The sequence below is a fragment of the Cryptomeria japonica genome, chromosome 6 (assembly GCF_030272615.1).
Source record: "Cryptomeria japonica chromosome 6, Sugi_1.0, whole genome shotgun sequence".
Taxonomy (NCBI): Eukaryota; Viridiplantae; Streptophyta; class Pinopsida; order Cupressales; family Cupressaceae; genus Cryptomeria; species Cryptomeria japonica.
Genome location: NC_081410.1, coordinates 144,416,867 through 144,488,955, shown reverse-complemented (window position 1 = coordinate 144,488,955; position 72,089 = coordinate 144,416,867).

Genomic DNA, 72,089 nt, shown 5'->3' with positions numbered 1-72,089 from the left:
GCAAACATCCTTGTCATATTGTTGGTCCAAGTCCCTGAGTATTCTAAATGACCTGGAGGATGGCCTCTCCACACATGATTCGAGGGCCTAACTTGGTTTCTATCTCTGGGGCATTGTAAAACCCCATCATGTGCATTTTGGGGAACCAAAAAATTGTTGGGGATCAACGAATAATTTATTTGGAACAACGGATAATGCCATACTATTCGTGGGTGGGAGAATCGGGTGTGCATGAGGGCCTCTACTATTCTAAGGGAGTGGTAGGTTAAGGCATGTTATATATAGAATTTATTCATTTTTTTGAGGTCCAACAATTGCTCAAATAATTGATTATAGAGATGAGATTGTTGACTAAGCCCCTAACCTAGAACTATTCCCCGATTCATTCCCACCTCATTTCCATCCCCAGGATAGTTACGCACAGAATGTTTCATGATGAGATTTATTAATCTAAGCAAGAAAAAAAAAATGAGTTGTGGATGGCAGAGTGAGTGGTTAGTTCAACTAGAACTCCCTGGCTAGTTGTTGAGGAGAGAAAGTGCGAGAAAAAGTCAGTGTTGTTGGCTAATGACTATCCCCCGATGGGAGAATTCATCCAGTGGTAGGGGATGGAGCACCCTCAATTGGGAGGACTAGCTCAAGTTACTGTTAATTGCCCATATAATAATAGGGAAAATTCACTCATAGAATAGTAGGGGTTGTTGTTCATGTGGGAGGACTAGTTCTATTTCTCCTCCCGACCCTACTATTTTAATGAACAATTGGTGGCTACCCTTCCGGGTCAAAGGAAAGGATTTCAATCCTTCTTTATCTTTCTAGGCAACCATTGGTGTGGGGTAATGGAGTCCAAACGCCCTTAGAATAGTAGGGGCATCTGATAGAAGCTAGCAGTGAGAAACAGATTGATTTTATTGGTTGTCCTACATAACTTTCTTTCTATCATGCCTACAAGGTCGATGACCAGTTAGAGGAGATACTGTTTGGCCTAACTCACTTGATTTTGGCCTAACTAACTATAGTTCCAAGTATACAATTCCATAATTGAGGAGCCTACCTCCCTCTTGCTTCCAGGAAAACTTCATGGCCGAGGAGGAGCCTAATGTCTAGCCTTCACCCCCAATTGATTGTTTGTCCGAGGTTGGGATAGTTATTGTTAATGGTTTCCCAAGATATTAATAGGGGCTCATTCAAAAGAAAGGCAGAGAAAACTAGTCCTCCACTTAGAATAGTAGGGGTTCACTTGGGTTTAGGTCAAGCAAGATTTCAAGATAGTTCAGAAGATCCTAACCAGTGAGCCCAAGTCGAACTGAACTCAAGGAGTTGGAACCTACCTCATTATTGACATGGGATGGAAGCTCATTGGGAAGCTCATCTATTAGGAAATTACAACTCCATCACTTATGAGATTCTCATTTTTAGACCAAAACTTTGGTTTTTTAGTGTTTGAATTATTGGTTGTTCCATTGTCTTTATGATGCTTCAATATTCCTTGTTCTACTAGGCTCTTTTCACACTTTAGACCCTTTTCAGTGATTTCCTCGAAGGTATTCAAACATTGCATTTCAGTGGATATTTAACTTGAGGAATGAGGTTCTCAATGAAGATATCCACTTGTTCAGCCTCTGGAATGTGACTGAGACATCCACGATATAAGGCTCTCCATATTTGTAAGAATAAAGAAAATGTTTCACCTTCTCTTTGTTTGGTAGCACATAAATCCATTAAAGTAACTGGATTGTTTATATTATGTGAAGATTTGTTATAAACTGCTCAACCAACTCACCCCATGAAGGAATTTTTGGTGGCAAGTGTGAGAACCATTATAAAGTTGTTCCTCTAAGAATTTTAGGAAACAGACGATTCAAATATGTGTCTTCATGAGCTACTTCAATACATGTTGTGAAAAACTCTTTGACATGATCTCGGGGGTCACCTTTTCCTCTATATTTGTCAAACTTTGGAGTTCCAAAGTGTGGTGGAAAAGGTGGCATATACAAAGTCCTTTAAAAGGATAAGGATGAAAATCTTCCATGGTGTAGCTCTTGTTATCATTTACTATTTGCATATTAGTCATTTGCCTTTGGAGATTTTGCAATTGTTGAGCCAATATTTCTATTAGAGTCAAAGGTTTATTGGCCCCATATGTATTTCCTACAAAGGGAATGGTGTTTGAGTATATTGGATCTTGTTGGAATGTTGATTGATTAAGCGATTGTGCGCCCTGATGTCCACTAGGTGTTGTGAAATAGGTAAGTTGCATTCTGACATTTGGTTGACTTGATCAATACATTCCAGTGGAGCCTTGATTCAAATTCTGACCATTGTAACTAGATTTGACTACCATAGATATGACAAATTGAGAAGTACTTCTGGGAATGGGATTTTGAGAAATTATTGTTTGAGCTTGTGTTGAGGTATTCAAAACACTTGACGTTGTTTGTGATGTAATACTGGGGGTTGTTTGGGACGTGACATTTGTATTAGAGGACATGGCTCCTGATTGAATATTTTTAGTTGAAGTCATTATGGTTTGAGTTGTTGCAGCTTGCGTATTTTGAGTTGAGCTAGAAGACGTTGCTTGATTTTGTGTAACATTTGGTGTTTGAGTTGTATTTTGAGTTAGAGTTACCCCTGGTGGAAATATCATTGAAATGTCAACATTTGGAGGTAACTTAGCCCCATTTTGAATCAAAAGGGAAAAGTATTGATCTCTATCATTGTTGATAAGCGTGTTTAAGACCATGAGGAGTTGTGGATCTTGTCGAGTTGCCTCCAATTCTTCTTGTGTCAAGTTATATTGGATTTCATCTATTGAAGGCATTTTGTTTGTTTTTATTTGCAATGTTTTAGGTCGTCTAGCTTGTGGGTGTTGATAAGTTGACAAATCCATGTTCCAGGTTGGATTGACCAATGGGTTACTATTTGGGTCCATTTTAGCTCTTTGTGATCTAGTTACCAGCATGAATGACTTCTATGACACTTAGGAAATGCAAGACTTTAGATAAGTTATGATGCAATCTAAAAGGATGATGTTAGACTTTGATACTCTATTGAGGGGGACTAGGATGAGGGGGTTGTGAAGGAGATTGTTGAGGATTAGGACGAGGAGCTGATTGTTGTTGCAATCTAAGTCTTTTGAGTCTTTGCTAGATGATTTATCTTTTAGCTACTCTCTGGATTTAGACTGATTTTTGGATTTCCTCATCTATAAAAAATTCAATTACTTCGTATTGGGGGACACTAGTTCTCAATTTCCATGCAAGATTATCTAGACTATCAATGATTTATCCTTGATCATGATTTGGATAGAGATTGGGTTGTTCAAATGGGAAGAATTTGTCACCACGCAAGACCATGGTAACACATGCTATTGAGACTCTGTAAAGATGATACTAATGCAACTAAAGGAGGCTTACACTATTGACCAAGTGATTGACACTACTAAAAAAATTTAGGATTGATTGATGACCCAAGGGATTCACTATGTTAGACTAATGAGCAAAGGGATCAAGTTGAGATTGATTGAAATAGGGGGAGGGTCTTTTGAACTTAGGGTTTTGAGACAAGTGTTTGGACGTGGCTTAGCTCACTACTATGCAAGGACTAAGTGAAAGACAAAATTGGGTTTGATGCAAAATGATGACTAAGGAAAGACTATGCATAAACCTTGAGGATTTAATGAGGACTAATGCAAAAATAACCAAGGATGGACTCAAAGGAAAAATGAGGACTAAGTATTGAATATGAATTCAGACAAAGGATCAAGCAATGCAAGGACTAGTAGGCAAGCATCTATTGGTAATGCAAGGAGAAAATGAGGACTAGGGACAAGATTATGCAAGACCAAGGCAAACATGAATTATGCAATGACAATCTGATGACTAAGGATGAATTATGCAAGACTAAAGACTATGCAAGAACAATATGACTAAGAATGGACTATACAAGATAAGATCACAAAGATTAAAGTGTTGTTTCCATTTTTGAAAATGTGACTCTGGTTTGGTTTTTGTTTGGACAAGTCTGTTGAGGGAAGATAGTTTTGGTGACAGATTTTGAAAATAGTTTGTGAAACAATATGGCCAATGCATTTCGTTCTGATAGACACTGAAAATAGATTTTTGCAAGGGAGGGCCTAAATTAGACCATAACAATACTGACTCTATATTGGTTTGAAACATACGATACACAAACAATCATACTAGACAAAGACTAGGTTGGATAGAGGAAATCGTTCAATGGGGGGCCCGCAGCAAAATACGGAGATAAGATAGACATCTAGAGAGTGTGGTAGCACTGGCTCCACTCCATGAAAAAAACTTTTCGGGCTTGCTTGTCTCTCTCACCACAAAGATCTAGAGACCTTATAACTAGGGGATTTTTGTCTTATCATGCAAGGTACATGGAGGGTATCTATGGGGTATGATGCACACTCCTGGAACCATTGAACGTGGGATTTGGGCTACTAGATTGGTTCTTAGTTATTTTCTGATGGGTCCAGTCCAACAACAAATTTTAAGGCAAGCCACTTAAGACTTTAGGTGATCTTATCAGTGCAGAGAGGGTCCCCACATACATCGAATTCACTTTGATAGTCCTAAAAATGATAAAGCAAAAAAATTGATGACCCTATCAAAATTTTGATCATTTTGAATTAATGATGCTCTCTATTCCTACCCTTAGGGTTTAGGGTTAAGGGTTTATGTACTTTCAGTTAAGTCTTTTATAAAAACCCTAATCCTGTTATAATTTGGCGTTACCTTTTTCTCCACTTAGGGCCAAGGGTCTACTTACCGTTGGTAGGGCCACATTCCTCCCTAGGTATTAAGTTTTTTTGGTCGGCCTTTTAAATATTGTCCTAATTCTTGTGCACTATTGTTTTATTGGCCCCATGGTTGGGCGCCCCTCTATTACTTTTGCCAACACCTTATTAACTTTCCTAAGCCTTATTATTATTGCTGAAGACTTTATGATAACTGTCGAGCTACTAAAAGTTTATGTTATCTGCACGTTCTTGAATGGACAAAGATATTTTAATCATGGTCAAAAGGATGCTCAACTGTTAACCTGTTAGAATTGGTGGTTACCGTAGCATTGGACTAAAGACCAAGCAAAACCAATGACCCTTGTAGCCCCATGATTGAATATGCATGGGGGTTATGCACCATGACATCATAATATGGTGCCACGTGTCTGAGGCGAGCCGATGTAAGCCCAACGATGTGGTCGCTAATAGAGTTGAGTTGGAAGGTGACTTGGTGGTGCTTAGTCAAGCTTTTGATGGACCCACCTGCCACATTGGAAGGTCAATGTCAGATTGACCGATGGTGATCGCATGATACACCAAGATGGATATGATCTACGATGGAAACTTGAAACACATTTCAAAAAGGTGATTGAAGTAATTTGCTTATCACCCACATGGGAAAATGAGGGCAGGCCAAATGAAATCTTGTCGACGTGGGATAAATGAAGACAAGTTGAGACACATGGATGTTGACTAATATTTAGAAGGCCTGTTCTAAAGGTTGTTTTTTGGGTCGAGACAAACTAACAAGTAAAGCTTGTAGTTCCTAGGGAGCCATCTCAGCAAATCTCATTGCCACGAAACTAAGATGTCGAAGTTTCAAAGGACAAGGATAAGGATGATCTCTAAGTTGGAAATAGAATGATCAAGGGCCTGTCGACAAGATCAGAGGATGCATATTGTTAGGGATTCTCATTAAGGTAAATCAAGGAACTCTCTCCGAGAATAATTCAAAAGATAATGACTCGGTGTTTAAAAAGGGATTTTGAACCTGAAATTTATTAGTCAAGGAACAATAAAATAAGAACAAAACCATTCACGTAAGGTGAGATTTGATGGAAGATGATGGACTGATAGCTTGAATGTGACGGTATTCTAGATTTGACAGGCATGATTTCTTGAATCAGTAGCTGACAGGATGAGTAGAAAGCATCAGAATGATGATTTTCCACATGAACGAGCACCACCAAATAGAATGATTTTTTTATTATAAATATAGCAAGGTGGTGGTTCAATGGGTAGAAGAGAATAGAGACCTTGTTATTTTTTAGAGAGGTTTCATTAGAAATAAGGATGTTGTTTGAGAAATATCATGCAAGGAGTGAACTCGGTGATACCGGATGGGAGTCTTCTTTTCTGAGTGAGTATGCTTATAGTCAGTGGAGCCTTAAAAGTTGGGAGTATAGTCAATGGAGACTTGAAATTCATTTCTCATCCGAAGAAGCCTCTCATGACACATCCTCTGCTTCTCCTTTGCCACTAGTTGGCAAGGGGTTAAATAAAGGGTCTCACAGAGGGATAGGAGCACGACAAGCTTGGGTAAGGGGTAGCAACTGGTTAGCTCTACAATGACATGGAAGTTGCGACACCTTCCCCTCTTATTATATTTCTTTGGGAGTCCCTTTTTCCACTTTCAATGATCTTAGGCATGAAGTGTGGAGCTCTTCCTCTAGTTTTAGGGTGAATTTACTTCTTGTTGGGTTCTAATTTCCCTTCTAGGAAGGGAAATGCTCTGTAGGACAGAACGACGCATCTCACGGTCCATTTGGAGGTATCAAAGGTAATAGTGGCACGGCTCAAGGAGTTTTTGTTTCTAGCCAAATGCAATTAGAAATTTTGGTTCTACCTCATCATGAATGCTAGTGTGGACAGTTTTTTGGAAATTATAAAGAATATTTTGTAATAGAATCACAAGCGGTCTTATAGGCTTGTGACAGGTGTCTCGTCTAGACTGAAGCTTGTTTTCTCCCTTGTTTCTATAAAAGGGAATTCAAGGCCATGAGACAGGGGTCCATAAATTTTGGTGCAAAAATTTTGTTCCAAATTCTTGATCATGTATAGTGAGTCTAGGTGAAGTGAGCGAGTTGTAAAGTCATTTACAGAGAAAATAGAATGAGTCATGTGTCATATTTAATGCAGGTTCTTGAGGAGTTGTGTAAAATGTTTTGTAACAGAAGATAGTTGATTAAGAAAATAAAAATATGTCTCAAATCCATTTCTCCAATGTATAATTCAATCATGTTTTGAATGAGTGGAATCAAGGGTTTTCTTATTCATTGCACTGTTGTGGTGTATGTATTTTATGTTCATGCTTTGATCTAAGGGGTCAATTAAATACTTGAGTGGAATTGCAAAGTGGTAGGGCTTATGCAGGGATTTAGATAAGCAGTTTGGGTTGGGATATGCATGTGAGAAATATTGTAAGGCAATATTATCTTAGATCTTATGCTATTGGATGAAATTTTGTTATATTTTCATTTTATGTCTTGTAAATTCAGGTACCCAATGGATAAGGCACTGATCACGGCTTGTAATTGTCTTTAATGTCAATTTTGTGTTCAAACTCACCGATAACTTGCTATAAATTGTTGAATATCATAATATCACTTTTCATTTTATGTGTGTTTTTTATGTTTTGTCCATCTCATGCTCCAATAGGTCGAGAACCGATGAAGAACTTGCCATTCTTGAGAATTCTCCCTCTTTGTTAGGTCTTTTATATGAGACTATTTGCTTTATTTTGGTGAAATTTGTGAGTAGGGTGCAACGATCACATATTTACCAAGGGATCACCCTTCTGGGTTTTGTAAGGCCCAAAGTGTAGAAGGATTAGACGAATCCTTGTCATATATTGGTCCAAGTTCTGGAAGATATTGATAGTTGGAGTTGGCTTCTCCATAGATAATTTGAAGAATTAACTTGGTTTTTGCCTCTTGCAGTGTAAACCCCAGACAAAATGGGAAACAACAAAAATGGTGATTATTGGGGAATGCACAGAGTCATGAGCTTGTTAAGTCCATCTCCTTGTCAGTTGAGTCAATTCTCATGAATGTTGCCAAAGAATCTGTTGTAGTTCATCTTTCAATGTAAGTTTTGTCTAGATTTTTCCATACTATATGATATTTTCATATTACCTCACAAATTATGAGTGGAGACTCTAAAATCTCTACACCAGTGTGCATTATTTGAAGAAGAACTAAAGAAGAACTAAAGAATTTGTAGTAAGGATGAAGCAAATTTGAGCTCTTGTGATGAACTACCCTGACAAGTTGAGGAGGGAATTTATACAATGGAGAAGGAGGTGTTGTAGTGTTGGTTTTTGAACAAATTTAACCTATGAAGAAGTTCTAGTTGGCGACTCTATGAAAGAACCTAATGAAGATGTGAAGATAGTTTCAAATCTATCAGTGTTGCAAGCCAGAAAGTTGATTTACAAGCCACTACAATATGTCCAGGTATTTTGATTTTTATGAGTCAGATATATTTCCATGAAAATCAGTTGTAGAAAATATTTCCCTATGAAGTGAGTTAGGCACTAAGAAATGGAATAGAACTAATTATTTTACACACTTCTGAGATATAATTTTCAGATTTTGTATTAAGTTGAGTGAAGTATGTTTTTAGCTATGAATGGTAGTATTTTGATATTATGATAAAGAAAAATGTAGGGAAATGAGTAGAGAATATGTATTATTTGCTTGTACATCCCTATGAAATCTCAAATGTAAACATGCAATATATGCAACCCTTATCAAGTCACAACAAAATGTTCTTTGTTGAAAGATATACACCATTAAGTTTTAATGGTATTCAAAGTTTCCCAAACCCTGTTCCTACAAAGGTTAGGAAACATTTACCAAAGTTCAATGGGAAAAACTCAGAATTAGTACATCATTATCTACAAGAATTTTCTAATTTGATGGGAGATTTTGAGATAAGTCAAGAAGGTGTTTTCATGAAGCTTTTTGTTCAATCCCTGAAAAAAGATACCAAAGATTGGTTTTCATATTTTCCCACATGTTCTATATCTTCATGGGATGAACTATGTGCATATTTCATGGAACAATTTGGTGAGAGAGTTAATCCGAGTTCATTTATAAAAGGATTCATGAGTATTAAAAGGGAAGAAGATGAGTTGGTCCCTATTTTCGATCTCAGATTTGCGAGAACATTAGATGACTTTCCTAGTAGTTATAGGCCCAATGATGTAGTGTGTTTGGTTGTTTATCTAGTTGCATTTTATGAGGAAATGAGCTATTTGCTAAGAGATAAGGATCCTAAAACCTTGCATCAGGCTTACAGGACATAAATGGACATTGAGAATAACTTGAAATATGGAATCCCTAAGGGTTATCTAGCTACAAGAGTATGTTGTCCTGAGACACCAAATGTTGAAGAAAGGTGTGAGTCAAGAGTTTTAGGTCAATTTCAAAGCATCTACATCCCTGTCGATCACACTAACCATGTTATGATTTATGATTCAAACATAAATATGAGTGAAGAGAACTTGTCCCAGACGGTGGTTGTTCCTCATATTAGTGAAGATAAGGTTAGTGAAAATTTATGTGACACAATTGATACAGAGGGGGAGATAATTCCAATTGCTACACTACATGACAAAACTATTGGTTGTTCCCATAAGGATGCCACACAAAAGGTCCATCTGCAGTATTACACTTCTGATGAATATGGTAGCCTACATAAAGAAGAATTGGAAAGTCATATATCTGATGGAGACAAATACTAGTGTGCAAAATTTTGATGATATGAGTTTATTCTCCAAGGAATCAGTTATGTGCAATGATGAGAATTTGGATAATGGCATGCTCCCATTTTTGGTTGATAATGCTATTGAGCTAGAAAATTGTATAGTGTGTTCCAATGAAGAAAGTATGTCTCAACTCACATTTATGCCATATGAACTTATCCAGAGTAATGTGTGTGAAGAGTTAGTCCGGGTATGTATGCCTAAAAAAAATATTACAAGTAGTAATACACTAGTTGTCCCATTACAAACAACTCTTCATGTAATGGATCAGATTGTTCCCCAACTTTCTTATCATAAAAATATCTTGGAACCAGAAGGTGTGGTTGGAAAGGATGAAGTTCAAAGGGGTCAGAATAATCATGATAATTTTGTTGAAGCCTATGAGGATCATAACGTTGAGTATTTGTATTATGAGGACTATAATGCTGAGAGATGTTCTAGTTCATATTGTGATTCCTTTGTTCCTAACAAGAATGAATGTGAACTTGAGATGGGCAGTTGTTCCAATGAAATATATAATGCACTATTTGATGAGGATGTAGATATGGATCAGCTGGTGTTTTCCATAATATTTTTGAGGAGGGTTTTCACTTGGTTTATAATCTTATGTATGAAGAGATGATTGAGAATCTGAACATCTTAAATGCTGACCAAGATATGATTTCTGATTTGATGTTGTTTGATGGAGATGAATTTTCTTTTGTTGTTGGTTATGATGGCAATGTCGAAAATGTTTTGGATTATTGTAAGCATATTTCATATGATGAGGAAAGAATTCTTCAAAATCAAGGAACTCTCTTTGTCTTTGATGGTAGTGATGTGCAAGAATCCAAGTCAGATATTTTAGTTTCATGCCAATTGAGTGACTATTTGATCAAAGGAGGCATGGATGATGTCAGACACAGGGTTAGCTTGCAGTTTGTAAATATTTGTGTATGTGGTCAACATATATGTACAGTAATATTTTTAAATTATTGGTCACATATGTAGATGAGAATCAGGCTTTTGATAAAGGTAAATACTGGTATTTCATTTTTTATGGCCTTGGGCCATCAGTCATGGTTTGAATTTTCAAAATACAATATAGGGTGTAGAGAAAAGGAGGTTGACTCTACCACCCAATAGAGATGTACAAGTTTGTTCACACTTGTGTTGATGATATGGAAACTGAGATACAGTTGAGGGTTGAAGCTTTGATTAAATGGAATGGAACTAGAAGAGAAGCTAATACCAAAATACTAAATTACAAATGCAAGTCACGAACATGTATAAGGAGTAGCTGTAAGGGGTTTTCAAGTAAAGGTTTTGGTCTTGTTGAGGAATGCCAGATTGGAAGACAAAGAAAAGCCTGGTAAGTTTGATGTCATTTGGTCAAACCCATATCTGATTCAAAGCAAGTGGGGAGAAGATCTTTATTTTCTCCAAGAAATGACAGATGAAATCCTTGAACTGCCTGTTCATGGACAGTTCTTGGAATTTTACTTCTCTTGAAGTATTTATTTTCCTTGAGCGGTAGATTAGGCCTTGTGCATATTAGAATAGGTTTCCTTTTGTGATTGAGTTTCCCTATCCAGGTAACTTTCCTTTGGTTTGCTCTATAACTAGTTTGTTCCACCTAAGATCCTAGATCCTCATATTATCCCTAAGTAATGATCGTCTCCAACCAGAGCCACTGATAATCCTGAAATTGAATATGCAAAAAATTTGATGTCCCTATCAAAATTTTGGTCATTTTGAATTAATGATGCTCTTTGTTCCTGCCCTCAGGGTTTAGGGTTAAGGGTTTATGTAATTTTGATTAAGTCTTTTATAAAAACCATAAGCCTGTTATAATTTGGTGTTACCTTTTTCTCCACTTAGGGCCAAGGGTCTACTTACCGTTGGCGTGGCCACATTCTACCCTAGGAATTAAGTTGTTTCAGTCGGCCTTTTAAATATTATCCTAAGTCTTGTGCACTAATGTTTTATTGGCCCCATGGCCGCACCCCCCTCTATTACTGTTACCAATGCCTTGTTAATTTTCCTAAGCCTTATTATTATTGTCGGAGACTTTATGATAACTATTGAGCTTCTTAAATTTTATGTTATCCGCACGTGCTTGAATGGAAGAAGATCTTTTAATCATGATCAAAAGGATGCTCAACTATTAACCTAATAGAATTGGCGGTCACCATGGCATTGGACTAAAGTGTTGGCAATTGGCACTCTATTGGTTGGTTTCACTATGTTGTCATTGATGGCAACATGGTATTGTGTTATAACTTCATGTTTTGGTTCTATGGTGTACCGGCAAGCACTTCACAGATACTTCATCGGCACTGGCACTGGCAAGACAGAGGAATTTCTTTGGTCATTGGCAATGCAGGCCGACATGATTTAATAAAGGGTATTGGTATTGAAGGCCGACATATCTTGGATATGACATCAACAATTGATTTTAATGTTTATGCATTTATGTTATCTGGCTGACATGTAATTTGATATTGTAAATATCTTTGTAACCCAACATAAGACATGTAAATTTGTATAGGGTATATAGAACAGTTTGATAGATCATTTTGATACAATAAGAAGAAGAAGAATAATCATGCGAATATATAATTGGAAGGAGAGAATATAGGAGACGCGAAATACATCAGAGAGATCATGTATGTGAGGATTTTTATGTAAGGGTTATTCTGGCAAAGGGTTTAGGGATTTAGACCGGAACAAACAAGCTTAAACCGGAACTGTATACTGACATAGAAGATGCTATCTGAGCAATTCACACTTATCTGGATTGTAGTTTGGAAAATTATGTAGTTAGTGAGACTCCTTTTGTGATTGAGCAGTGTGCTCTAGGCTATAAGCCTTCCTGCAAGTGCAGGCCCCTCATATTTTGTAATATGTCTTCATATGGCTAGTGGATTGATATTGTGGGTCATAAATCCCACCGTGATTTTTCCTCTTTGAGGTTTTCCACGTATAAATTTGTGTGTTATGATTCTCATTTATGTGATTGTCATATTTATTGCTTTACTTCTTTCAGTTCTATATGTACCGATATATCGATTGGTGTATGCATGCTTTAATAAGGCTAAAAATTATCATTCTAGTATAACGTTGATTCACCCCCCCCCTCCTCTTAGTGCTATTGGTTTCCAACAATTGGTATTAGATCCTTGTACCTCAAAGGAAGTTTAATAGCTTGAGGAAGATCCTGAAACTGGAATCCATAGATATGGCCTTGGAGAAACAACTTGAGATGGCACTTGAAGATTACGATACTGAAAGGTTGAAGAACTTAAAACTACAAGATGAATTGAATTCTGCTAAGGAATTAATTCTTTTCCTACAAGAGAGGCTATCATCAGTTCAAGCTAGGAGGAAGGAACTTTTGCAAAGTCAGGATGATGAAGAGAAAGATGCACTTTAGGAACAATGTCAGAAATTGAGTCATGAGAACATTGTTATGAAAAATGAAATCCAAGTTATAACTATGAGAATGTATAAGGAGATTGAGGAAAGGAAGAAGAAGGAAGAAAATCTTGTTGTATCCCTGAAGAACAAATTTAAAGAATGTGGTAGGTTGGTTCAAGAGAATGATCTGTTAAGAACTGATTTGATACAATCCCAGAATAATGATCAAGAGCTTGAAAGACAAATGATAATTGTGAGAGAATATCTAACTACTGCAAGTGAGTATAAGAAAAAATTCAAAATTAGCTCAATACAGCTAGATGATTTATTGAAGAGACAAAGGCAGATTGGAGATTCTAGTGGACTTGGGCAAGGACAGAGTTCCAATACTAGTAATGAAAATCAAAACTGTAAGGCACCGGTAAGGCAATTTAATGCTTATAAATTCAAAGGTAGATGTTTTCTTTGCAATAGATTTGGTCACATGGCTAGGTAGTGTAGAAATGGAGCAAATTAGAACCTTGATTCTGCTCCCAGTAAATGTTCTAAATGTAATAAATTTGGTCATAAAATAGAAGCTTGCAGAATGAATGTTAAATACTATGCTTGTGGAAAATTTGGACATATGGCTAATCAGTGCAGGTCAATCAAATTCACTGGTTTTAGCAAAGCAATTCAAAACAACAATATTACATGTTATGCATGTAATAAGGTTGGACATATTGATAAGTTCTATAGAAGCAGAAATTCACCGATTAGTAATGGAGGATCAAATGAGAAAGGAAAAGAAAAGGTTAGTGAAATCCGACAAGATCATACTCAGAGATGGGTTAGAAAGACTGGAGTAAAATCATCAGATGGGAATGTCCTAGTTACTTATCTGATAGAAGAGACTACTCCTGCACTAACAGGTAGCTCATCTAGTAACTGAGGTGAATGCCTTAGCGGTAGGCAAAACTCATAAAGATGTTGCATATGCCTCGGGTAGAAGTTCTGGAAGATGTTCCAGATATTGGAGATGATTATCTGACATGGATATGTTCTGAGCAAGATCTGGTATCTTTCACCGGAAGTCATTTATGTCAATGGATGACTAGGGTTTTTCTCAAAGTTTAAAAGGTCAAATACACTTCATTATTAATCACCTTGAATTCAAAGCGGTTTCAGAGTGATTAAGAGTGACTAAGTGTGATCAAGGCAATTCAGAACAATCAGATTTCTTCTTGAGCAATCTCACCAACATCTAGAAGAATTTGTTGGAGGTTTTCACCAAAGCGATGAAAAGGTATTTATCTTTAAACATGGAAGCGGGATCATCATCTATTCATGTATTTATTTGTAAACCCGGTTATAGTAGAGGTCAAGGACCACCCCAGGCACCCAGTATTGTAATAACCCACCATATTTAACCCAACAAAAATTTGACCATTCTTTTTTTTGTTAAATTTAATCATTTGTGTTTGATCTGGGCATCCATCCATTTGGATTAGGCATTCATCCATCCGGGATGAGCATCTAACCATATGGGTTAGGCACTTGTCCATACGGGGCATAAGATTTCATCTATCTAATATGGGATAGGCATCTACCCATACGGGGTAGGCATCTATCCAAATCGAGATAGGCATCTACCCATGCGGGGTAGACATCTATCCAATCGGGATAGGGGGTGCTCTAGCTAGAGACTTAGACTCATCGGGACCATTCGGGTCTTGAGCCACTCGCTAAGTACTACACTCTTCTAACAGAAGTGCACTAAGGTCATTGTCCTTAGGAGTAATTGAATAACATAATACAAGCTTGAATTTCACCTCAAAATTTGGCTTAAATCCTTGGGAAGACAAGCGAATCCATACGGGATTCCTTCCGAGTATGCGTTGAATTACCTTTTTCCAATTTTAATTATCTTATCTTTCTAAATAGGATTCTTACTCAATCTTTCTTTTACCAAGCCTAGACCCCACCCACGAACGCCTGAGTACGAGGGACAACTCCGTCCCAAGACTGCCTACATACCCACTTCGGCACGAGATCAAGGCATAAAGTATGTAGTTCTATTTTCTATTCTATGGTTTGATGTAAACTGATTAGTGGGTACGCAACCCTTTCTAGGGTCAATGTCCCAAACAGTTTCTCTGCGGTTGCTACCCACGATGGTAGCACTTAAACAAACGCTCAAGATGGCCTATTGTTTGTGGCCTAACAACTACATCCTAACACCTATCATGAGCGTCACCCTTGGCCAAATTGTCAATCACCAATATCTCTTCAAGATAAAAAACAATTTCATAAAAGTGTTTTACTTAACCAACCCTAAAGGGGGTTTACTATAGTTTCTCTCAATGGATGAAAAATCATTTAAAAATTATCTTATTAGATTATCGATCCAAGAGGGATTACCAGCCCCTTGGATTTTAACTTCCAAGTGTCCCTTATTACTCCCCGATGATTTATAGGGATGATGACATAGACGTTGTTGATTTAGCTTTATTAGGCATTAAGTACAATAGTTCAACACGATGACATTACTCGTAAGCGTGACCCAGAGGCACCGTATATACTGAATGCTACTAGGTTTAGGTTTCCATCTTCCTTTATTTAGTTTTCTAACTAAGAAGCTATGAAAACATCATGCTTGAAAACAATTACTAATTGAACGTGCATAATTTTAATTGATTGATTTAACTACTTGATGAATTATGTAGAATAAAAACCATAACTTCAAATATAACTTGGATACGAAAAACTTGCATATTAATAATTACATGTGTACTTGCATGGAGATGATAACGTCAAATAAATTTAGTTAATCTATAAGTAATTTGCATGATATAAGAATAGTGTAACTTGCGTGCATAATTAAGCAATCCAAAAATAGTGATTAATTTAGGCATTTGATTCAAATCATATTAATGTGAATTAATTACTAAAGGCCAACTAAGTGCCGAATGGATCTTACATGGAATGAATGACTCTAATTAAAAGAATTGATCCAATATAATTTACGAATATAAAATTTACCAAGGATACTTTAATCATGAATTCACTACACAATAATCCCCAATATTTATAAACTTTTCTAAGTTAAATTCAACAACTTAAAATTTATACTAAGGAAAGAATTTAATATTTCCTAAATTGCAATTATTAACAATTAAAATTAAAATTTAAGCAATTAACTTTAATCCCAAAGTAATTACTAAAAATTCTAATTTGCAAATTAAAAAGATTATATAAAAAAAATATTTACAAAAATGAAAAAAAAGCGAATTCCCTTTTTCTTTTTATTGTTTTATTAGCAAATGGGGGAGTGGGGACCACGGGTCCCATCACCCCCCTGCGGTCCTACATGTGCAAGCCCTCGGGGTTGAGGGGGCCTCGTGGTCCCCTCCACTCCCCTACGGCCACTAACAGTGACCGTAGGGTAGTCGGGGGTACCGCTACCCCCGACGGTTACAATACCCGCCGCCCCTGCACGTTGCCATCATGCCTTCGAATATTTTTCGAAGACCGTGCCGTAATCACTAATATATTTTGACATATATATATATATATGGTTTCATATTCCCTTACTTAAAAAAACAAAAGAGAATTTATTTATGAAAGTAAGAACATGGATAAAATAGATGATCAAATAATTGTTTTTAGATTGATTTTCACAGTAAACAGGAGTTTAACATTTACAGAGAGAGAGGGAGGGAGAGAGCTTTATCCAACATTCATAGGGAGGGAGTTTATTTCCAAACTTCACAAGGAAATTGTTTATTTCCAGGATTCGTTTCCAGTATTCACAGGAGGATTTTATTCAACTAATATTCACAAAGAGGTCTTTGTTCAACTCACTGGGAGATTTATCTAATTAATAATCATAGAAAGATTTAAAATAACCATAGAGCGATTCAAAATAATCACAAAGAGAGATTTAAAATAACCACAGAGGAAATAATCACAGAGATTTAAAATAATCACAGAGAGATTTAAGAATGAGATTCAAAATTCCATTTGAAAAACTAGAGAGATGGATTAAAGGGAAGAAAATAAAGATTCAAATCATACAGGAAGAATTTTAATCTCAGAAAGAGAGAGATTTTAAACAAATAAAAGAATATGATTTTCTTTTTGCTAAAATCTTTGGAAAAAGGAAAACAAAACAAAAAGTAAGATCTTGGGCATATTTTCTTGAGGGAATTAAAATAAATAAATAACTATCTTTTACATGCACTTATAGGAAAGCATCATCATTATTATTTATCCCCAAACAAAAGATTTAAAAACAAATAAAATAATTTCTCTATATGAAGGAAGATCTATAACTATTGATAATACAAATTCCTCGTAAGCGAATGTGAAATAATAGGGAGAGAACCTGGTTTATCGAGCTTGATGTTGAATCCACTGGTTATCCTTTTGATCCTTCCTTGCAACTTGAGAGAAATTCTTCAACAACAACTTAGAATTCCTACAATGAAAGATGAGACTACCAAGGAAAAGATCTATTTCTAAAACTTGGGAAATTTCCTTCAAAACAAAATCAACTCCCTTCTTTGAAACTTGCATATAATTTTATAAGAAAATTCCCTCTATTCCACTATCTAGAAAATTTAATTAAAAAGGAGATTCTTTCCCAATTTTGGACTTCATGCAAATTGATTAGATTTAGTGGGAGGAGTTACATGCAAGGTGGTGGAGAATCCTCTGAAAGCTTCTTATTCTTCTTACAACATGTGCCATAATTGGATGTGGAAAACTAAATAAATAAATAAGAAAAATGTATATTTTCCATGTGTGTGTGTGTGTGTTTTATTATTTTATCCTTTTATAATATTCATTCAATCATTTAAATAGCTTATCCAAAAATATAATAGAGTTTGTATTTTAAATCCAAAAGTGATAAAGGAGGGTTGTGACATCCTCCCCCCCTTAATTTGTGCATCGTCCCGATGCACTTATTGAATGCATCCAAAAGAGTCTATAGTTCATGATTAAAAAAAAAAAGGAAACAACTGCCGCATCTCCTTAGTATCTTCCCACGTGGCATTCTTTTTGTCATACTGGTCCGATTGTACTTTGCACTGATCAACCTCTCTATTGCGCAACTGGCACTGGCGCCTCTCCAAGATTTTGAATGGCTCTATCAGTATTCCTCCCATTTCCTGGACCTGTAAGGCATCCCAATTCAAAGTGTGTTTCTCATCAGGTACATACTTCTTAAGAAAAGATACATGGAAGACATCATGGATTCGGCTCAATTGGGGAGGTAAGGCCAACCGGTATGCAACTGGATTAATCCTTCCCAATATTTCAAAGGGTCGAACATAATGAGGTGCAAGCTTAGTCTTTTTCCCAAATCTTATGGAACTCTTGTGTGGCCTAACCCTTAGGAAGACTTTCTCTCCCACCTCAAACTCCCTTGGTGTCCTATTTTTGTCTGCATAGCTTTCCTGCCTATCTGAGGCTTCCTTCAATCTTTGCCTAATTTCCTTAGTTTTTCTCTCCATCTCTTTCAACATATCTGGTCCAACAATCACTGTATCTTCAAGACTATCCCAACTCAAAGGTGTTCGACATGGTCTACCATATAAAGCTTCGAAAGGTGCCATTCCCAAAGATGTTTGATTTGTATTATTGTAAGCAAACTCTACCAGAGGTAGGTACTCTTCCCATTTCCTCTGTTGGTCCATGCAATACATGTGAAGTAGGTCTTCCATAATCTGATTTGTCCTCTCTATCTGACCGTCGGTTTCAGGATGGTATGCAGTGCTAAAATTTAGTTGAGTTCCTAGAGCTGATTGGAGAGTGGTCCAAAACCTTGAAGTGAATCTAGCATCTCTATCTGATATGATTTTCTCTGGTATTCCATGCAGCCTAAATATTTCCTTAACAAAGCGCCTAGCCAAGGTAGGTGCATCATCCGTCAAATTCCCTGGTATAAAGTGTGCCACCTTAGTGATTTTGTCAACTACCACCATTATTGCATCATGCCTAGAAGGTGACATGGGTAACCCTTGCACAAAATCCATGCTAATAACTTGCCACTTGTGTTGAGGTACATCATGTAACTGTAACAATCCAGCTGGATGTCTATGTTCTACCTTTACCCTTTGACACTCCAAACATTTAGCCACATACTTGATGATGTCATTCTTCATCCCTTGCCAAAAGTATAACTTCTTTAGATCTGTATAAATTTGTTAACTCCCGGGTGCCCTGAATAAGGGGCATTGTGAGCCTCTGACAAGACTACTTCCCTTAAGTTCCCTGAATTAGGAATATAGATTCTATTGTTGTATCTGAGCAACCCATCTTTGTCTAATGTATACCCTTCAATCTTAGGATCGGTTGGATCGTATTCTAAAGTCAATTTGACTTGCTCATACCATGGGTCATGTCCTTGTTCATCCATTACTTGCCTTTTGAAAGAAGTTTTGAATGCTGCTATAGTCATCAAGTGTCTCCTTCTACTTAAGGCATCTGCCACCCTATTTTCCTTCCCTTTAATATATTCAATTTCAAAATCATATTCACTTAGAAACTCTAACCACCTTCTTTGTCTAGCATTTAAGTGGGGTTGGGTAAATATGTACTTTAGTCCTTGGTTATCTGACTTTAATTCAAAGGGCTTCCCTAGCAAGAAGTGTCTCCATTTTTGTAGGGCATGCACAATCGCTGCCAACTCTAAGTCATGGGGTGCATAATTGACTTCATGAGTCTTTAGCTTTTTGGATTTGTAAGCTACTACCCATTCATTTTGGAAAAGTACTCCTCCTAACCCTTCAATAGAAGCATCAGTTACGACTATGAAGTGTCCATTCAAATTTGGCACCTTTAGAATGGGTGTCGAGGTTAGTTTTCCCTTCAAGATTTGGAATGCCTTATCACTTTTTTCTGTCCACACAAACCTTTTACCCTTCCTTTGTAATGAGGTGATAGGGTTTGCTATCTTAGAGAATCCTTCCACAAACCTCCTATAGTAACCTGCTAGCCCCATAAAGCTTCTTACCTCTGAAACATTTTTAGGGATTGGCCATTCTACTATTGCCTTTATTTTATCTGGATCAAATGCTATTCCTTCCTTTGATATTATATGCCCAAGGTAGTGAATCTTTTCCTTGAAGAAGGCACATTTTGACAATTTCCCATATAACTTATGTTCTCTCAACCTTTGCAAAACAATTTGTAGGTGCACTAAATGTTCCTCCTCATTCCTAGAGTAAATCAATATGTCATCCAGAAATACCAAAACAAATTTATCTAAGTAGTCATGGAGTACACTATTCATTAGGTTCATAAATGCAGCTGGGGCGTTGGTTACACCAAAAGGAACTACTGTGAATTCATAATGCCCATATCTAGTCCTAAAAGTTGTCTTCGGAATTTCTTCCTCCTTAATTCTGAGTTGATGGTACCCTAACCGGAGGTCTATTTTTGAGAAAATTGCTGCTCCTTTCATTTGGTCAAAAAGATCCTCTATGCGAGGTAAGGGATATCTATTCTTTATTGTGACCTTGTTCAACATCCTATAGTCGATGCATAGCCTTGAGGTTCCATCCTTCTTCTTAACAGACAAAACTGGTGCTCCCCATGGTGATACACTTGGCCTTATTAATCCCTTAGCTAAGAGTTCCTCTAATTGCATTTTGAGCTCTTGTAATTCAGTTGTGTTCATTCGATAAGGTGCCCTTGATACTGGTTCAACTCTTGGTAGCACTTCAATAGAAAAGTCAAACCTCCTTTTAGGGGGTAAGCCGGGTAATTCTTCTGGAAAAACATCCTTGAATTTTTTTAAGAAAGGGGTATTTTCAAAGGTTGGTGTATTCTCCTCTTTTCCTTCATCAATTTCAACCATATAGATTTGGCCTCCTCTTCTTCTTTCCTTCTTTAATTGCATCGTTGATATGGTTTCTAGATTAATGGGTTTAAACTTTCCTTGGATTTTGACTTTTTTCCCCCCATCATCCAAACATTCAACAACTTTGTTATAGCAATCTACATTAGCTTGATGGTCTGTTAACCAACTCATTCCAATAATTACATCATATAATCCTAGGGGTGCCACATAGAGATCTACCCTTATTTCAAACTCAGGAAATTGTACCCTTGCCCTCAGCAAACACTTAGTTACTTCCCTAGTTGCCTTATCCCCATATTGAACCATCCATGATGACTCCATTTGATTAACTTTTAATGCATGTTTTCTTACTAATTTAGGTGAGATGAAACATTCAGATGATCTAGCATCAATTAGAATTGAAATTGGTTGTTCAAATAGTGTACCTGTAGTTTCCATGGGAACATTCTGGTATCTTCCTCTTCGGTTCCTAACTGTTGCATGAATCCTTTGTTGGGGCCCTTGTTGGGGTTGATTGGCCCTAATCTGTCCTTGCATCCTGGGACACTCTCTAGAAAAATTGTTTCCCCCACACATGAAGCATCCACCTGGAGGACCCCTCCTACCTTGATTTCTAGGGGGATCATCCCTTGTTTCATTGGCCCTGGGTGGATAAGTTATCCTGTTTTGCTAGTCATTCTTGTTATAGTTGCCTCTGTTATTATTATGGCCCCTGTTATTATTATTATTATTTCCATTCCTTTGATATTGATTAGGAGGTGGCTTTCTTTCGGAAGAATTATTCCTTTGACCTTTGTTGAAATTAGTGTTTCCATTGAATTCCTACTTCCTTTTAAATGAGTGGTTCCCATTATAGTTCTGCCCTGCTAGTGTTTGAATCTTCCTCTCTTGCCTTAGGGACTTTTAAAGTACTTCATTCATGTTTTTGGGTCCATGCATGTCAACCTCTACCCCTATGTTGGTATTTAACCCCAAAATGAACTTCCTTGCTTGGCCTTCTTCATCTTTCTGGTACATAGGTACATATTTAAGCAACTTGGCAAACTTATCCCAATATTGTTGAATGGATAGGGGCCCTTGATGTAGATTATGGAATTATGTCACCTTCTCATCAAAGAACAATTGAGGGAGCCACCTATCTCAGAAGTGGTGAACAAATTGATCCCATGTGACCGTATCCCTGCTATACCCATTTTGTTCCTTGGTGTTGGTCCACCAACTAGTTGCCTCCCCTGTGAGTTGATAGGAACCCCACAAAGCCTTGGTTGTTTCACTAAAATCTCTTAGTTCAAAATACTTTTCCATTTCGTTTAACCAATTCTCAGCTCCTTCACCAATTTGCCTCCCATAAAACTTAGGAGGGGTGATTTTCTTTAAGTCCTTGGAGAGTTCCAATATATTATTTTCTTTTCTATTACCCATCATATTCCCTTGCTTGCTACCAGGGTTTCCATTTTCGGTACCACTTCTATTTTCAAATTCATTCTGCCTTTCCCTAAGGTCATGCATTGATTGTTCCAGGAAGTTGATTTTATCTCTTTGTTCAGTTAGAAGGTTGATTATAGCTTGGACCCCATCTTCATTATTTCCTAGATTGTGTCAATCCTCTTCATGGTCTTCCTCATGGTTTTCTTCATGGTTTTCCTCATGGTTTTCTTCCCTTTGACTCCTAGTATGTCTTCCATTACCCCTTCCTCTTCCTCTTCCTCTTCCTCTTAAATTATGTAGCTAGTTCTTGATTTAGGATTTTAAAATTTAATTTCTACCATTGCAAAACATCCCCTTAGTTGAATAAATTGAAGTGAGCACAAGGCCTAGATTTGAACCTTTTCTCTGATACCACATGTAATAACCCACCATATTTAACCCAACAAAAATTTGACCATTCTTTTTTTTTGTTAAATTTAATCATTTGTGTTTGATTCAATCACATACTCTCGGCATCCATCCATTTGGATTAGGCATTCATCCATTCGGGATGAGCATCTAACCATACGGGTTAGGCACTTGTCCATACGGGACATAAGATTTCATCTATCCAATACGGGATAGCCATCTACCCATACGGGGTAGGCATCTATCCAAATCGGGATAGGCATCTACCCATGCGAGGTAGGCATCTATCCAATCGGGATAGGGGGTGCTCTGGCCAGAGAATTAGACTCATCGGGACCATTCAGGTCCTGAGCCACTCACTAAGTACTACACTCTTCTAACAGAAGTACACCAAGGTCACCGTCCTTAGGAGTAATTGAATAACATAATACAAGCTTGAATTCTGCCTCAGAATTTGGCTTAAAGCCTCAGGAAGTCAAGTGAATCCATACAGGATTCCTTCCGAGTATGCGTTGAATTACCTTTTTCCAATTTTAATTATCTTATCTTTCTAAATAGGATACTTACTCAATCTTTCTTTTACCAAGCATAGACCCCACCCATGAACGCCTGAGTACGAGGGACAACTCCATCCCAAGACTACCTACATACCCGCTTCGACACAGGGTCAAGGCATAAAGTATGTAGTTCTATTTTCTATTCTATGGTTTGATGTAAACTAATTAGTGGGTACGCAACCCTTTCTAGGGTCAATGTCCTAGACAATTTCTCTGTGGTTGCTACCCACAATGGTAGCACTTAAACGAAGGCTCAAGATGGCCTATTGTTTGTGGCCTAACAACTACATCCTAACACCTATCATGAGCGTCACCCTTGGCCAAATTGTGAATCACCAATATCTCTTCAAGATTTTAAAAAAAACAATTTCATAAAAGCATTTTACTTAGCCAACCCTAAAGGGGGTTTACTATGGTTTCTCTCAACGAATGAAAAATCATTTAAAAATTATCTTATTAGATTATCGATCCAAGAGGGATTACCCGCCCCTTGGATTTTAACTTCCAAGTGTCCCTTATTACTCCCCGACAATTTATAGGGACGATGCCACAGACGTCGTTGATGTAGCTTTATTAGGCGTTAAGTGCAGTAGTTCAACACGACGGCATTACCCATAAGCATGACCCAGAGGCACCGTATATATCGAACGCTACTAGGTTTAGGTTTCCATCTTCCTTTATTTATTTTTCTAAATAAGAAGCTATGAAAACATCATGCTTGAAAACAATTACTAATTGAGCATGCATAATTTTAATTGATTGATTTAACTACTTGATGAATTACGTAGAATAAAAACCATAACTTCAAATATAACTTGGATACGAAAAACTTGCATATTAATAATTACATGTGTACTTGTATGGAGATGATAACGTCAAATAAATGTAGTTAATCTATAAGTAATTTGCATGATATAAGAATAGTGTAACTTGCGTGCATAATTAAGCAATCCAAAAATAGTGATTAATTTAGGCATTCGATTCAAATCATATTAATGTGAATTAATTGCTAAAGGCCAACTAAGTGCTGAATGGATCTTACATGGAATGAATGACTCTAATTAAAAGAATTGATCCAATATAATTTACGAATATAAAATTTACCAAGGATACTTTAATCATGAATTCGCTACACAATAATCCCCAATATTTATAAACTTTTCTAAGTTAAATTCAATAACTTAAAATTTATACTAAAGAAAGAATTTAATATTTCCTAAATTGCAATTATTAACAATTAAAACTAAAATTTAAGCAATTAACTTTAATCCCAAAGTAATTACTAAAAATTCTAATTTGCAAATTAAAAAGATTATATAAAAAAACTATTTACAAAAATGAAAAAAAAGCGAATTCCCTTTTTCTTTTTATTGTTTTATTAGCAAATGGGGGAGTGGGGACCACGAGTCCCATCACCCCCCTGCGGTCCTGCATGTGCAGGCCCACAGGGTTGAGGGGGCCTCGTGGTCCCCTCCACTCCCCTGCGGCCACTAACAGTGACCGCAGGGTAGTGGGGTGTACCGCTACCCACGGCAGTTACAATACCCACCGCCCCTGCACGATGCCATCATGCCTTCGAATATTTTTCGAAGACCATGCCGTAATCATTAATATATTTTGACATTTGAATTTAGTTTAATATAATTATAATGTGACATTAATATATATTAACATTCGAAATAAACTTTATATATATATATATATATGGTTTCATATTCCCTTACTTAAAAAAACAAAAGAGAATTTATTTATGAAAGTAAGAACATGGATAAAATAGATGATCAAATAATTGTTTTTAGATTAATTTTCACAGTAAACAGGAGTTTAACATTTACAGAGAGAGAGAGAGAGAGAGAGAGAGAGAGAGAGAGAGAGAGAGAGAGAGAGAGAGAGAGAGAGAGCGCTTTATCCAGCATTCATAGGGAGGGAGTTTATTTCCAGACTTCACAGGGAAATTGTTTATTTCCAGGATTCGTTTCCAGTATTCACAGGCGGATTTTATTCAACTGATATTCACAGAGAGGTCTTTGTTCAACTCACAGGGAGATTTATCTAATTAATAATCATAGAAAGATTTAAAATAACCACAGAGAGATTCAAAATAATCACAGAGAGAGATTTAAAATAACCACAGAGGAAATAATCACAAAGATTTAAAATAATCACAGAGAGATTTAAGAATGAGATTCAGAATTCCATTCGAAAAACCAAAGAAATGGATTAACGGGAAGAAAATAAAGATTAAAATCATACAGGAAGAATTTTAATCTCAAAAAGAGAGAGAGATTTTAAACAAATAAAAGAATATGATTTTCTTTTTGCTAAAATCTTTGGAAAAAGGAAAAAAAACAAAAAGTAAGATCTTGGGCATATTTTCTTGAGGGAATTAAAATAAATAAATAACTATCTTTTACGTGCACTTATAGGAAAGCATCATCATTATTATTTATCCCCAAATAAAAGATTTAAAAACAAATAAAAGAATTTCTCTATATGAGGGAAGATCTATGACTATTGATAATACAAATTCCTCATAAGCGAATGTGAAGTAACAGGGAGAGAACCTGGTTTATCGAGCTTGATGTTGAATCCACTGGTTATCCTTTTGATCCTTCCTTGCAACTTGAGAGAAATCCTTCAACAACAACTTAGAATTCCTACAATGAAAGATGAGACTACCAAGGAAAAGATCTATTTCTAAAACTTGGGAAATTTCCTTCAAAACAAAATCAACTCCCTTCTTTGAAACTTGCATATAATTTTATAAGAAAATTCCCTCCATTCCACTATCTAGAAAATTTAATTAAAAAGGAGATTCTTTCCCAATTTTGGACTTCATGCAAATTGATTAGACTTAGTGGGAGGAGTTACATGCAAGGTGGTGGAGAATCCTCTAGAAGCTTCTTATTCTTCCTACAACATGTGCCATAATTTGATGTGGAAAACTAAATAAATAAATAAGAAAAATGTATATTTTCCATGTGCGTGTGTGTGTGTTTTATTATTTTATCCTTTTATAATATTCATTCAATCATTTAAATAGCTTATCCAAAAATATAATAGAGTTTGTATTTTAAATCCAAAAGTGATAAAGGAGGGTTGTGACAAGTATCCACATGTGGCTACCCTGGAAGATTCGATTGGAGATTTTTCTCATATTCTAGAGGGAGTTGTCTATGTAGAGGATGTTAGGACATATATTCACTACCACATCGAGGACTTGGGAACTTCAGAAATTAAGGGCATGTATACGAGTGAGCTGATGGGAGAATCTAGAAAGATTAAACTGGCATTCAAGCATATTGAAGATCTAGGGTTTATCGACATTCTAGATATTCTAAAATTTGAGGATGAGATAATCAGATACGTTCTGATTAGAGTACATGGGGAATTTATATGGCTAAACAGACCTTACAAAATCACCAAGGAAACCATCTAGGCAATCACTGGTTTACCATCGGTTGGGCAACAGCCAAACAAGAAGGTTTCAAATGATTTCATGAGAAAAATCATCGGCTCAACATCTGACAAAAGATCCATGAAAGTGAGCACTATCACCGACACAGACATCAAATTTGGTAGCATGGTCATCAGATATAAGATAACTCTGTCAAACCGACTGAATTCTATTTCCAGTTCATGCATTTTGGCTACATACAAAGTTAGTTCTATGCGGTCGGATGCTTGATGAGTTGTTGATAAATCTAGGGAAGATTAAGGGTGAAAAGAAGGGTACATTACGGTATGGTAACTTGATAGTTTTCCTGATGTTATATTTCCTGAATGATACACCTGATTTTGGTGAGAGGTAATGAGCTTTTGACATCCCAGTAGGAAGACAATTGAAACAGTCAATTGCTTCTCTAAGAAGACAAAGAGATGATAAAGTGTGGGGGTATTTTAAAGCATTCGAGAAATCTATGAGGTCTAGGGTAAGGGTACCTGAGCATATTGTAGAAAAATATTCAACCAACATATGCTTCATGGTAAAGAAGGATGAGACTCTCATGGAAGCAGTCAAGCCTTGAAAGATTTGGATTGAAGAAATGGGCTATGAGGTGGATGCACAGATTCTTGATGCCTATGCAAAAATGTTGATTGATGCACCAATAGATGAGGTAGAGAATCCCTGTGGTACTGCATGGCATAAAACTCAAGAGGTTGAAAAAGAGTTCAACCGGAAGAAAAGAGAGAAATGGGAAGGTAAAGCAAGCCAATTTGTGGAGAAGGTCTCAAAGGAAATTCAAGCACTAATTGATGGTGTTCCAAAGAAAGGCAGAAAGAGGAAGGATCTTGTAGTTCATATTGAGCCTGTTATTGTAGAATCTAAATCTGAAGATGACACACCATTGGCATTTAAGAGGGTTGTTAGGAAGAAACCAGAAGAAACAAAGGTAGAAGCTAAGAAGCAACCGGTTAGGAAGGTCACAATCAAGCTACTGGCACAAAAGCAAGCACCTAAAGCCACACCTACAACTGCTGCAAAGAGGAAGAAGATTGATGACACTAATTCTAGTAAGGTTCTACCTAAAACTTGTGCAGAATTAGTAGATGAAATCACTAAAGATGGCATGTTGAAGAATGTTCAATTTTACTATGATCACTTAGAGGAGGATGAACAAAGAGAGGTAGAGGAAGCAGTCCTATTATACTTGGATATTTATAAGAAAGCCTTAATACAAAAAGAAAATCAAATACCAGCTGATTTAAATAACATGTTAGATGCTAGAAGACTATCAACTATGCAAGAGGATAAATACATTAAAATTCAATAGCTATTATCTATCTGTGTTACTATTGCTCCTGATGAAGTGGAAAAGACACTTGAGGTGGCAGACACAAAAGTTTTCAATAGTAAGCATAGGATAACTAATTTGATGCTAGGAAGAGTAAATGAAATAATAAAGGAGACTCAAAAAGAATGGGTTAAATTTCTTGAAGAAAACAGAGGATTCTTTACTTCACCAGAAACCAAGATAGACACTATAGATACCCCAGTTGAAGGAAAAGGAAAAGGGATTATGGGTACTTCACCCACAGTTCTAAAAAATATTAAGATAGTAGAAATTGAGCCCCTGGTAAATACAAATGTACAGAAAAATATTGAGATACTAGTCAATACAGAGAATGAACAAGCTAATATTGTACAGGATACTAATAGTGAGGATAATTGTCCTTTGGATACAAATGTATAGGTTGAGGTTACTATTCCTATAGAGGAACCGATAGTTACACAGATTGCACCAAGTGGCAAAGCCACCAATGCAAGTGAAGAAGTTATAAATGATAAATCTTCAGAAGAGAAGGCAAGGGAATCCGACAGAGAATAGATTGGTTATCCATCATTATTGTCAATTGACACCGCATAGGTAGAAAAGAAAAACATCACAGAAGCACAAAAACTGATGAAGGATGGATCCACAGATAAAGGGATTATAGATCAATCAATCACCGTTCTACATAGACTAGTCCCGGAGTATAAGATTGAAAATGAAGCAAACCCATCCGGCAAGCTTAAGGTAATCACTGAGCATATATCAAAGGAATTTCAATCCTTACAGGAAATCTCAAACTAGAAGCACTAGAAAGGTTTACTCAGGATAAGAGAGTTGCATTTGATCAGATAATTGAAACTGAGAAGAAAAAGATTCAGGAGAAGTTGATCCTAATAGAAAAATCTTTGAAACAATATACAAATATATATAGGGTATGTTGTAACACTGAAATACTTACAACAAATATAGATAAAAAGATAAAAGAGATTCAGGAGAAAATTGCAAGTATAGCTAACTCTTTTGGCAGATTAATTTCATTGACTACATCAATTGATGGTAAAATTTTGATTTTGGAGAGCCAAATTCCTACTCTTGAGAAGGAAAGAGACAAAATAATTAGAAGAGCTAGAAGACTGAGAGGCTTGGTGAGTCCCTGGTTGGATTCACTCTATGTACACAAGAAAGAATGCATGGATATGGTGGGAAATCCCACATCGACGGAGGTAAATGAAAAAGAGTCTTTTGCACATTTATTGAGTGGACTTGTATTTATTTCCAGCACATTCAAAACTAGCTGGGATACTTATCTTGAGTTACTGGAGAAGGCTTATCCAAAAATTTTGAAATTTGTTAAGCTCTGATAAGATATTTTTGGGGATATCATTGTACAGTTATTATTCTTTGACATTTTTTTGGCATTGATGTCAAAGAGGGAGTAGTATAGATGTGAAAAAGAACAAAAGAGTTGCATACATTAGGGGGAGTTGTGAAGTCATGGAGTTTTGGAGATATGGAGTATTTTGTATATTCAGCTCAGGGGGAGCAGGGCCGGATGAAACCGACAGATGAAACCTTGACCATTTTTCACATGAGTTTTGTCATCAATGCCAAAAGGGGATTTTTTTTGCAATTGACACTCTATTGGTTGGTTTCACTATGTTGTCATTGATGGCAACATGGTATTGTGTTCCGACTTCATGTTTTGGTTCTATGGTGCATCGACAGGCACTTCATAGATACTTCACCGTCACCCGCACCAGCAGGACAAAGGAATTTCTTTGGGCATCGGCAATGGAGGCTGACATGATTTAGTAAAGGCTATCAGTATGGAAGGCCGACATATCTTGGATACGGCATCGGCAATTGATTTTAATGTTTATGCATTTATGTTATCTGGCTGACATGTAATTTGATATTATAAATATCTTTGTAAGCTGACATAAGGCATGTAAATTTGTATAGGGTATATAGAAGAGTTTGATAGATCATTTTGATAGAAGAAGAAGAAAAATAATAATCATGTGAATATATAATTGGAAGGAGAGAATAGGGGATGCGAAATATATCAGAGCCATCGTCTTATTAGTATAGTTCCAAGGTTTGACTCAATTCAATTTTATCATTAGTAACAAATAACATCAGACATGCAAATTAAATTTGATTAATGAATCAAGTCTTTGTCTCAATCAAATATTTAGATGTTAATAATGATCCAACCTTTGCCTATTCGAGGATCAGAAAAGTATCATAAAGATTGCTCTGATGGATTATACTGATTGATTTGTTATTTTAATCATCGGGGAGAGAAGTCATTGAAAGGACTAGCCCGAGACACGAATAATAGAAAACTTCTATTCTCAATTAATGTGCTTGCTAGAATAAGGAACCCTATGATTCGGGTGGACTATAGTTCTGGCAATAGATGGCTTACTCTAGTAGGCTCATTAATTGGGGTGGGTAGGAGGAGATCATGTATGTGAGGAAATTCATGTAAGGGTTATTCCGATAAAGGGTTTAGGGATTTAGACTGGAATAGACAGAGCTTAAACCAGAACTGTATACTGGCATAGAAGATGCTATCTTAGCAATTCACACTTATCCAGATTGTAGTCTGAAATTTTATGCAGTCAGTGAGACTCCTTTTTGATTGAGTAGTGTGCTCTAGGCTATAAGACTTCCTACAAGTGCAGGCCCCTCATATTTTGTAATATATCTTCATATGGCCAATGGATTGATATTGTGGGTCACAAATCCCACCGTGATTTTTCCTCTTTGAGGTTTTCCACGTATAAATCGATGTGTTATGGTTATCATTTATGTGATTGTCTTATTTATTTCTTTACTTCTTTCAGTTCTATATGTACCGATATATCGGTTGGTATATGCATGTTTTAATAAGGCTTAGTCAGGCTTTTGTGTATGGTGTATACCGGTTGGTGTAGCCCCATGATTGAAGATACGTGGGGGTTATGGACTGCGGCATCATGAGATGATGCCATGTGTCCAAGGCGGGCTGAAGTAAGCTCGACGATGGGGCCACTGACAGAGTTGAGTTGGAAGGTGACTTGGTGATGCTTAGTCAGACTTTTGACCTGCCATGTTGGAAGGTCAATGTCAAATTGACTGATGGTGATCGCAAGATATGCCAGGCTGGATACAATCTATGACAGAAATTTGAAACACATTTCAAAAAGGTGATTGAAGTCATTTTCTTATCATCTATGTGGGGAAATGAAGGGAGACAAAATGAAAGCTTGCTGAAGTGGGATAAATGAAGACAAGTTGAGACACATGGATGCTGACTATTCTTCAGAAGGCCTGTTCTAAAGGTTGTTTGTTGGGTCGAGACAAATTAACAAGCAAGGCTTGCAATTCCTAGGGAGCCATCTTAGCAAAACTCATTGCCACGAAACTAAGATGTCAAAGTTTTAAAGGACAAGGATATGGATGATCTCTAAGTTGGCAATAGAATGATCAAGGGCCTATTGACAAGATCAGAGGATGCATATTGTCAAGGATTCTTGGTAAGGTAAATCAAGGAATTATCTTTGAGAATAATTCAAAAGATAATGACTCAGTGTTCAAAAAGGGATTCTGAACTTGAAATTTTGCAGTCAAGGAACAATAAAATCATAACAAAATCATTCACATGGAGTGAGGTTTGAAAGAAGGCGGTGGACTGACAACTTGAATGTGATGATATTCTGGATTTGATAGGCATGATTTCTTGAGTCCGTAGTTGACAGGATGAGTAGAAAGCATCGGAATGATGATTTTTCACATGAACGAGCACTACCAAATAGAATGATTTTTTGATTACAAATACAGCAAGGTGGTATTTCAATGGGTACAAGAGAACAAAGACCTCATTATTTTCTGGAGAGGTTTCATTAGAGATAAGAAAGATGTTTGAGCAATATCCTGCAAGGAGTGAACTTTGTGATACCTGATGGGAGTGCTCTTTTCTGAGTGAGTATACTTATAGTTTGTGGAGCCTTGAAATTTGGGAGGATAGTCAGTGGAGACTTGAAATTCATTTCTCATCTAAAGAAGCCTCTCATGACACATCCTTTGCTTCTCCTTTTCCACTAGTTGGCAAGGGGTTAAACGAAGGGTCTCATAGAGGGACAGGAGCAAGACAAGATTGGGTAACGGGCAGCAACCAGTCAGCTCTGCAATGGCATGGAAGTTGCGATGAATTCCCCTCTTATTATATTCCTCTAGGAGCCCCTTTTTCCACTTTCAATAATCCTAGGCATGAAGTGTGGATCTCTTCCTCTAGTTTTAGGGTGACTTTACTTCTTGTTGGGTTATAATTTTCCTTTTAGGAAGGGAAATGTTATGTATGACAGAATGACGCATATCATGGTCCATCTAGAGGTATCAAAGGTGATAGTGGCATGGCTCAAGGAGTTTTTGTTTCTACCCAAATGAAGTTAGAAATTTCGGTTCTACCTCATCATGAATGCTAGTGTGGACAGTGTTTTGGGAAATCATTAAGAATATTTTGTAACAGAATCACAAGCGGTCTTATGGGCTTGTGACAGGTGTCTCCTCTCGACCAAAGCTTTTTTTCTCTCTTGTTTCTATAAAAGGGAATTCAAGGCCATGAGATAGGGGTCCAAAAATTTTGGTGCAAAATTTTTATTCCAAATTCTTGTTCATGTATAGTGAGTCTAGGTGAAGTGAGCAAGCTATAAAGTCATTTACAAAGCAAAATAAAATGAGTCATGTGTCATATTTCAGGAAAGTTATTGGAGTTATGTATAAAATATTTTATAACAAAAGATAGTTGATTAAGAAAATAAAAATATGTCTCAAATCCATTTCTCCAGTGTATAATTCTATCATGTTTTGAATGAGTGGAATCAAGGGTTTTCTCATTTGTTGTACTATTATGGTGTACATATTTTATGTTCATGCTTTGATCTAAGGGGTCAATTAAATGCTTGAGTGGAATTGCAGAGTGGTAGGGCTTATGCAGGGATTTAGATAAGCAGTTTGGGTTGGGATTGTTGGATGTCAAATCAACAGATTGGATTCTAAGGAGATGCCAACTCCTATTATCAAACCCTCCAATTTGACTTGGCCAACTTATAGAGTGAACCTATTTGGTTACTAACTCCCTCACTTTAGTCTCTGCAAGACCTAGGTGGGTATACCTATTCACTAGTGGCTTTCGATGACTAATGCTTTTTAAAGCAGATTGAGTATCTTGATCTAAATTCCTCCCTACCTCAAAATGGCATAGGTTCCTAGGATAGATGGCTTTTAGATGAGTTCAAGATTATTGTTGTGGAAGCTATTCGATCTTTGTACTTGAAATTTATATGTATGTATACTATTGCTAATTGGTTTTGTGAATCCTACTCACTTATCCTATAATTTTAATGCAAAGGTAATTAATATGGTGATGGTTGTGATTTGTAAATGACCAGTGTCTTATTCGTTATTTGGGCTATAGAGTCTTATATTTCTTTAGGACTTAATGTATGATTTGTGAGACAGTTTTTAAACCTACCCCCTTTGGTAAATCTATCAGTTACTGTTTCTTATTAGATCTGCTAAATGTTTATATCATAAGCTACTTGAATGAATTTAACCTTAACCTTAAAGGACCATTCAAGGAAGAACTACAAGGAACAATTACAATCCACAAGTAGATCCTTTTAATCCAAATTTATAACATAGGAACATAAACTTCACTGTAAGAATACGAATAAACTTATCTCCTTTAGATAATATCATAAACAACTACCTATAGAAAATGAGATAATCCACAACACATATGAAGAAGAAAAATTATTTATTCTATTAAAACTTCAAAATGGTACAATACTATGCCAGAGGCTATAATATCTATCCAGTATCTAATATTCTAATCTTGTCTCCATTTTACAAAATTTGCTCATATAAATAAGTGAGCAACACCTATTCTATGAGAAGCTATGTCTCTTCATCATTAACAACCTAATTACAATTTCTTAACAAAGTGAAAGATAAAGAGATTAAGCATGCCAAGATGATTAATATAATTGTCACTCTTATAGCATCTAACGGCCACACTCCTTCTTTTCATATCCGTCTCCAATGAAAAGAGATCAAACACTACCTGGTTGACATGTGGGGCTACATCTTCATCCTAGTTAAATCTGGCCACAACTTTCTCCTTAATCTGTGCAAATTCATTTTGCCATTGCTCTAATGGAGCTAGTTCACCTTCCTTGTAGACAACCGGTATTGTTGCAACACAATCTTCATCCAGTGTTTGAAGATCTTTATTCAGTGTGTCTGTGTATTTGTCATACTCCATCAGGTATTGGTCCCCTTGAAATCTTTCTTCTACAGTCATGGCCTCATTGTCCTTTAATACATCTTGCAATCTCACCTTTAATCTCTCATGCTCTTTTAGAGCTTTCACAGTCCCTGTGTATACTTTCCAATATTGGTTAGCATGTGGCAACATAGCTTTGAACCTGTGCTCAATGACATCATTCACCAATTTGTTCATCTTTTGTTGGGCACTGGTTAATTGCTTCACTAATTTTTCAGCCTTTATCCTCCAGTAGGTAGCATCGGATATAGCATCTAAGACCCTTAGATTGTGTCGAAAACCCATATCTGGTTCATATCCCCCCATAATAGGAGTCTTTTGTGACAATTGTCCTTGTAGCCTCTGGATTTCTTCAGTAGCCTTCTCATACAAGCCTCTGGATTTCTTCAATAGCCTTCTCATACAAGCCTCTATAAGTGTTGTTCTCTTTGACCAGAAACTCTATTTGTTCCTGATTCAGTTTTGCTACATCCACATTCAATTTGGTTGTGATTCTGAGATCAGTTTTCCCAACTTGTTGGATCATCATGTGGCCAAAAAATTGATCTGTATCAACAAGTATGGGTCTCTTCTTCTTTGGATACAAAGCCCATATTATGAGAGCCTTTTGATCTGGATCATATCCTGAGCCCATAAAGATCTTGTCTATCTCCTCTGGTATGATCTACTTGTTGGGATCTTGCTTCTTGAGAAAACCGTCAAACAGCAATGCAGACCTCATGTCCCACCATGAGTAGATTAGCACACCAGCATCCTTGAGTAGTTGCCTTCCTTTCTCAGGTGTCATTTCTTTCTTAGCAAGGTCCACCTCTTCTTGTAATTGTTTATGGTAAAAATGGAAACAACAATGTTGAAAGACTAAATGAATTCAACCACAAAAACCTAGCCTAACAACAACAAAGATCCACCATAACATATGAAGATTACCTAAGACAATGCAAATCAAATGAAATCACAAAGATTATACCATCACATGTCCAATAGGGTTTGGATCTCCATTCTTCCTATCTCCATTGATCTTGCTTGATATATTTGCTCTCAGATTTTATGTGTGCACAAGAGCTCAACAAAGAACGAAAATATGGTTGCAAGTAGGCTTGATCGCATATGAAAGTTCGAATGCTAGAATGCTTGAAAGATTGATTACGGTTGATAATGAAGGAAGCATCTCCTTATATAGAAGACACTATAATAAATGGAGGGATAAGATTGAGAGGTGTAAAAGATAAATGGTCGGCTAAGATTAGAGGGTAGGTAGAGAAAATAAGAAAATAATGAGAGGGTAGGTAGTGTAGGAATTAAGAGATGAATGACATGTGTTATAGGTAGAAAAGGTTAATGAATTAATTAAATAAATAAAGATTTATTTAATTAATAGAGGAAGTGGGATCAATTAAATAAATAAAAGTATTTATTTAATTTAAAAGAAAATGATAATTTAAATAAATAAAAGTATTTATTTAAATGAGAAATAAGGCTAGAAGAGGATAAATGAATTAATTAAATAAATAAAGATTTATTTAATTAATAGAAGAATTAGGCTCAAGTAATTAAATAAATAAAAATATTTATTTAATTAGACAGGACAATTTTAGGTGTCTACATTTTGCCACTCTTTGAGACAATGCAACTTGTCATGTTGTTTCAAAGAAGATAAGATGAACTGATACAAAGTTGCCCGAAGATGGGAATGATATTCCCCCTCGAGAGATTGGATGAAAATGTCTGAAAATATTGCAGACAATCTCTCGATAAGAAAGAAAGGCTAGAAAGGATTGACTGGATGGAGTGACAGAGTCACGGGATAAAGAAGACTGAATAGGGCTAGGGCTAGGGTAGTCTATAAGATAGACTATGAGGGGAAAATATCCTCATTGTCATCCACACATCCAAGAGATCAAAGTGTAGAGAGAGTTGAGAGAAGTCAGTAGTGATGGCATTGGTGCATAGATTCGACTATGTTCATCGATATCAGAGGCCAACAGATGCAGGAGAGCTGGTAAGTACCACAAAAACCTCCTTGTACTTTGGTGCATTAAATGTTGTCATAAATGCATGTTAGGTAGGTAATAAATGTGCTTTAGGTATGTCAAGCGGGGGGAAAAAAATGTTAAGGCGCGTCTGGGTAGGCTAGGCGTGTTTGTGTTTGTGCTAGGCATGTCTATGATTTCAGTAGCGTCTATGTTCAATGCGAGTGCGTCTGTGTCTGCAGGCATGTTTATGCAGGACAGGCGCATCTAGGTAGATCAGAGGCACATCTATGTGATTCAGGCACGTATGCGCAGTATGTAAGTGAGTTTGTGTCTTCAAAGCCAAATAGACAGTTCTGTGATGAACATACATTGTCGATTGGATAAGTTGTTGAGAGGATACACTCAAGCAGGTCCTCTAGGGAAGACTAGAATAGCAGATAGGGCTAGGATTGACAATTTTGTGATAGAACATACGTTGCCAATTAGGAAACTACTCAAGAGGATACACTCAAGTAGAGGCCCTAGGATAGGATCAAAGCAGCACTTTGTAATGAATAGGGAATGCTACTAGGATTAAAAAAGCAGTACTTTGTGATGAATAGAGAATGTCACTAGGATAGAAAGTAGTACTTTGTGATGAATAGGGAGTACTAAAAAGAGCAACACTTTGTGATGAACAAGGAGTACCACTAGGATAGGAAGTAGCACTTTGTGATGAATAGGGAATGCTACTAGGATAGAGTGACATATGATATATATAAGCACTAGGATAAAAAGCAGCACTTTGTGATGAACAGGGAATGCCACTAGGATTGACACAGTTGATTTTCTTGACTGCAGAAGGACCTACCGATGCTGGAGTCACAAGAGAGGTTTTCATCGACTCAAAGTTTGCAAGCAGAGCTGACACTTGAGGAGAAAGTAGTAGTTCAGGCTATGGGCTTATGACATATTTTGTATGTGCCTGTTTCGGTCGAACATGGGTTTGTTGGATGCGCTAGCTAAGAGATGGTACTCAAAGACTTGCACGTTTCATTTGCCGATGGGTGAGATGGCAGTCACCTTAGAGGATGTGTATAGGATACTGCGGATACTGATTGATGGGAAGTTGGTTCCTTACAATCGATATGGAGACAGGGATGCACTGATATGATTGTTTCAAGATCCAAGATTGGAGATGAGGGTAGGACACATGTCTTGGGATACCATGACATGGACAGGATTGGTGCTACCAGCGGTGTTAGCAGGAGTGATCAGTGGGTTCCTGTGTCTGGATAGGGCGACACAAGGGTTGGTAGTGGGATGGGGGGGGACACTAGAGACATTGGTGACTGAGCACACTAGGTTTGCATGGGGACTGTGTCTGTTGGCACACTTGTATTATGAGTTGCATCAATTTGTGTATCATGGGTCAGCAGGATTGGGATGCGGGGTGACATTGTTGTAGGTATGGGCATATGAGCATCTGTCGGTTACATGACCGATACATTTCAGAGGCAGAGGACATGGGCTTAGCTATGTTCACTTGTATGATATGATTACATCACATCCACAGATTGGGAGGCTAGAGTATTGGCACCGAGTGATTGATGAGATAGACAGTGTGGTATGGAGGTTATATCGAGACTGTGAGGAGTGGGAGGATGATGCAGTGGAGCTGCCATATGTATTCCAGAGCAGGTATCTAATTGGTCAAATACCATATGTTATTGAGAGGCAGTTGGTAGACAGGGTGGGTAGGTAGTTTGGCAGGATACAGCAGATGTCACGGGGGTCAGGGATGTATGCACGGATAGTGAGGGATCAGGTGCATTTTGGGCCATTATTGTCTTATGATCAGGCAGTTACATAGCTAGTAGAGATGATTCCCTTGCCTTGGGATATGTGGGCAGATATAGAGGATGCAAGTATGGATGCAGAGTACACTGCATATTGGGGAGAGCATCCATTTCCATGGCTAATGGATCCAGGGGAACCGATAGATGGAGAAGGTGGAGGTGATGGAGATGATACTAGAGATGGTGGAGGTAGAGGCCGACGACGGAGGTGAGGCACAGTGGTAGAGAGGAGAGTGGCTCTGAGGAGAGAGGGCGGAGCGGAGAGATAGGCTCAAGTAGGCTCACATAGTGAGGGGCAAAGGTGGATTGCCTTTACAGGTGCCGGTAGGATAGGTTCCTGGACAAATACAGGCTCCTAGACAAGTACAGGGATAGGAGTAGCCACAGGGATAGGGTCAAGAGTAGCCACAAGAGCAGCCACAGGGATAGGGTGAGGGGGGAGAGGAGGAGGATGAGTTACTATCCTTGAGGGAGATCTACCAAGGATAGGTAGATGAGATCCAGGATCTAGAGAGGGAGACAACTAGGCTCAGGAGACAGCTGAGGGATACTGAGCGGGAGAGGGATCAGACTATTCAGCGCTATACAGAGGCTGAGATAGCACTGAGGACAGGGAGGCAGGCAACAGAGAACACAGGGGCTAGATATGCCTATGTTCTATGGGTAGGGGAGGAGATAGGCTACTGGAAAGACCTATACTATGGAGTGGTGCCACCAGATCAGCAGGCTAGGAGCTTCCATAGACCATCGTGGACTGCGATGACCACTGGAGGTACAGATAGGAGACAGGCGTCTAGCAGTGGGGTCATGGGTCCTCCACCACCACCAGATAGAGGGGGCAGGAGAGATGATCTTGGGGTGGGTCCTTCCAGGGCTCAGACTCCGTCAAGGCCAACCAGCTCCAAGGGAGGGAGTTCATCATAGCCTTAGAGGGCTCCCTATGTATCAATTTTGTACCATTTTGTTGATGACACCTTCAGGTGATTGTAGCCATATGTATTTGACATCATTGTATCATGACACTTATGATTTTTTGAGATATATATATGAGATGATTCATGTTTGCGACAACTATATGCATGTGTACCTATGTGATGTTTCTATGTGGATGCTTATGATATGGATGCAAATATGTACATGATGCAATGCAATTTTTGTGTCTTTTATGTTTTTTATATGTTATGCATATGTAAATGTGAATATATGAAATGCAGATGAATATGATAATGCAAATAACTAAAAATGTAAAATGTGCTAACATGTGTTGTGTGCAGGATGTGGTGCAATTGGGATATCTGTATGTATGTATGAAATGCTAATATGTGGTAATGCAGGTGCAAACTACATGAAATGCATATATTTTTGGCATGTCATTATACTTAGTCATGTGATAGTGGTCTACATGGACTCGGGAGGGACAATGGAGGTCAATCAAGAAAGGGGGGTGGAAGATAGAAGATATGAAATTGAAAGAGCTTCTTGTGCTATTATCATCATTGAGTTTTATTATGGCAAGTAGGTTATGACAATCCAAACATAGTTTGATCCATAAATTCATTGTACCCGTTTGCATGGAGATACGACAGTTGCAAACAAGGAATGCCCCAGCTCACACTAGACTCACAGTGTCCTCATATCCTTGGACAAGTCATAGCATTACTAAGAGACAATCCACAAACAACAAAGAAAATAGGTGACGATACCCCATCCTCGCCTTTCTAGTCAAAAACATCCTAGAGATAAAATCTCTAGTTAGAGACATCCTAGAAAAGCTAAAAGACATTTCACCAGAAAGATAAAATCAAAAGAAAACCAAGACTCGACACCAACATCCACAGTAGTCCTCAAGTTTAGTGTCTCTTGTCACTTGTATAAGTCTATTTGATTGTGGTCACAATGTTTACTTTCACAAAAGGATAGATAGCACTGAACCATAATGTTGTCTAAGTCTATTGAAAGATTTGATTTGTTGAAGCCCATTGTTGTTGCTATGTCTCATCTAAAACTGACTGAATCCATGCAACTGATACTTTATTGCGGAGAAGATAGAACTTTATTGCGCATCAGCGATGCAAATGTTGTTTTATTGTGGATCGTGCGTGGATAAACTGAAGAAAATTTGGAATAAACTGTACTCCTCGAAACATGTGATGCTCTTAGTTCCACACCCATCACTAGATGTAGGATTTGCCTTAGCCACAAATAGGAGTTGATTTATTATGGATGGAAAGGGGTGAAAAGGAGAGATTATTATGAAAATGGCTAACCAATCTTAGGTAGATCAATAACAATCCATGATGGGAATGGGTAAGTTTATTATGGATGAATAGGTTGTGAGTGTGTGCAAAGTGAAGGATGAAAGTGAATCCTGAAGGAGAGAGGAGCAATGTCTCTACGCATGGCGCCGGTAACCCGATTTTCACCATGGTACTTGCCCAGGGCACCACCGAAGTGGTTTTCACCATTGGACAAATTTATTTCTCTTATACTTTTTTTATTTTTCAATTTTTTTTGTTTCACAAGGCGTCCGTTTGTCAGGTTTTCACCAAGTAACAATTTTTTATGTTTATGATTTTTTTGTATTTTTCAATTTTATTTTATTTTTTGGTATTTTTTTTTTTTTTTGGTATTTTTGATACTCTGAAGAGCTATGTTTAAAACCTGCGAAGGTGCATGTTGGTGATAGGATCCTCCAAAAGTTTGCCATTTGGAGTTGAAAGTTGATATGCACCGAATCCATAGGGTGTTGTAATGATGTAAGGACCAAGCCAATTTGGTTCGAACTTGCCCTTCTTCTCTCCAGCTTGTTGATTCTTAGGATTTTCTTTGAGAACTAAGTCACCTACCTCAAATGTACGAGGCTTCACTTTATGATTGTAATTGTGACTCATTCATTGTTGATAAGCCTTGAGATGATTAAAAGCAGTTTTTCTTCGTTCATCCAATAGTTCTAGTTCTTGCAAGCGAGAGACCCTGTAGTCTTCATCACTAATAATGTTTTGTAAAGAGACTCATAAATATGGTAACTTGACCTCAATAGGCAAGATGGATTCAGCGCCATAGACAAGTGAATAAGGTGTGGCTCCTGTAGGTGTGCGAACACTTGCGCGATAAGCCCAAAGTGCGGGATTTAGTTGGATATGCCAATTGCAGCCAGCATCATCAACTATCTTTTTTAGGATTTTAAGAATGGTTTTATTAGACGCCTCAGCTTGACCATTACCTTGGGGGTAATAGGGCATGGAGAAATGATGGGAAATATGGAAACGATCACAAAGTTCATGAACTTCTTGATTTTTGAAGGGGCGTCCATTATCGGTGATGATGGAAATAGGAATACTGTATCGACAAATGATGTAATTGAGGATGAATGTAGCGATCTATTTTCCAGTGACTTGTGTAAGAGGCATGACTTCAATCCATTTTGTGAAATACTCTATGGCAGTGATGATGAATATGTGGCCATTGGAAGAAGGAGGATGAATCTTACCTATGAGATCGAGTCCCCACTGGCAAAAGGGCCAAGGAGTCACAATCGGTTGAAGTTCTTGTGCTGGCGCATGAATAAGGTCTCCATGAATTTGACATTGCTTACATTTCTTGACAAATTGATATGAGTCTTTTTCCATATTGGACCAGTAATATCTTGTCCTGATGAGTTTCTTGGCTAAGGTAGGACCACTAGAATGTGGACCACATATCCCTTCATGAACTTCATGTAACATAATCTGAGCTTCGTCCCCCTCTAAACATCTAAGAAGAGTTCCATCTAGACCTTGATGGTATAGGATATCGGATAAAATGACGTATCAGGAAGATTGGTGAATGAAAGTGCGACGTTGGTTGTTGGATAAGTCAGGAGGAAGGCTATTATTATGAAGGTATGTGAAAATGGGCCCGTATAACTAGGAATCAGGACCAATTACACCTATCATCTCAGAAGGAGTGATCTCATACGAGGGAACCAAAAGGTTATCCACCAAGAACTCATAGTGGGTTTCATTCTATGGTAGATCTATCAGTGAAGCAATAGTAGCCATGGCATCTGTAGCTCGATTTTGCTCTCTTGGAATCTGCTCAAAGGTTAACTTCGTGAAATGTTGTTTCAAGTCATCCACCATTTTTTGTAAGGCATTAATTTTTCATCCTTTGTTTGGTAGTCATCAGTTGCTTGACAAATTATAAGTTGACAGTCCCCAAAAACATGAAGTTCCTGGATCTTCCACTGAACTGCTTCGTAGTCCATTTGTTAATGCCTCATATTCTGCTATGTTATTAGTGTAAGGAAATGACAATCAATATGATTTTGGAATGGAATCTCCTTGAGGTATGATGAAAAGGATGCCAGCACCTGCACCATGTTGTGTGTATGAGCCATCAAAGTACAGTTGCCAAGGCTTCATGTGTGATACCATCAAGATGGATACATCTGGAAATTCTGAAGTTAGAGGAGCATCATCTATCATGGGAGCATCTGCTAACTGATTTGTGATAGCTTGTCCTTTTATTGCTTTTTTGTCTACATATTCAATGTTGAACTCACTCAAGAGCATCACCCATTTGGCTAGTCGACCAATAAGCATCGCTTTATTGAGAAGGTATTTCAATGGATTGATCCTTGCGACCAACTTAGTTTTATGAGTTAGCATGTAGTGTCTTAATTTATGTGAAGCAAAGACCATAGCGAGACACGCGTGCTCAATTAGTGTGTAGTTTAGCTCATAGCCTACCAAAGTACGACTGATGTAGTAGACTGCCTTTTCTTTGCCCTCAGCATCTTGTTGTGCTAAGAGTGCCCCCAGTGCTATTGATGTAGCTAATATGTAGAGTAATAGGGGTTGTTCTGGAACTAGTGGCATCAAGACTGGTGGATTCAGAAGATAATCTTTGAGTATCTGAAAAGCCCATTGACAGTTATCATCCCATTTGAATTTGTTGTTTTTGTGTAGCAAGTGCTAAAAAGGATGGCATTTATCCGCAAGTTGTGCTATGAATCTTCGTATGGACTGGAGTCTTCCTTGTAAAGATCAAAGTTGACTAATATTTCTCGGTGGTGGCATCTCTAGGATCGCCTTGACTTTTGTTGGATCATCTTCAATTCCTCTTTTTGAGACAATGAATCCCAGGAGCTTCCCGGAGGTTACTCCAAAGACACATTTCTTGGGGTTTAATCTTACTTTGTATTTTCCAACCGATCAAAAATGACTGAAAGTGTGTCTGAATGTGTAGCTTTGTCTATTGATTTTCCCAAGAGGTCATCAATATAGTCTTCTACAGTTACACGCATGAGATCATGAAAGATAGTAGTCATGGCTCTTCGATATATAGCACCTGCATTCTTTAGCCAGAAGGGTATGACATTCCAACAAAAAGTTCCCCAGGGACAAGTAAATGTTGTTTTGTGCTGATCCTTATATGCGATTTTTATTTGATTGTAGCCAGAGAATCCATCCATCAAAGATAACATTGCATGACTTGCTATGAGATCTACGATCGGGTCGATATTTGGCAATGGAAAATCATCCTTAGGACAAGCTTTGTTGATGTCTCTGAAATTTGTGCATATTATGATGCTATGATCTGGCTTACTGATAGGTACTAAGTTGGAGATCCATTCAGGATAATCAATTGGGTGTATGAATCTGACATCCAATAATTTTTCAAGCTCTACCTTGACTAAAAATGCCACTTGTGGATGCATCTTTCTTAATTTGTGTTTTACTAGTTTTTCCCCTAGTTTAATTGTCAAATGATGCATTACTAAATCCGGATCTAGTCCAGGCATATCAACATATGACCATGTAAAATTGATTTGTCGCTCTATGAAGAAACTTATGAACTTTGGTCTCTCTGTCTCTGTCAGAGATTGTGCCAGGAATATGTTGTGTGGAATTTCTTATGTACCAATGTTTGTTTTGATCGTCTCCTCTACTAACATGGATGATTTTTCTTCATATGATGCTGGGAGAAATCGAGCCTTCCATCTTTGGGTGCCTCAGAGAGGTTTTCACCCTTAGATACGTCCTTTCTTTTTACTTTTTTGGGGTTAGACAGTGCCACAATGTGGTTTTCACCATAAGACCCATGATTTGTTTTTATTTTTATATTTTTGCGACTGGAAGGCCCAACACCCTCACCAAAATATGCCACGTTGTTGAGTTCTATAGTGTATCCTACCTTATGGTCCCCAAGAGGGAGATCATCTCGTATGCCTAGATAGTTAATAAAGGCTTCATCATTTTGGAATGTGTCAAACTGTACAGGTCCTTCATGGTCTCATTCAATAAGTTGGTGGTGAACAAGGGGAAGGCCTTCAATGTTTTCAAAGTCAGCGGGACTAAGGGTGAAGATGAAGTTATATTCAAGTATGTCGAGGTAGTTGTCGAGGTCATCATTGGCACTCTCCTCATCTGTCTTGATCATGAACGAGTCCAAATTGTCATCACTAAAAGCGCATTTGGGGACGGGTGTCCTCATCCTTCATGATTTGGACCTAGAACCTAGAGGCAAAGACTGTGTGGGGTCCTCAAGGGTTGTTTCTTGACTAACTTTGATTTTTTTATAAAATTCCTCTTCTTTTGTGGGTTCATCTAGTTCTCTGAATGTTTCGATGAGTTCATAGTTATTGGAGGATTTATCTGAACCCCATTCCCATTCACTGGAGTCTATGGAATAGCGGTTCTCTTGTTAATCTTTGGAAGCCTTGATTTGTAATGCTTCTTCTATCTTTCGATTATTTACCCTACAAGACATGAAACCAAGCCCTTTCAAGCACTCATTTTTAAATGTCAATTCTGGTTGTAAAGGTTGAATGATACCTTCCTTTCTTAAACTGAGACGACTTTTACCATCATACCCAAGCTTTTGTAGGATCTTGAACCCTTTGCCATATTTTTCGCATGGTATGGTCATGTGATCTTGTGTTCCATCTTCAGGGTCCTTGTAAAGCATTTTGTATAGGTCCTCTTCTTCCATTTTACCCCACTTTTGGAAGATAGTAGGATCCCATTTTAGTGTAAAGATAGATACCCGCTTAGAAGGATGTGGTCGTCCATATTCTTTTGGTGAGCTCATAACTTGTCATAAGCACATGGTTTGATTCAAAGTGTATTCACCCATGCCTTTGTCCTGATATTTCCCTTTAAGCTCACCTTGTTTTGATGTTGAAGGTTTCAATGATTCAGGGTCAATGTATGCCAAAGAAGGGATAGCTTCTCTTTTATTTGGAATGATTGTCTCAGCTTTTGGTCTCAAGTTATTGCAGTATATAAATGAATTAGGATCACCATTAACTATTACTTCAACTCCATTGTGAGGAAACTTAATGCATTGGTGGTATGTAGATGGGACTGCCCTCATCTCATGAATCTAAGGATGTCCTAGCAATATGTTGTATGTGAGATCTAGGTCTAGGACTTGACAAACCACATCTTTTGTAATTGGCCCAACCCTGAGAGGTAAGGTGACTGTGCCTTTGGATGAACGCTCTTCATCATCATATGCCTTGATGGTAATTGCATGTGTAGAATTCACAGCCTTTTTCAAAATATCCCAATTGTTTAATAGTGCTCAATATACAAATGTTCAGACCTGCTCCTCCATCTATCAGGACTCATTTTATTCGATGTTTGTGTAGGAAGGCTTCAATGTGTAAAGGTAAATTATGTAGTTGGCTCATGGAGGCGTCGTCATCTTTTGTGAATGTAAGGGAGTGTGGAATGGAAAGGTATCCCACCATAGCTTGAAACTGGTCTATGTTCATATCAGTGGGTACAGAAGTATCTCTCAAAGTTTTGTCAAGAATGGCTTTATGTGCAGGGGATATGCGTAAGAGCTCAAGGATTGAGATAAGCACGGTGTCTTCCCTAACTATTCTACAAGGTCATAGTCAGGTTTGGTTGATAAGGAAGCAGTGTTTTAAGCTAGGGCACCTTGCAAAGTGACCTTTCCTCGATGAGTTGTAACATTACATTCAGAGGTAGGTTTCGAAGAAGATCCAATGCCTTTTAGGAAAACCTTGGGTCTTTGGGTAGAATTTTCAGGCGTTTTATCCTTGATGATAATGGTAGAGACATAATTGCCCATCAAAATGTGATTAATAGTTGAATCATAGTTATAGGATGCTCTGGTATAGTTGATCTGGTCATCTGTGGCTTTATCTTTTCCCTTGTCATGTTTAGGGAATGGTTACTTAAACATCTCACGTTCTTGATTGGATGAGTGTCCCTCGATCTCAATGCCACCTCTATTAATAAGATCTTGTATGATGTTCTTCAGTCAATGACAATTTCCTATTTTATGGCTCTTTCTTTTGTGATATTCGTAGTATTCATCGTCATTCCACCAATTTGGTTTGACCTTTGGCTCATACATAGGCAAATCTAGAATTGTGATTATCTTGTTTGCTACTAGCTTCTTGAAAGCTAACTCAAGTGGTTCTCCCAATGGGGTGTACTTCCTTCATGATTTAGAAGTTGTTTGAGTATTCACTTGATTGTTTGTAGAGCTTGATCTGGAAAAAACGATTTTGGGTCGTACTGTATTGGCATCAACAACACCATCATTGACTGTGTTCTTGTTTTTATTCCAAAATCTTGGCTTGTCTTTTCCTTTAAAGTCTTCTTTGTTTTCTTTGAATATTTTAATGATGCCTTGCTCAATTAGGACCTTCTCTATTGCTAAGCTTTTTTCAATGACGTCCTTGAAGGTGGACAAACAAGCTTTCCTTAGATCATAACCAATTTCTCTGTGGACATTCTGGGTGAACATCTCTACCATTTGTTTTTGTGGAATTTCACAAGAGCATCTGCTGGCTAGATTCCTTCATCTTTGTAAAAATGATGAAAAATATTCTCCATCCTTTTGCTTGGTGTTGCACAAAGTAGTGACTGATATGTTTGTCTCCATGTTGTATGAGAAATGTTGGATAAAAGCCTCTACTAGATCACCCCATGACTTAATTCCAAGTGGAAGTTTGGAGAACCATTCCATAGCTTGATCACCTAAGCTTCGTGGGAATAATCTCATCAGATATGTCTCTTCTGATTATACCTCAATGCAACCCATGGAAAACTATCTTATATGTGCCTTAGGGTCTCCTTTCCCTCTATACTTATCAAACTTAGGTGTCACGAAATGTGTAGGAAATGGAGGCATTGGAATGCTTTTGTCAAATGGATAGGGACATATGTCTCTCATTGTGTAAGCTGGCTTTGGTGTATTTATGTCCTCCATTTTCTTTTGTAAGTCCTTAATTTTCTACTCCAAATTGTTCTTAGGTGGAGATCAACTTCTTGGACCATATCCCATGCCCGAGCCACCGGGTGGGGGTGGAGCATACTGCATATATGGATGGTATTGATCATAAACATGTTCATATGGAGGAGGTCTATAATGATGTTGCATATATGGACCACTTGGTATAGAGTCATGATGACGAATGGAATATTTGTTTTGTCCATGTATACCATACTCTACAGGCATGTCATGAGTTTGTTCTAGTGTGTTACCCCCAAATTTGATGCGGGGTTTCCTTGTGTCCAAATTTTGATCATGCCTTTGGATATCCAATTGCTTTGGTGGTTGGTCCTTAGCATTAGCATGTGACTGAGTATATTTTTCAGCATAAGACTTCTATAATGGTCTACGAAGGTGAGTGTCATATGCTTGACCATGTGTATGGGGGACCTTGGGTTTTTGAAACAAACATGATGGTGATTCAGGCACCATATGTGGTCCTCTATTTCCTCCACTAGTAGGCCTCCTTTGATCCATGTTGAGTTGAGGTTGTTGCAAAGGTAGATGTTACATTATTTGAGACATGTCAAAATCATGAGAGATCTTGGCTCCACTTTGTGCCATCACTTGTAAGAAATATTGTCTATCTCTCCTCATTATTTCCTCAACCAATCGATTAAAATGAGGATCCATAATGGAGTCTTCCACTTCTGCTAAATGTGCAAAGAAGTTGTCCATATTGTTATTGTGTGTATCATATTTGTTTGTAGTGTCCATGTTCTCAACATTTGGAATGTTTCTATAGGCATCCATGTCAGGTAATGTGGTATGATCAGAATTGAATAAGACATCATTATCATACTCATAGGCACTCATGTTTGTGGACTCGTGAGCCTCTTTAGTTTCTCTCCCAGATTTTTGGGAACGGGTTTCAACTATGAACTAGGTATTGATCAAGATGTGTGAGACTAGATGAAAATGGAAAGAGTATGGAAGACCAAGAGTTGGATGGAATGTAAATGAATCTGAGGTTTACTTGCAATGTCCAAAGTGTAAGACCAAGTCTGTATGTAGTAGAGTAGGTTTGGCTTCCAAAGAGATGATAGTTTCTCTTGGTGAGGTAAGTTGACCTTGAATCTAAGTAAGACAAAATGAGACCCAAAGGTAAGAGACCTTGATGAGGGACCACTTAGCAAAATGTTGTTGTATGTAGTGTTGACAAAGTAAGATGAGGACAAGCAAGTGACCTTTTGATTCAAGTTTAGACAAATGTGAATGTAATGTAAGGTGTAAAGCAATGATGGACTTTGTGAGACCCAAAAATAGGTTGAATGCTAGATAAAAACCCAGAGAGATAACCTAGGAAGCTCAATAAGTCTGAAATTGACTTCTCTTGTTTGCAAGATTGTAAATTTTTCCAATTCTGAACACAGACGTGCCTATATACTTCACAAACGTGGTTAAATGACACAGACGTGGTTGAACACTGCACAGACGCATTTCTGAGATTTTGTGAATGCAATTTTCTTTAAGAGAACACAGACACATTTCTGCCCTTCACAAACGCGGCTAAATGACACAAATGAGATTCTATCGGACACATACGTGTTTCTAAAAACTGAGTGTAATTTTTCCAATTTGTAAAGTTGTTTGTTGTGACCAAATCTAAATTTGTGACCATTTTTCATGACAAGAGGACACAATGTTGATGAGGACTCAATGTTTGCTAGTGTTTATACTTAAAATGGCTCAAAAGAAAGTGTGTTGTTTGCTGTAAAAATGTTTTGTATACACTTGAAGACACAAAAGACACAATGTTTTTGATGTTTGATCTTGAATGTTTGAATGTTCAAAATAAGACAAGCACAATTCTTATGGTTGGTCAGGACAATAGTTGTTGATCCCACATGGGGTTTCCCCCGAAGCTACGCTATTCAAAGCGGATACTTAGATGCTTGACCCCACTGGCTCCACCCTCAACACTCACTTCTCCGGCCCAGCCAAGCATCAATCCCCATGAAAACTCTTTGTGGCAAACTTTGTATCTCTACTAAGAACCGTATGTGTGTGGGCCGCTCCAGAGGTCCGACCTCCTGCCCCAACAACTAGAAGGATTTTGGCTTTCTAAAACAAAAAGGTGCTAGTAAGGGCATCCGCTCATGTGGCCATACATGTGGCACTTTCAGCTCTATAAATACAGAAGGCTCCCAGCCGGTAGGGGTTATGCCCTATAACTGATCAAATAAATTTGATCAAATGGGTCTATGGGGAGACATAGTGTCGGTATGAACTAATCAGCACACGTTACCCATGGCTGTCACCATGGATATAGTTTTTTATAGTGGTTCGAAAGAGGATGGCTTTTCCTTGCTACCACTTGGGTCATCCTCTCCTCACTAGTAGTCCTAATGACCACATGAGGAGACAGGCCCTCTAGAGATTAAACAAAAAGAGCCTATTGCTCAAGACACAAAAGACACTAGTTCAGTTTTAGTGCACCAATTAAAGTGTTTGGCAATCTATGAAAAACAAGGCACACAAATGAAGATCAAAAAAACCTTGCCAAGATCTTGCAACAAAGATTTGTTAGTAGTTTGGGTTGTTTCAAATGATTACCCCTTCCTGCAAGCACACAAGTTAGGTAAATTTTAGATCCAAAAAGACTTTATGAAATAGGGGTCTTCAACAAAACGATTTACTTTCAAGACAAGCTGCACCAATTTTGTTAGCTAGACCACAAGATGTTAGCCCGAAATAAACTAGATCTAAAATCCAAATGATGAAATAAAGCCTCAAAACTGGATCAAAAATTGAAAATACAAAATCTGAGACACAAACGTGATTAAACCTAACTCAGACGCAACAAAAAATTGCAAACACGTCTAAATTCGTCGCAGACGTGCCTAGATCACACATAAGCGAGTCCTGAACGCAGACGCGACTAAGAGATTCATAGACGTGATTTGAAATCACAGACGCAACCCTACAATCTACAAAATAAGATAAAATGATGCCAAATGCAAACGCGATTACGAAGATCATAGACGCGAAATAAAAGCAAAAATGCGGTTACAGGATGTGCAGATGCGGAAATGTTGAAAGTTTGTCAGAAATGTCAGATGGGTAACTTCAAAAACACAAAATCTGCAACAAAAAATGTTAAATGCAAAAGGGACAAGAGTCCCACCGGGCGTGCCAAAATGTTTATGATAAAAATGGAAACAACAATATTGAAAGACTAAATGAATTCAACCACAAAACCCTAGCCTAACAACAACAAATATCCACCATAACATATGAAGATTACCTAAGACAATGCAAATCAAATGAAATCACAAAGATTATACCATCGCATGTCCGATAGGATTTGGATCTCCATTCTTCCTATCTCCATTGATCTTGCTTGATATATTTTCTCTCAGATTTTATGTGTGTACAAGAGCTCAACAAAGAATGGAAATGTGGCTGCAAGTAGGCTTGATAGCATATGATCTTCGAATGCTAGAATGCTTGAAAGATCGATTAGGGTTGATAAGGAAGGAAGCATCTCCTTATATAGAAGACACTAAAAGAAATGGAGGGATAAGATTGAGAGGTGTAAGAGATAAATGGTCGGCTAAGATTAGAAGGTAGGTAGAGAAAATAAGAAAATAATGAGAGGGTAGGTAGTGTAGGAATTAAGAGATGAATGACATGTGTCATAGGTAGAAAAGGTTAATGAATTAATTAAATAAAAAAGATTTATTTAATTAATAGAGGAAGTGGGATCAATTAAATAAATAAAAGTATTTATTCAATTTCAGAGAAAAGGATTATTTTAAATAAATAAAAGTATTTATTTAAATGAGAAATAAGGCTAGAAGAGGATGAATGAATTAATTAAATAAATAAAGATTTATTTAATTAATAGAAGAATTAGGCTAAAGCAATTAAATAAATAAAAATATTTATTTAATCAGACAGGACAATTTTAGGTGTCTACAGTAACCTTTGGGCTTGCTCCTCCTCTGTTTTCTCTTTCATAGTAGTCCTAATTTGTATTCCTTTATGTCGGTATAAGAATGTATCAAATTCTTCAGAGGAAATGAAATCATCATCAATAATGAAACCTTCATGTTCAAACATCCTTATATCTCCAACATCTTGGACATTGTACTGTCCCGTCATTAGATCCATCTGCACACCATCCTCAAATCCAGGAGGATACTCTTCTCTAGGGGAGTCAACTGGAAAAACATTAGAAATAGATTAAGGAGACAATTTTGCCAAGGGCTTTGTATCCCTGACAATTTTGATGTGCTTCCCATAGACATAAGCAGGCACTCCCTCAAGCAACTCTAGCTCATGCTCCATAAGTTTATTTGCTTAATCTAAGGGATCTTTGATGTTTTGAAGCATGTCCTCATTTATTCTCCCTCGGAAGAGCTTTCATTTGTAGGCTTGTTAACACTATCTCATACTTAGCCCTTTTTTCATTAGCTTCTTCCCTTCTTATGTTTCTGATGAAATCATCAAGTATGAGCGATACATTCTCTCTAGCCTTAAGTTTCTAGGATGACTCGCTGCCCCTATGTATCCCTCTAGATCAAAGTTTGGCCTAGGGTCTCCTTCTACCATCTTGTAATAATCCAATTTATTCTGTAGCAAACCATAACTCTTTGAACTTTTGACAATAAAGTCTGAAAAGACCAGTAATCCAGGACCGATGGATTGTTTTTCATGTTCACTTAAGTATTGGGCGCTTACTATTAACAATTGCCTGACAATCTCTAGGCATGCCACTCTATTAGGCACAGTGATAGGCAATACATATGGTTTTCCCTCAAATCCATACACTCTTATTTGAGTTCTATCCGAAAAGCAGTAAAAATCTCCCCAATTGTGCTCAATTGCGGTGTCTTCGACATGATCCTTTGGACTTAAGAATCTTTGAATTTTAGGAGACAAAGCATAATCACACGGGTATCCCAATAATCTATGTAGTGTCTTAAAAAAGTATTCCTCGAAGTGCCAGTACTAGTTGTTGTTGTATCTTTGGTCCCATGATGATATCCATAGTTGCACAGGCTTTCTTATCCTTGCCTTATCAAATGCCCTAATGCACAACTCGTCTGGCCATAGCCCTTTGTCTTGCCCAACATACAATAGCATGTGCATAAGAACAGAGTAATACTTGAAATGCACATTAAACACATCTCCTTTTAGTTTTTCTAGTCCATGATTGATAGCATCAACAAGATAGGTAGAAAATTCAAATAATCGGGAATCTTTAGATTGCAAATCTGCACAGATGACCATAGCCACTATATCCATCAAGGGATGAGCCTCTATTCCCAGAACCTGAGCAACGCAGTAGTATGTATACTTGAAGTAGGGATGAAATAAATTGATATCATAGGGATCTTTGTCATCTTTACCAAATGGTACTATCAATCCTGCAACCCTGGGTCTATGGACAGGGAGTCTCCACCTTTTATAGATGTCCTCTAGGTTGAAGTACTCTTGTGTTAATTTCTTAGTATCAATTTTCTCTTTAAATCCCCAATCCAAATCAAACACAGTGTCAATAATTTCCTTGGTAATTGATAGTATTGGTCTCCCCATATAATCATATATGGTCCTGGTCTTGGGGTCATAGTTGTTGGCTAGGGATTTCATGAGTTCAACATTCACAAAGACATTAGCCACTGCCAATTTCCCCAAATTCAACCTCCACAAATTATTCATAGGCTTAGGTGTACTCCTTCGTATATACCCAAAAATAAAAAATTCATGACCCCTTATCTCTGTCCATGTATCTCCTAGGCCTTCAAATCTATCTTCCAAACCTTCCTTGTTTGTTTTAATTTTTGTAGACCTAAGGCTTGACGCAGGACATTGGTCGATTAGGTCCTGGGCCAGAGAGCACCCTTCCTTTTTCTGCCTCTTAGGTTTGTCTTCCGGGGGCTGGGTCTCTTTAACTTTCCTAGCCCTATTATTTTTAGAAGATGACCCCTCCATTATCACTACAGAGCTCTAAGAGTGAAAAAACTTACTTAAATTCTGGGTAGACCACTCGTGAATTTGATCTCAAAATGTCTTGGCTCTCTGAGGCTCGCTACGAATTCTTCAAGTGTTGCTCAGAAGTGTTTCCTCTTTTATCAATTTATCGAGCATTCATGGTGACTTTATCAGTTACCATTACCAGTTACACAACGGTCACAGAGGCATTTATTTGAATTTATGATGAAGTGACTTTATTAATATTTGTATTGATCATCATGGCAGAAAGTAATCATTCGTCTAGCAGCACTTCATATTGTCCATCAATGCTCATCAATTATATGACCGCACCCTTTTTCGATGGAATCATGTACTTCGGTGGCTTAACCTTATCTTCCCTTGAAATGTCATGTTTCATCGATGTCTCCTTAGTTTTGATGAAACCACCGTCATCATTAAGGAGCTTTGTGGCTTCATCGATCTCTTCTCTTTCATCGAAAGGCTCTACCTTATGTGTTTATGTCAATGTAATCCTTCATTGACTCATTGAAACCTTGTTTTCGGTGGGAATCCTTTCATCGTTGTGTTTTGCAACCATCTTATCAGTCAGGTCATTGATGAAATTTTTTATGTCGGTGAAAGAAGAATATCCTCCTTTGACTTTTCTTTTTTCGATGAAACTGTGCTCGTCGGCCAATAACTTTTGCACCTCTTCGACACCTTCCTTTTCTCAAAAAGTCTTATTGATGAGAAAGATATCTTTGGTCAACATCTTTTGTGCCTCTTCAATACATTCTCTTCCTCGAAATAGCTTCTTCAAAAAAATATCCATTGGTTTGTTCGATATCACTCTTTCGGCCAAAGTTCTTCCCTCAATGAGTTGTTCACATGTCTCATCAACACTATAGTTTCATCGAAACTCTTTATTTAATCAGTGGGACCACTCCTGATCTCCTCAATGTACTTTATGTCAATGGAACTAATATTTTTGGTGAATCCTTTTGGAAGCCCCTCGCGGCCAAGATTTATTCGATAAGTCACTTTATCGATAGGATAATGGCAGGCTTCTTCGATAGAGTCATTTCGGTCAAACTGGGTGTTTCAGTGAAGGATTAGTATGTATATCTTATGGCCTTGGTTTGAGCGATAATTTTTAGGATTCTGATGTCGATGGAAATGCCAAGGGTTCTATCGAAATTCTTAAGGGCATGCTTGATTTCATTTTTTATTTTTTTTAAGAAAACTTCTATAGCTTCAATGAAACCATGGGATTCCATTGGTTTAAATCCAATGCTCAACAGGGATATGCATGTGAGAAATATTGTAAGGCAATATTATCTTAGATCTTATGCTATTGGATGAAATTATGTTATATTTTCATTTTATGTCTTGTAAATTCAGGGGATAAGGCACTGATCACGGCTTGTAACTATCTTTAATGTCAATTTTGTGTTCAAACTCACTGATAACTAGCTATAGATTGTTGAATATCAGAATATCACTTTTCATTTTATGTATGTTTTGTTCATCTCATGCTCCAATAGGTTCAGGATCACTAAAGAACTCACCATTCTTGAGCATTCTCCCTCTTTGTTGAGCCTTTTATATGAGACTGCCTGCTTTGTACTGGTGAAATTTGTGAGTAGGGTATGAAGATCATAGATTTACCAAGGGATCACCCTCCTGGGTTTTGCAGGGCCCAAAGTGTAGAAGGATTAGTTGAATCCTTTTCATATGTTGGTCCAAGTTCTGGAAGATATTGATAGTTGGAGTTGGGTTCTCCATAGATAATATGAAGAATCAACTTGGTTTATGCCTCTCGCAATGTAAACCCTAGACAAAATGGGAACCAACACACTCAACACCTTAGCCATTTGACCAGGTTTTTTGTATAGTGGCCCGAAAACACACTACTCGAGAATATGCTAGGAGAGACAATATCCCCAACACATATCAATTTGAGATACCACTATGAGGTGATGAAATCCCCATCAACAATAGCCTTCAACTATTGAAAATAAAAAGGCAGGTGTTGTTATCACTTTTCCCACTCTCCCAAGACCCCGAAGGTGGGTGGAATGGTACTTCATGCAACGGTCGGTCCAACCAAGATAGAGTGTAAGTGCTCTAAAGTTATTTCCCTTTAAGGTAGAAGTATGTGAGCTATACTAAACATAATGTAGGCATTTGAGATACGCAAGCTCATGTCCATTTTTAAACCATTCATTTAAGAGTGTGTTTTGGGTTCTTTTTAAGCACCAAATTGAAAGATTACAACATACATGTCCATTTTTAAAACTCAAATCCAAATGCTAGCTAAAACCTAGAAATCCTACAAGCACATATTAGCTGTTTGATAACAAATCTTTGATCGATTGTGCCTTCCCTGTTTCTTTTTCACTACATATTGTCATAGAATCATCAGTAGAACCAGAAAACCAGAGAACAAAAAGAAAATGACAGAAATAGAAAACTCTAAATAATTCAGCAAATGCACAATACTATCAAATCGCATGTGCAACAGTATTACAACTGATGTGCATTTCTATTAAATCATATGTGCATTATTGTCAAAGCTAACACGCAACACTGTCAAGTCGAATGCGTGATTAACAACAAAGAAATTCCAGAATAAAGAATGTTAAAACATGCAGACAAAAAGTTAGCTCATAATGATGTTAGCCATTATTTCTATATCGTTGATAAAATGATATTTTACCAGGTATTTTTGGACAAGGTAATGGTATTTAGACAAATCGATTTTGTCTTTGAAGGTTTGTAGTCTTCTTTTTGCCTTCAATACTCTTTGATGGTCTCTTTGTTGTCTCCTTTTGTTTGATCTCTTCCTTGCACCTAAAATGTTAAATCTAACTCTTCCTGCCATTTGATCTAATTCATTTTAACCAAAAATGAAAAACTCTAGATTTAAAAATTGAGTTAAGAATTAGACAGATAATGAGATTACAAAATAGAATGACAAGAGAAATTGGGTATAAGATGAGATCCAGTGAATGCGCAAAGATTTGAGCTAATGTGCAACACTGTTAAGGCATATGCACATAAATATAGGTGGATGTGCATTCTTGTCAGGTCGAATGCGCAATCTATCGTGTTTCTCTGTACAAAATCTTTGGAAATCTATGAAATCAGATAAAACATGAGAAATAAAGTCAAATGCGGTTTCACGTCAGGTTCACCAGTTTTTTCATGCTTAAAATCATAATAGAAAATAGAGCTAATTAGACTAAAAGGAACAATCATGAAATTCCTTAACTAATTTAGCTAATTCTAAAGATAAACCAATAGAGTGAATGCAAAATAGAATAATTAAACAATTAAAAACTCCCTCAAATGCATTATAGCTTCCATTGTTCTTCTCCAAAATTGTGTGGTTGGCTCTCAAATATCACACTGATATTCTTGCATAGATTAGACACAATAATTTCAAATATCGTGATTTTTTGTTGAAATGAAGAAATGATGCTACTTTTATAGATTTTTTAGACAAATTGGGAGAGAAATAGAACTGAAGTATTGATTGACAGTTGAACTGATTTGATTGATCAGTGAACATATTTTGATTGATCTATTAAGTGGATTGATTGAAGAGATAACTAGATTGATTGGATAGATGACTCAATTGATTAGCTAGTTATCTGAGTTAACTAGGGAGAAGACTAAATTGATTGGTTAGTCAAAGAAAGGTGATTTTGAGTCAAAAGTGGTGATTGGAGAATTAACTGAGTTAACTAATTAGCTAACTGATTTGATCAATTAGTCATGATTTTCAACATGTGATGTAAGATTCTTGAATTGAAATTCAATTTCACATTTATTTGGATTTGAATTTGAATTTTTGAAGTGAAATTGAAATGCACATTAACTGAAATTTAGTGAAATGTGAATTTGGGAGAAATGAAATTAGATGAAATTAATTGAAATATGAATTTGGGGAGTCAGAGAATGAAATAATTAATTAAATAATTTAAATAAAATCATTTAATCATTGGAAATGGAATTAATTAAATGATAAAGACTATTTAATTAAGAAATTAAATCATAATTAATTAAATAATTAATATTTGAGAAAGGGTTAAATGATAAATGATGAAGGAGATAGAAATAGAAAAATTAATAATGTGGATAATGATGATTAAATTAGTTTATAAGAATAAAATTAATTAGATTAATTAAATCATTAAAGAATTATTTAAATAATAGGATGAATAATTAGTACATGATCAATGAGATATTTTTAGGTGTCTACACTATGTACCTTGGCAATGGTGGGTAAGAGAATTTGCAAGTGAGCTTCCTCTTTCTTTCTCATCACTATCAAAGTATTGTTTTGCATCATAGAATACCTTTCGAAATTGAACGGTGGATCTATGTGCAACCCCTCAATGCTTTTAACTCTGGAAATTGCTATAAATGTCAATCCTTGTCTTTCATCATTGCTAATGTCCATTGTTGTTGTTATCAATGTGATGCCCTATGATTTATGTATTGTTATAGCCCATTCCATTTTGAGTAGAAATTGTGTGTGGTTACCTCGTGTTATAGGTGAGATAGGGATGTTTTGGGGGTTTTCCTTGTCCCATGAAGGGTCAATATAATTATTGAAGTGTATTACAACATAGGTTGGTGGTTTTGGTGGTTTGGAATCACCATTATAAATAATAGATTTGATTTAACCAAGTGATCCATTGACAAGGCCACCTTGAACCCACAAGTTTGATGTTAGCATAGCTTGCTGGCCAATGCAAATCAAGAGCTTAGGGAGTAGCTAATCATCATCATCATAATGACTTAAACTTTGGCGAGTAATTTGAGTGCTGATAATGACAATAGGGACATTCAGTAGCTTTAGCATTTTTCTATTATATGTTGCTACTAACTTCTTGGTTTTAAACAAATGGATGGCTTTATCAAACTTTTGTCTTTGCTCAAGGGTCAGCATTGTATGTGTTTGATTCATAAGTATATTTCAATCATGTTGAAAGGGTTCAACATTCTGTATATTGTGGAAATTTTGTTGTGTAGTACTGTCACCTTGTTGATGGAATATGGCATCTAATGTAACAACAATTGTTAATGTGTGCCACAAAGAAAGAGCTATAAAGTGTGATGCATGTATAGGATTGTCCATAACTAGAGGAAGCTGCCAAGGTCATCAATGAGGATAAGAGAAGCACCACCAAATCTTTGTTCCTGTTTATCTGGGTATGCCTATCAAAGTCGAGAATCAATCTTGAGCAATAATTTTGGGCCCAAAAATCTCATCTTGGAGCATCTATCAAAATATATTTTATATGTTTAAACACTTCTTGAAAAATCCTTAATAATTGCCCCTGCAAGTGATTCATTTCCTTCACAAGGATCCATAGGGATGTGTGGATTGTTGTAGCACGAATGTTGTAACCAACAACACCAGTGGGTGCAAGAGCAAGCAATGGTGTTATGTTGTCATGAAATGAGGTGTTTAATTCCTATCACATAAAATGTATTAAGAATGATTTCCCTATGCCTGTTGTGCCTTGGACAATCATACACAATGGCTTTTGTGGGAATGGGTTTTGCTAGTGGGTCTAGAGGATGTTAAGGGCAAGCTGCTATTTTGGGGAGAGCTGAAAAGTTATTCTGTTCATAGATGCATATTGGAAATGGGTGTTATTTTATTGTGATTTACAGCTGAAATAAAGTGGACAAAAATCATGTCTAGTTCAAGTGGCACATTGTGTGTATTCCAAGAATGGGCAAGATCAAAATTGTGTTTGCCTAGTAACTCGAGCTCATCTATTGTAAAGTCATGTGTTCCACCCAATCATGATAACATTTCCCATTCATATTCATCTGATGGAGGTTGAAAATCAACATTGTCATCATCACTTTGGGAGTGTTCTTCAACATGAGGTATGTTGGTGACCCTATCAACATGCCAAGGCCGATAATTGGCAACATTTAATAATTTCCAATTTCTTACTATGTCTTCTTTTGTAACACCTATATCAAGTTCAACATTTCAAAAAGGTTTGTACAATAACAACTCAGACCAATAAAAAATTTCAAAGTTTTCATCAATTTCAGGTGGAGAATCCTTTAAAAGTGGAAACATAGTGACGACTGCACATGTTTTCCTTGGGTGCCATTTTTTTATGATAACTAGCATATGTGTAGAGTTGTGTTGATTTTAAGAACACAAAGACTCCATCTCAGCAGGTCTTTGCATATATTAGTGGATGTATATAGTTGTGAGATTTATATCTATTCCATCTTTCATAAGACGATACCAAATTTTCCTTCCTACATTCAAGGAGATAAAAGGATGGTTGCATGTCACAAGCAGCAATTTTTGCACCATATGACATGTTTTCTAAGCACCGATGTCGAGATCAACAAGAATATTCATCATAAAATTTTGGTATGTAAGTAATGCTTTATCTTGACAGTTTCCCATGTTTGCAAGCCTTTTCAAGATGTCAGCATCTATTTCAAACTTTGTTTTTGATTCAGATGCATATTTAGAAATATAATTCAAAACAACTTTTCTAGATGTGATCAGCTGACAATCGACATTGGCATGCCAAATTTCAAGTATTTTAGGGTTGTGTATATTAAGATGATCATCATTCCTTGCTGGTTTGTAGCATTTATTCTGCTCATTGTCCATAGCCAAGGTTGATATCCGTTGTTCAACCCATGGAGCTTTATAATGGTAGTGTAAGCTTTGTCCCTTCTTTTTTAGGCATGTATGTTCTGTGCATTTTGTATGTCTTTGCACAATATGAAATAACTCATGATAATATAACAAAGGGTCAATGGCAAGGAGCTCAGTTGTAATGCCCCGCTAGAAACCCTAAAGGAAAACAATACAACTAGGCAACTAAAAGAGTGAAATATTTATTTTTATTTTTATTTTTTTTATTTTTTTTATTTTTTTAAAGAAAACAAAAACCTAATTTGTGTGTTTTTGAGAGTGTGTCCATGGAAGAGTCCAATCCGTTAAATGGAAAGGGTTCTAAGTTGGCACCTCAGTTTGTTGGCCCTTTTGAGATCCTTGAGAGGATAGGACCTGTTGCCTACCGTCTTGCCTTGCCACTGAGTCTATCCCACATCCACGATGTCTTTCATGTTTCAGTTCTTCGAGCTTATCATCCTGATGTGACACATGTTCTTGATTGGAACTCTTTGCAGGTCGAGGATGGGCAACTTTCCATGGAGCCCGTGTGCATTCTTCAATGTCGGGACTTGATCCTCAGGGGTCACACCATCGACCAGGTAAGGGTCCTATGGGACCCAAATGATGAGACCTCGGTGACTTGGGAGGATGCAGCAAAGATGAGAGAGCTATATTCTTATTTGTTTTAGGCTTCCAGGAGTAAGCTTAGTTTTGGGGGGGAGAATGTAGTACCTCTCCTCGTTTGAACTCATTAGACTCATATTTTATTATTGTGTGTTTTCAGTGGATATATTACCATGATGTGTTATTCAGACTTATATGACATTATTTCATGCTTTATTTGGATATTAGATGCATAATTTATTTGCAATATTTCCGTACTTGTGATTTATGGCATTTTATGGATTATTCCTATGTACTGACACTATACTATTTATGCAATGTGGAATTATATGTTGAGTGAGTTGAAGTTGCAAATAGAAGAATTATTGGTCAAGGGATTCATTCATCCTAGTGTTTCTCCTCAAGGTGTGCTTGTTATCTTCATTAAGAAGAAGGATGGTTCTCTTCGGTTATGCATTGATTACTAACAGCTGAATAAGGTAACCATCCGGAATCGATATCCATTGCCTTGTATAGATGATCTTTTTTATCAGGTTAAGGGAGCCAAGGTGTTCTCTAAGATTGATCTGAAATCTGGATACCATTAGTTGCACATTCAGGATGCAGATATTCATAAGACAGCGTTTCGTACTCGTTATGGTCACTATGAGTTCACAGTGGTGCCATTTGGGTTGACGAACGCGCCTTCAGTTTTCATGAGCCTCATGAATGGGGTTTTTCGCACCTACCTTGATCATTTTGTCCTTATGTTCTTGGATGACATATTGATTTATTCTATAACTATGGAAGAACATGAGGGTCACTTACATCAGGTATTGCAGTGCTTGAGGGAGAATCAACTTTATGCCAATTTGGCGAAGTGTGACTTCTTCTAGTCTGAGGTGAACTATCTTGGTCGTGTAGTTTCGGGAGAAGGTGTATCCATGGATCCTTCAAAGATCCAAGCCATTGTTGATTGGCCAGCACCGACCAACGTTTCAGAAGTTCAGAGTTTTATGGGTTTGGTCGGATATTACCGTCACTTTGTTCAAGGCTTTTCCCGGATAGGACACCCAATTACTTCTCTTCAAAGGAAAGGGAAGAAGTTTGTTTGGTCATAACAGTGTGAGTCAGCTTTTCAGACCTTGAAGAAACTCCTTGTCAGTGCTCCAATTTTGGCAGTTCCTGATCCATCTAGAGATTTTGTGGTATGCACAGATGCCTCTTTGGAAGGTATAGGTGCAGTGCTTATGCAGGATGGACGTGTGGTTGCTTATGAGTCTCGCAAACTCAAGAACCACGAGTTGAACTATCTAGTTCACGATTTAGTAGTTGACCCTATTTTACTCAGTTACACTCTTGTGAGTGTCGTTAGTTGGTCGTCCTGTCAGTTTGTTCGGCCTTCATATTTTGTCGTTTGATCTTTTTATGAGTCTTTGCTTTGGTTTGATCAGTTTGTGTGTTTAGTGGTTTTAATTAATTAATTAAATTTATGGAGTTATCTTATAGTTGGATTTTTTGGAGTTATGTATTTTATGCATTGAGATTTTTAAATTTAATTAATTAAAAGAAATTATTAAATTAAGTTACAAGCTGCATGATATTAGAAATATATTTTATTTTAGTGAAAAATAAATTAGATTAATTTCATTTATTGTTTCCTAGAATTTTAAATAAATAAAAGAATAAAAGAATAAATAAAAGAATAAAAGAATTAATTAGAATTAAAGTTTTGCTTTAATTTCTTTATTTAGAAAATTAATTAATTTTGCATGAAAAAAGAAAAGAAATAAAAATGATTTTAATTATTGCATGCTCTTTTAATTATCTTTTAGTGTGAATTAAAAAGAAAAGAAGGGAAATAATTCCATTTTATTTTACTAAAATTAAATATTAGGTTTTGGAGAAAAATAGGTGAAACCTAGAATTTTAGTTTAAAAGGGGAATAGGTCTTCATTTTAGGGGGTTACAGAGGAAACAGGTCAGGGAATTTAGGCTCTTCTACAAATTTCTTCCAAGAAAGCTATACCAGGTTGGGTGGCTTCTTTTGATTATTGTTTAAAGAAAATATTTCTATTTCTTCTATCTTTTTGAATAATGTATGTGTGAAGATGTTTGTCAAATCTAAAATCTTGTCTATATATTTCTTGTTCTTGGCTATAGTCCATTCCTGAAGTTAATTTTTAGTTTATGGAAAGAAATTATTTCCTGAGTGTTTGTGGATTAAAATTTTGAGAAAATTGGGAAAATTATTATGGCAAATTTTGCCAAAGATTTTTATTGTGCATGGAAATTTCAAAATTTGGAAGGAATGGGATTTACCAAAGAAATCATTCCCTCTTGTTTGATTTGTCCCGATATTGGCTATGGCAGTCTTTTTTGTATCTCTGTGAAATTGTTGATTTACTTTGGAAATAAATTTAATTATCAATTAAATTTATTTAATTAATTAGGTTTTGGGAAAAATTATTTTACTATATTATTCTTTTTAGAAAATATGTAGTAATTAAATTTCCTTTAAAAAAAAATTGTATTAGATTATAAAAGTTCATTGGAAATAACTTTTATTAAAAATAAAGTTTAATGTAAATTAGGTTTTTGTTTTCTTTTAAAAATAATTTAAAAATTAAAAAAATAAAAAATAAAAAATTTCACCCTTTTAGTTGCCTAGTTGTATTGTTTTCCTTTAGGGTTTATGGCGGGGCATTACATTAGTGGTTGAAAACACACATGGATCATGTGCAACAACATGGTAAGCTCTATTGTATCTTAGAAGGTGGTTGTGTGGGTTCCAAGTAGAAACATATTTGTCAAAAGAAGCATATTGCTTTGTCTACTTGATGTGGGTTGTCCTAATCAAGTAAGTCCATATTTGGGGCATCTAAAAGACAAAGGAAGCCATGGACATGAGCAGATCCATGATGTTGCCATTCATATTTGTACTAGTAATATTTCACTTACAGTAGCTTTTCAATAACTTCCTCGAGGAAGGATGTAAACCACAGGTGTAATTATAATGATGTAATATGTAGATTTTGGATGACATTGTCAATTAGCTGCTTTATCAAACTTTTGGTGGTCGTACCATTGGAAGAAGGAAAAAATTTGTGCAAGTGAGGCCATTTTGTATTAGCTGAGCTCAAAGTAAAGAACAGTGTGGGTGTCCCTAGTTAGTGGATCATGGCAGTTAGCTGGACACTAGATTTGTTCTAGTAAGAGCATGTACCTCGCAGTGATGCATCAAACTACATTAGCTCATTTGCAAGATGAGAATCAAGGATATATTGCAGCTCATGTCAGAGACCTCCTAAAGAGTTTGGAACCTTGTCTTTTACATTTGTTGTCATAAAAATAGCAGTAGTCTATTTATTGTGATATCTCATAATTAGATTGTATATATAAAACCAGAATCACACATGCATGCCAGATCTATTGTAATGGTATCCAATAAGGTGCAAAGCATATTCATGTAGATGGATTTGTGCAGTTCCTGGTTGAAGGGGCATCGTTATTCCAATTGGGAACAATGTTGGGAAAGCCATGCAAAATAAGCCCTCGCTATTGTATTCATTTGTGGGTGAAGAGTTTATCTTAGGCCATGGTACAATAGTTTCCATACCACCTTCAAATTGAAATACTTGTTTTATGTCATGTAACTCTCATGGAGGGTTTGGCAGTTTTGGGATGAAGGATAATGAATTGTCATGTTCATAGAAACCATCATTACAATTGATTGTTGTTGTTGTAGCTAGTTGTAGCTCTTTGAAATTTTGATCGACACAATGCAAGAATATATTTGACACATGCATGCTTGAATTAGTGAGCACATCAATAGCTTCAATATTAATGATAACATTGGCATAGTAAGGGTCATTTTGAATTTTGTACTTGAGTGCATCCAATACTTATTTTTTGTTGACATAGCAGTCAGTTTTTTACTTCAGCATTTCTCCTATGAACAATGAGAATCTTAATTTCATGCAACCTGTGTGGAAAATTGTGAGCAATGCTTGAGATATCTTGACGGAAACTAATAGTGTGTCCACTATATTTATATTGTCCTCCTCTTGCATGTGTGACTTGCAAGACAGGTGCTACCCTAGCTATTAACATCTCTTCAACTTGAGTAATTTTTTTGAGCACATCAGGTTGTGGCCCTAGGTCCATGTTGTTCATTGAAGAGAAACGATGGATTCCTTTTTCAAGAAAAAAATCTATTACATATGCTTACTAAATGGGTTGTTCTTATGGACATGCCAACATAAATTTCTTTGTATATGGAACACATGTTTTGAATTGATAGTGCATCAATCCATTCTTGGGAATGCTTTAATGACTTCAAGTAAAGTGGAGAGAAAGTATCTTTAAATCGTTGGCCAGGTTCCAAGCTATTGATGTTGGACTATTGTGGCACTGACAATGGTTGTGGTATATCAATGTTGCTAGCTACGTTTGTAGCAAGTTGGGATACAACCATTCTTAGTTGGTGGCATTTTGCACAATGACGTGCAAATATTTCATCTCTATGATGGTTGTAGTAAAGCTAATTTTTTGGTTTCTTTTTGGATTTTATTAGTTGGGCATCAACTATGAGTGTGAGGTCTATTTGAATGTGCATGCCTTACAAAGATAAGTTGGAAAAGGGAAAGGAGGCTTAATCAATGGAAAAGATTTGAAATGATTAGTCAAAAGCAAAGGAAAAACAATGAAACAAAACAATTAGTGACACACATCCACACATATCCACATGCATGTATATGCATAAATATGAACAACATAGAAATATATGTGTATACATATATCTGTCGATGCACACATGCACACACACACACACATAATTATAATAATGTATATGTATATGTATATGTGTATATGTATATGTATATGTATATGTATGTATATATATGTATATACATATTACACACACACACACACACACACACACACACACACACACACACACACACACACACATGTATATGTATATGTATATTTATATCTATTTATCTATATATACATATACATATGCACATACATATATATACATATACATATACATATACATATACATATATATATGCATATACATATACATATACATATGTACATACATATATCATACATACATACATACATACATACATACATACATATATATATATATATACATACATATATACATATACATATATAGATACATATATACATATATGTATATACATATACATACATATATACATATACATAGACACACACATATACATATACATATACATACATACACAAACACATATACATATACATATACATATACACAGATACATACATACATACATACTTCACAACATATTGTGTTGATGCTCTTAGTTTAACAATGATATTGGTTTCGAAGCATGTTAAAGAAAGAATTATGTGGGTCGAAGGAACTATTGCACATGTTTCTTACAAGCTTCAGATTCTATAAAAAATGAAACAACAAAAATATATACATACGCATTCTTCTTTTTAGTTAAATATGGGCATGCATATACATAGTTCCACAGATGTAGATAGATTTTCAAGTCTGTATGAATAAATAGACAAACAATGTTTATGTATATGTGTGCATAGGCATGTGTGTGTATGTATGAAGCTGCATATGTATTTGTGTAAATATGCATAGCCATGCATTTTTATGAGCACATGTCTATTTATTCGTATGCATCTAGAGATTTGTGTCTATGTGTATACAGGTATATATAGAGATCTACATATATGCAAGCACATTATATGTATATTTGTATGTGTTTATATATATATATATATATATATATATATATATATATATATATATATATATATATATATATATATATATATATATATATATATATATACAACTTTATATGCATATATAGATACACATAGATATATGCAAGCATATATACATATACATATATATATATACACATATATATGTACATATATGTATATATATGTACATATATGTATATATATGTCATGCCCAAACTTTTGGCCAAAAATGAAACAATTTTTTTTTTTAAACAACATAAATTCATTAAATAATCTACATTAAAATGAAATCAAATAAAGTTTTGTCTTAACTAAAGGTTAAATAGAATCGTTTACTAAAGTTGAATTAATTGACTCAATCAATATGATGACAATAATTAGAGAAGACTAATTATTCCCTAAGAGGGTCATCCCAACTTGATTAATTAATCTAATTAATCTAATTAATTTCCTCTAATTAAAATCGAGAGATATTAAATATCTCAACAACATTTAAAATACTCAAGGCTGGATAAAAATAATGATAATGCTAACTTATATTAAAAATAATTAATTGAGCAACCGCAAAAACGCCTTTAATTAAAATTAATAAAGTTAACCTATTTCAAAATATAATATTTTCCAAATGAATATAATTTATATTAAAGTCAATTTTAAAACCCCTAAGACATTTAAATTTCAACTATTAAATAATTGGCCAATATGACCTCATAGGCTAGAATTCGCATAAAATAATTAATAAATTTCATTAATAAAATCCCCCAAATTAAATTTAACCTAACATCCATATTTAATTAAATATGAAAATTATCTATATAATATCCTCATTAATAACCCTTGGTTAATAAAATTAAGTCAATTATGTGATTTACATAACTATATAAAATTAATCCCCAATCTAAATTATACCTTGATAAAAAGGGCTATATTAACATTAATTTTCTCCCTAGTCAAATAAGGAGTTAAAATTAAATTCCACATATGGCTATAATTAAATGGAGGGGAAATTCTTTTTTCAAATTTTAAAAAGAATCCCCCCTCTTCTTATTTTAATTATATTTAATTATGAACCCTAATTAGGGTTGAGTTATCCCTTTACTTTATTTTAAAAACAATTCTAATAACTCATTTTTTTATTTTCTAAATGCTAACCCTAACCCGAATATGGGCTAGGGTTGCATATCTTATTTTCTTTTATTTTATTTTATTTTATTTTATATGTTAACCCTAACCCAAAAATAGGTTAGGGTTGCATATTTTAACATTTCATATTCTTATGCCTTTTTTTCTTTGATCTAGGTTTTGGTGTGTGTGTGCTTGTGTTTTGTGGTGTGCAGGGATTCAAAGGAGGTGGAGGAAGGGCGACCAAAAACCATGTTGGTGGCGGAGGAAGGGGCAAATCGTAAATGAAACTGCAGTGAGGCGGTAGCGGCCGCTGCGGTGGCCACCTGCAGTGGCGGCCGAGGCCACCACTGGGGGTTGCCACTCGCAGTGGCGCCAAGGCTGCCCCTGCGGGTTGCAGCCCACGATGGCGCCTCAGCGTCCTTGTGGGTCTTGGCCCGCAGTGGTGATTGAGGCCGCCCCTATGGGCCGCGGCCCGCAAAGGGGGCCCAAGCCACCCTGCGTGTCCGCGAGGCTACGGGGACGACGGGGGTTTGCTACTCCCCAACTTTGCTTACCAAATTTTTTTTGTTTATATATATATATATCTTAGAATACATGCATAATTTTAGAAAAAAAATATCCAGAACTATAATGTAAGATTCCATTCTCTTGATTTCCAATTTACTCTTTTTTTTTAATACATATGTTTTAATATAAAAGCATCATGTATATATATATATATATTTCTATGGTCAAATCTGTACTTAAATAGTTTTAGCCGACTGATTTCAAATAATAGAATAGGAGTAAATTCTTTTTTTTATTTTCATTTAGAGCATTATCTAGGTTTATTTTCAGTTTTTATAGAATGTAAAAATATGACAGTTTTATTTATTTACAACAGCAACTAATTTTTTCAAAAAAACCATTAAATCCCTAAACAACATGATGTAATTCAATTTTAACATTCATTCTAAAAAATCAATTTATTTTTCCCTACTTAACATGCATTTTAGAATAGGAAAATTTTATCAGAAATGATTTATTTTGCAGCTACAACTAATATTTTAAAAGAATCTATTTAATCTATAAACAACAAATGTGATGCAATATTTATTTTCACTCTAACACTTATTTACATTATTTTGTAATATGAACAATAGATAGATATGAATTTTTATTCTCTTTTACTAACATCTATACTTCAACCTTTTATTTATTTCCTTTCCATTTCTAGCATGCATACAACTCATTAACAAATAAAAGAAAACAGAATAAAATATTATTTTTTTCCAGCAACTATAACAAACAGAAAAAATCAAAATGCTTTCACTTTATTTAAAAGAATCGATACTTCAATAAAATTCAATTTATTACATGGTAAACTTAGTCAATAATACACTTTCTTTTTCTGCAATATAAATACAATAGAAAGCTTCTTCTTTTTTCTTTCTTTTCTTTGCAACTAAAATACAAAAATAACTCTTTTTTTCTGCAACTAAAATAAAATCAGCAAAGATCATTTCCAAGCTTTCCCTTCCAAGTCTTTTCCAAAGCAACCTGCAATAAAAACTTGAGGTTGTGACCATGGAGGCTCACCTCCCAACCTAGGCTTACTAGAAGCCACCCCCGAGCTAGGAGAATCAAGGGCTAGATGGGAAACACACAAACAAACACATACATGCAAAAATTCAAACACAACAAAAACACTCCCAACCCAAGGTTTAAACAATGTCACTTATGTGACTTTTTAAAGTGGGGTGAAGGTGGACTAAATACCCTTGAGGAGAATTCTGCAAATAGTGCACATAATGGCATAACAAGGCTGCAAATATAACATAACCATAAATTCCAAACTTGTCCCCTAAATTCCTTATGACCCCCAAGACATACAAGCCTACAACTCCCCTTATGATCCCCATTTTATAAACATAATAATATGCAGCAAGGGTCACAAAAATCCCTTGAGAATCACTCTCTTCCAAGGAGAGCCTCTCACTCAAAAGGTTGTCAAAGAGCCCTTCACCCCAAGGCCACTCTACCCTCCCAAGGGTGAGTTTGGCCTTGTAAACTCCTAAAAACAAAAACATAGAAACTTAACCAAAATCACAAATGGAAGGACTCCACATCTTCCTACACATATATAAAAATAACAAGGAAAAACAACAAAGAAAACAATGCAACAAACAATCTTTTCAAATGCAAACAACATCATACAATAGTTAGAAATTCAACCAACCTTAAGCTGCTAAAAAGGTAAGGAAATTTGTAGGAGAGCTACCCAAATCCACAAATTTTCTCCTTCCAAACTTAGCCAAAAATCTTTCCAATACTTGCCAAAAAATTCAGAAAATTCTAAATCTCCAAAATGGAGAGTGAGTGATCAAACTCTTCCCTCCCAAACTATTCCCTATGAAGCCACACCTCACTCTTTCCAACCCACTTGGGAAGGGGTGAAAGATGCTCATGTTGAAATGGAGTGACTGATCAGCAAAGTACTGTACACTCAGCACGTATCCTCACTGAGGTCCGGGGTCAGGCCGGGCCTCGGGCAGGGGTTTGGGGGCGGTAGCCCCCGAGAAAAGTGGGGGTTCAGGGGTAGGAGCCCTCAAGAAAAAAAAATTTGGGTTTTTTTTTTTATGAAAACCGACATTGTAATAAAAACCCTAAAAAGACCGACTTTGTTTTTGCCCTAAAAATGCATGTTATAAGCGACTAGGATGCTTAAGGCATTGTAAGGTTGATGTACTGTTTTTGTTGGATAATAAGAAAGATTGGACGGCTGTGTATGGTGGATTAAACCCATTCTGGGTGAACCACGTTAAATCTCTATGTTATCTGTGTCCTATTTTATTTCTTTATCTTTTGTATTTAAATCTACATATAATTGTTAGTTCATATTTGCTTCGGATCTGTTTGAAACCCTAACAGCTCATTGGTTGGTCTTCCCAAAGCCTTACACACTCCCTAACCAAGGTACCTCAAAAAAGGGAAATGGAATGGGGAAAAAGAATGACACTCATGAAGTGGGTTATCTAACCAAGGAAGGCTCTTCTAAAGATGAAATTCGGCCAACTTGAGAAACTCACTTTTTGGGGAGGTTAAACAAGCACTAGGGAGTGGACACGTGGCCAAATTTGGCCTTCATCCATAGGTACACCATATGGCCCACTAAAAATGCTCCTAACTTGACCCCAGGAGTTAGTTTAACCCTTTGGAAGTCCACCCAAAGCTTACCTACGGGTCAACCCTGAGTTGACCCTTCTAATGGCTCACTATCCTAGGTTTACTTGGGACCATTTTAGGATAATTGAAAGTATATGCATTGGTAAAATAAATCCTCAAAAAGAGACATGACAATGCCAACTCAACTTACAACACGTGTCAAGTGACACTACAAAAAGAATTACACATCACTAAAACACACATGACATTTGTCCCTTTTGAAATTTATAAATTAAACAAATTTCCAAATTAAACACTCATCCAAGCATAACATTTATAAATTAAAATACATTTACAAACGAGGGGTTGTCTCTCCAAATAGACAACCCCTGGCTTCACAATAGCACATAGGCCTAGGCTTGATTCTCCGAATAATTTCCATGGTCACATGGAATGATTTTCCTGCACAGTTCACTTGCACATTAGTAATTCCAAAAATCACGTATAATATTATCAAAAGAATACAATTCAGACATTGCATAAAATTTCAATTATAAAATCAAGTATCCAATTATCTGTTAACATCCGCATACAATCATCTATTAAATGGCATCATCCTCATAAACATGAAATTAAATCATTTATAGAACATGCAACCATAATTTCTAGTATAAAATGAAGTACTGCAAATCAAAGTAAATGACATAATCATATCAATGTTATCCACCACACGAGATCATATAAAATCTATGTCCAAAATGCATCACAATATAGTATCCAAAATAGGTCCAACATGAAAATAACAGAAATGCTATGATGGCTCGGGGTAGGGCCTCACAATATATGTATGTATGTATATACATATACATATACATATACATATAAACATACATATGAATATGTATATGTGTATATATGCATATGTATATGTACATGTATATGTATATATATGTATGTTTATATATATGTACATATACATATACATATACATATAAACATACATATACATATACATATATATATAAACACACACACACACACACACACACACACACATATGGGGTTCACCTAGCTTGCTCTTGGTGTTGCTCAATTTCACCAACCTCTTCAGGTCTAGCTATGCATTAATACCTCCAAGTCCTTCTCGGTCTCTTCTAGGGATTGCTTCTTGTCAATCTCAAAGTGTTTGCATCAAGTGTTTAATTGGGAACCCTACCATTTCAAAGTGTTTCCCACATGCTCATTCTTGTTGTCTTGTCTTCAACTTGTCAATTTCACCTCCTACTATTGTGAGTTGTTGCAGAGGTGTGGAGGTGGCTTTTAACATGAAATTAATTCTTTTTAGGTACATTTGTGGTTTTCATTCATTACCTTTTTACCGATTTCACCA